This window comes from Bubalus kerabau, chromosome 14 (genome assembly GCF_029407905.1).
Source record: "Bubalus kerabau isolate K-KA32 ecotype Philippines breed swamp buffalo chromosome 14, PCC_UOA_SB_1v2, whole genome shotgun sequence".
Classification (NCBI taxonomy): Eukaryota; Metazoa; Chordata; class Mammalia; order Artiodactyla; family Bovidae; genus Bubalus; species Bubalus kerabau.
Genome location: NC_073637.1, coordinates 638,720 through 710,808, shown reverse-complemented (window position 1 = coordinate 710,808; position 72,089 = coordinate 638,720). Strand labels below are relative to the sequence as shown.

The following is a 72,089-nucleotide window of genomic DNA, read 5'->3' as shown; positions in this document are numbered from 1 at the left end:
GTTCTAAATTTACGGTTCAAAGAAGATGACCACACAAAACTTGAGGCAGAAACAAGGTAATGTTGAGTTTTTTAAACTAGATGAGAAACCCCCTTATACTTCTGTCTACTCTATTTTACTTGTTTTTCCCTCAGTTATTCCTTTTGCCTCATTTACAAACAATGCTTCTCACAGACTTACAAAAGTGCTTTCCTTTATGCACTTTAACATTCAAATTTCCATATATCCAAACATTTTTGTAAAATTATTGTTAGCCTGGGATAGGATAAAACCTTAATACATTAAGACTGTAGTTTACGATTATTAAGATAAATAAGAAAAAACAGTAGAATGCCATGAGACAAGAAGAAAAACAGGAACAGTAAAAATATTAAGGAATTCATATTTCTTCCAAATTAGAGGTTCCCTCATTTTAATGTGCAGTAGATTCATAGCAACCCCACGGGTCTAAGAAATCCAAACCTCTGGAAAATGAATGATATACATGCATTCTAATGATTATCTCTGTACTGTTACAAGTGATCTATAAGTCATATTTTGAGAAATGCTATCCTAAAATAGAATAACTTAAAACAGTACAGAATATTTGCACATAATTATGTGCTTAGCAAAAGTAATATATAAAATGAATTTTTTTTAAAGCAGATAAAGAATACTACCTTAATAGAAAAATCGAAAAAGGACATAAATTTACAAATGGCCAACAAACATATGAAAAGATACTCAACTTTACTAATAAAAACATACAAACATGATATTTAACATTTTTGCCAATCAGATGAGCAAAGTAAGAATAACAGAACACAGTATAGGAGAGGGTGCAGAAAAAGGAATATATTCAACATTCCAACACATGGAAGTACTTTTTTTTTTTTTTTTGGCTGTCCCACACGGCTTGCAGAATCTTAGTTCCCCAAACAAGGACTGAACCCGGGCTAGAGTAGTGGAGTGTCTAACCACTAGACCGCCAGGAAATTCTCCATTTTCAAATACTACTGGAGGAAAAGCAAAGTAGTTGGTATTTCAAAAAAATAGCTATGGACATCAAAAGCCCTTAAAATGTATATAATTTGATTCAGCAGACCCATTCTACAATTTATGCTAAGAAAGTAAACACAAGTACACATGATGTATAACTGAAATGTTAGTACAAAAACCCAGAGACAATCTGAAAGTCTGCCAATATGGAATTGGTTAAACTAAGGTACAACCAACCCATAACACACTCACTAAAAATGATGAGCAGGATCTGTATATACTGACTTCAAACGACAGTAACACTACAAAAACTGAAAAATAAAATTTTAAATGGTTTACAAAACAGCATATAGTCTCCCACTTCTGTCAAAAATATACATACACGGGACAGAATAAAACTACCTGAACTGTTTAAAAATACAATATTATAGGGACTTCCCTGGCAATCCAGTGATTAGGACTCCACACTTCTATGTCAGGGAGCTCGAATTTCATCACTGGTCAGGGAATTAAGGTCCCACAAGCTGCACAGCATGGTCAAAAAACAAAAACAAAACAAAAAAGTAGTAAAGTATTATAAATGCTGCAATGTTATTTTAAAGTCTGTTGCATGTTATTTATGTATGGGAACATTAAGTGCTAAATCTATGAATGTGTGCTGACAATACTACTACTTGAATCAATGATTTACTGGCTGTTGATTAAATAACAAGCCAAGGGACACAAAAATACCCTCCTACAGGCAGCAAGAAAAGCGCCTTCTCAAGAGGGTCTTAGAAGCCCGGGCAGAAAAGTGAATTCAGAGGGCCTCTGTGCTCCAAAGAAATAGCCTGATAGAGAGAGAAAAAGAAAGACATGGGGATCAGAGCTCTGATGGAGCAAAGGTGTTTTAATTAACATGGTGTGGGCATATAGACTGTCTTACAAGGTAGTTTTTCTCAGCAAAGATAAAGATTAAAATTCCAGACTTACAAAACATAGGTGATCCATATTAAAGAGAGAGAGAGTTGTAAACAATCACTTTTACCGTATGGTTCACAAGAAGGAAGAGGGTACTTACCTCCGTATAGAAAATCTAGTGAAGGAAATGCCTGGATTTCTCAGCCCCCGGGAGACACTTGAGGATTTAGGAATTAGTAAGGAACAGAGAATTTCTGACAGATCCAAAACAGCACACAGGAAGCCTCCTGTTAAATGCTTCCTGAAAACTAATTACCTTATTTTCCTGACATTTCAAAGCATTTGGGGGGAGGGGGGTAGAGGAGGAACCTCTTATTTCACTAAATAAAAGGCAACACTGTAAGAAGAACTGCATCTTAATTATCTTTTATTTTCAGCGACATCCTTGCAAGCCTGCCCACTTAAACTTTTACATCACTTTCCTATCTTATTACCTCTATGTTGTGGTTTGGTACTTCAAACAAACACTTTTTTTTCCCCTTCTTCTTATGGAGTAAAAAGATGGTATTGATTTGCTTAAAAGTACCGATGAGGGGGAAAAAAAGGATGGAGGGAAATCATTATCTTGAGGAGTAAATGGTTCTTAATAACAGAACTACGGATTTATCCATCCCTTTGACTGTTAGCATGCCACTAAAGGCTAAAAGAAGGCTCAAGAGGGAGGTTAACATCCCCCTCGTCAAGTGTTTGTTTCCTTGCTCCTGCGGTATTGGCTTTGCCAAGTAACCCAATTCCCGTACATAAACGTTACAGGTCTCTCCAAACTACTTCTATAAAATAAGATATTGTTTGACCAATCTTATCGAGCAGTCATTTATTTCTATAGCTGCTGGTCTGCTCTGCTGCTCTGTCTGCCTACATTCAGAAGGGAACAAAAATTCAAAATTTCATTTATTCTGGGCCCAGAACCAGACCTTTTGTCCTTCCTAGATATTTTGCAACTTCGAGTTGACTCCTCTGCCTAAATTAGTGGCATATGCTTTTGTTCTTTTAAGAAAGAAAGAAAGAAAAAACCACCCCTTATTCTCTTATTGAGGAAGGCAACTAATTCTGAAAAAGGCCTCTAGGAAGATGTTAAAATGTCTTGAAATGTTTAACAGAACCTTATTTCAGAGGCTATCGATGAACCTCCCCGAGGTACCCCAGGGCAAACACACGGAGCGTCCAAGGGGGCAGAGGGGAAAGCCTCGAGGAGGAATATGCAGACTTTGCAAAACTGATGGGAGGGAGGAGAGGGGACAACTTTCAGGACTAGAAACAGGAAGCAGTCCAGATGCTGCGATGCCGCCCGCACCCCCGCACCCAGCCCTCCGTGCATCGTCCCCCCGGCAAGCAGCTGCGTGCTCCACCCACAGCCCCCAGTGGCCTGGGAGCGCCACACGGCCCTGCGGCGCAGACCGAGCCCCAGGGCTGGGCCGAGGGCAGCGCGCAGGGAGCGCGGGCCACACTCGAACAGGTTGCTCGGCGCAGATTCGGGACCGAGAGGGTTAATCCAGTCCGCGCGCACAGTCCGCCCAGCCCCAAACTCGGGCTCCCCCGCCGGCCCCGCCACCCACCCCGAGAAAGCCCGGAGACACCCCTCCACAGCACAGCGCCCAAGGCTTTTGTTTTGTCGGAGACGAGAATAACGATCCTTGAGGAGGAGGTGCCACAGCTGCTCGTGGCTCTTCGGCACAGGCTTAGACCGAGGAGCGGGCAGCCGCCGCGGCACCTCCTCATTCCCCACTCCCAAGTCCTTTTCCCGCTGAGCAGGACGGGAAGGGGCCTGCACGACCCGGGGCTCACCTCACACATCGGGGCCGGGCTCCCGTGGGGCTGCGGCGCCGGCCGGGGGCGGCCGCAGGTCCCTCAGGTAAACAGAGCCAGCGAAGACCACCAGCGTGCGCCTCCGAGCGACCGAGAGCTTTCGCGATGGCCGCGGCACATGCGCACGCACGTACGGCGCAGGCGCGCTGCGCACGCTCGGCCGAGCGCTCCTATTTTGAGCCCAGCTTCTGGATACCCGGCTGCAGGTTTCGTTGCTCTTGACCTCGCGCCGAGGCTGATGCCCGGCCCTGTCCTGCTCCGGCGGAGTCGTTCTGCGCTCTGGAAGCTTTTCTTAAATGCCCTCAGTCCCCTTTGCAAAGCTCTCCCTCCCTTCCCTGCTGAGACAGTGCAGCGACTCGCATCACTCAAGCCTGGAACGCTATTATTGAGAGACCACCAAAACCTGTTTGAGAACCAGCGTGCCCCCTGGGAATCCGGGGATTGGAATTGATTAAGAGGTGGGTGCTGAGAGTGGTACTGGGTGCAGATAGAGGTAGTCAGCTTTCATATTGCAGAGCTCCAGGCTGAAGCAGCAGAGCAGATACCCTCTTTACCAACACCCACTTTAGTGAGCAGGTGGGGCTTGAGGTTATTGGTGACATGCCCCATCTTCTGTTCTTTGAGAAATGTTTCTTCTCTCTTTTTCTTCGTAAGTGATTTTATTTTTTTCTACCTAAGCTATTTCAGAACTTAAAGATTCCTTAGAAATCATCTAAACCTAACCTCTCATTATTCAGACGTGGAAAAGAATGGTCCAGAAAGGTTAAAAAGACTTAGCCAAAGCCAGGCAGCGTTTTAAGGGCTGAGTCTGGATTCACTCATTCCAAGCCAAAGCTGTTACCTTTGCCTCTATCATTTTACCTACCTTCCTTTCTCTTCCTTTCCCTCCCTTTTCAACCTAGACTTCACAGGCATCATTTTGTTCTATGGTAGCACACAGGACTTAAAGAAATACTTTGATCTTGTAGCATAGTATGACTGTACTTAAGGTTCTTCAACTGTACACTTGGTTAAAATGGTGTATTTTAGTATGATCTTCTGTCTGAATCTTTGCCACCCCATGTTAGGAGACTGACCAAAAACAGCTATATAATCTGTGGTTTGTCCAAACCCTTGGGACACATCTCTGTGGCCTCTTTAATTATAGGCAACTATTTTATACAAAGAAAAGTGGAAGTGTTAGTCCCTCAGTCGTGTCCGACTCTTTGTGAGTGATCCAATGGACTGTAGCCCACCAGGTTCCTCTATCCATGGACTTCTCCAGGCAAGAATACTGAAGTGGGTTGCCATTCCCTTCTCCAGGGGATCTTCCCGACCCAGGGATGGAACCCAGGTCTCCTGCATTGCAGCCAGATTCTTTACTGTTTGAGCCACCAGTGAAACAATCTGTTTTGAAGATGCTCCCTAAATGACAATAAATACTGAGCTTAGACAGTCATAAATATCGTTTAATGTCAGAAGATGAGCTATGCGAATTGCACCATAAAGGGGATCTGAAATGACATTTTCAATTTCGTTAATAAATACTAATGCAGTAATACTTTCTAAAAAAAAAATAACATTGATCCATAGGCTGATTCTTATCAAGTCATTGTGTGTTGTGGAGCCAACACTGCCTCTACTGAAGGTGAGTGAAGCAGCTAAGAGCATTTATGAAAAGCAGTATAGACCTGCTTCGGGTACTTCTAGATCCCTTGTACCTTCAGATCCTCTAGAGATGTGCTGCTCTCGCATTTTTATGCAATTTACACATGGTCTTGTGAAAACTGTCAGGCATAGAACATATCTTGGCTCCTAGTGGGAGGTGGGAATGATGTAGAAATTATCGTTGAATGTATCAACATGATCACATCTCAGAAATAGACCACTGAGTGAAAGAAGCGAACTACAAAGTATGTAAATTATGATAGCTCTTTAAAACAGTCACACTGTTTACAAGGCCAAACATGTATATATAATAAGCAAAAAAAGTGGACAAGTAGGCAGCACACTAAATTTTATGACAGTGGATGCTTCTAGGCAGGCAGGGTGGGAAATGAGATCTGGGCAGCATGTAAAACAGGCTTCAACTCTTAATCACACACATGAAGCAAAATGTTAACATTTTAAAAAAATCTCTGCAGGGAGAAAAGGGTGTTTCTTAGGCAAGTCTGTAAACTTTTCTTTATGGTTGAAATGTTTCCTTTAAAAATAATGTTGAGGGGCTTCCCTGGTGGTCCAGTAACTAAGATTCCACCCTCCCAATGCAGAGGACCTAGGTTTAATCCCTGGTCTGGGAACTAGTGAAAGACAGGGAAGCCTGGAGTGCTGCAATTGATGGGGTTTCAGAGTCACACACGACTTAGCGACTGAAGAACAACTGGGAACTAGATTCCACAAACTGCAACTAAAGATCCAAGATCTTGTGTGCTGCAACTAAGATCCAGTGCAGCCAAATAAATATTTTTAAAAGGAATTAAAAAAAAATTAAATGAAAGTAATGTTAAATTTTCAAGGACATTGAGCCAATGTGCTCACCGTGAACACAATGTGAATGGTGGTGTTCACTGGGGGATCAGCAGTCACACTGATGAAGGGCTGAACAAGGAGAGGTCCAGAGGATGCTAGTTAAGAGGATCAATGAAAGGGACCTTATTTTCAGGGATAAAAATATTCAGATCTAACAGGGATAAAGTGTCGGGCTCTCTTTAATCCCATCTTTCTTTCATTCAATGTTATAACCACCAATAGAAAGTCTTTAGGGCTTCCCTGGTCGCTCAGGAACTTCACCGAGACCCAACACTCTCCCAGGGAGTTGTTAAAACTGGTCTCTTTCTGGATGAACCCATTTTGAAACCATCCATGTTAACCGGTAATACATGGTAATTCAGTATTGCATCTACTTACCTCCCCCAGGCCTCCACCCCTGCAAAAGTCTTTGTTTATTCATTTTACGTACAACCTGATCATAAAACATACAACCATACTTAAAACCACTGGGATGGAATTCAGACACCATAAGTTTCAGTTTGGCCACTTACTGAGCCTTTGTCAACTCTAAAGAAAGCAGCAACCTCTATGAGCTTTACTTTTCATTTTCATTTTAAACGGGAGATATACGAATGCTGCCTATTTCAAAACAATGAAACAATATAAACATAGGGTTTACATTTATTTACCTTGGAAGAGAGTACATTTTTATGTATTTTAGAGAACGTGAGATAATGAGAAAAGTCTTCTTTTTTGAATTTGGTTAGCTGCTGCCCATAAGAACTGTTTTACACTTCCCAGATGTCCCTTCTGAAATGTTGTTTTTCTCCAGCATTAGTTTATAGTTCTATACCAGTAGTTATTTCTACATTGTACTTTCAAATCCTCCTCATTAGATTTCTTTTTTTTTATTCTTGCATTCTCACTCTGCCTCTCATTACATGGTAGATGCTTCATAAATTTCATTAATGAAATTAGACCAGATTGAAAAATTCCCCAAATTTGGAGTTATCCTTATTCAGGCATGCCATCTGCTGGTTCCCTGGTGTATCTGTTAGTCGGCCTGAATTCCTTAATCCAATCAAGTACAATTCATGTGGAAGCATTGCTGAGTTTGTGTGTTGGGCAATTTTCCCACGTTCTTTCACTTCCTGTGTGCAGGTGCTATTCTTTCATTGAACCTCTCCAGAATTGTTTTTCCTGCAACCTTCTTTTACCTGTTGGCCACTCTAAAAACCCGGAGAAACGGAGTTTACGTTTCAGAACCCCGGTGTGACCAGAACGATATAACTGGGCATGCTCAGTAGGTTGGCCTGATTTGGAACATACTTACAGCTTGAAAGGGGGCATTTAATGCTGTTTGTTTCAGGATTGGCTGCATATTCGTCCTGGCACTCTATTGAGAGATGGCAGCCTTTCCCACCCTCTGGGCCCTCCCACTTTTCCATTTTGTCCCCGTGCCCAAATTTGGAGCCAGCCCTCCAGGATCTCCCAGCCAATCAAGAGACCACACATTGTTGCCTAAGAGACCCCGGATGCCAGCGAAAAGATTTATAGGTAGTGATTGGCCTACTGGAAGGGGTGGGGGCTAGACGGAGTCACAGAAACAGGAGCTATGGCAACACCAGCGCTAGAGGCTTGAGGAGAAAGACTTGAAGAGAAAGCCTTAAAGAGGTGAGAGCAGTGATCGGTGCATGAAAAAGATGGAGACTCTTTTGAGAGCTCTTCTCTCAGGTCCTCCTGGGCTTCTCACGAGGCTTGGCAGTGACCCCGGGAATTACATTTTGCTGTGTATTAGCAGTTAAATGACCAGGTGCATCGTATATATGAAATTAACAACCAACAAATAATTACTTCTGTGCTTATCAAAGCACTAGGTCTTTGCATTGTCTTATAGTTTCTCTTTGTTTCCATCTAGTTGAATATAAGATGAATTCATATTTAAATCTAGATCAGATCAGATCAGATCAGTCGCTCAGTCGTGTGCGACTCTTTGCGACCCCATGAATCGCAGCACGCCAGGCCTCCCTGTCCATCACCAACTCCCGGAGTTCACTGAGACTCACGTCCATCGAGTCAGTGATGCCATCCAGCCATCTCATCCCCTGTCGTCCCCTTCTCCTCTTGCCCCCAATCCCTCCCAGCATCCGAGTCTTTTCCAATGAGTCAACTCTTCGCATGAGGTGGCCAAAGTACTGGAGTTTCAACTTTAGCATCATTCCTTCCAAAGAAATCCCAGGGCTGATCTCCTTCAGAATGGACTGGTTGGATCTCCTTGCAGTCCAAGGGACTCTCAAGAGTCTTCTCCAACACCACAGTTCAAAAGCATCCATTCTTTGGTGCTCAGCCTTCTTCACAGTCCAACTCTCACATCCGTACCCTATTTCCTGATCATTTCCTGGCAATCTCTATTTCCTTCTCTGATGATACTGCAGCGTACAATGGGTGAGCTGTGTGTTAGTGGAGAAACTCAACCGTGTTCTGCTCTGTAAACGCCAAATAAAAACCCGATTATCCTGAGTCTAACCCCAATGTTCGGTTCCTAATGTTGAGTTGTACCTTCTTTGCCACTAGCTTTCATCCTTAAACCACCTCACCTCCACTATTGTGTTCATTCATTCCGCTGATTGAGACAAGGTTTTATTGAGCACCTACTGTGTACTACTGAGTTTAGGATTCAGGTGAGCACATTCAGAAAACCACATTAGCAGAGAAGCACCAGTTTTGTACCACATTCTCTGATCTGAAGTTCAGTGTGTCTGTACAGATAGTGCATGAAGGGAGAGGAAGGAGGATGAACCAAAAAGGTAAATTCATGGTGCACCTAGATCAGCATGCTAAGGATTCTGTAGCCATTACTGAGTCTCTGAAGGTTTTTGAGCTGACAAATGACAAACAGACCTTTAAAAAAATACTTCCCTGAATAGAGTAGTGGTTAGCCAAAGTTGGGGAGGAGGGAAGTGTGGAGATATTGATCAAAGGGTACAAACCTTCAGTTATAAAAGGAATAAGTTCTAGAGACCTTATGTACAGCATGGTGACTATGTGGTGATGGTGGTGGTAGTTTAGTCGCTAAGTTGTGTCCCACTCTTGCAACCCCATGGACTGTAGCCCACCAGGTTCCTCTGTCCATGGGATTCTCCAGGCAAGAACACTGGAGTGGGTTGCCATTAACTTCTTCAGGGGATCTTCCTGCCCAGGGATCATGGTGACTATAGTTAATAATAATATATTATATACTTGAAATTTACTAGAAGAGTAGATCTCAAGGGTAATCACACACACAGAAGCACACACATGCACACACACGCACACATGCACACACACACAGTAACTATGGGAGGTGATGGATATGTTACATAGTTTGATTGTGGTAAGCATCCCACAATGTGTACATATACTAAAACATCACCTTAAATATATACATTTTTTTTGTTAAAAAAACCCTCTTGTAGTAGACTGTAATCTCCATTACAGGCAAGACTTGTCTTTATACCTGTAATACAGACCTAATAAGTCTTTAGTGAAGTTGTGCAATGGTGACAGTGTGAAGAATGGCTTTGAAGATGGGATTGGAGGTGTGTTACCACTGGAACTTGACCAGAGGACCTAGCCTTGCCTTTAAGCATGACACTAGAAGCACACACTGGGGGTAAGGGCCAGAAGCCCTTTTTCTTCCCCTTCATCCAAAGAAAAATTAAAGGGGAACATGCAAGGACAGCCATTAAGGGGGAAAGAGGTCATGAAAAAACAACAGCCAGGTTTGTATGTAGACGGAGGGAAGGCAACTTGCTTTGTCTTGTAATTTTTTGGTATGTTGTATGAAAGCGTCTGAGTGGTCTATACTGTGAACCAGTGTGGACATGCAGATATGCACACTGCCCATCTTCTAGAGTGGACAGAGGAAAAAAACTGTAAAAGGATAATGACAAAAACCAGGGCAGGATACCTCCATATGCCTGCTTCAGGAAGACTATTACCAAGAGGGTTCTTTTGCTCAGCCAGGCCCATCTCCTGAAAACCAAACTTTACTCAAATTGATTTGAAAAAAAAGCCTAATTCAAATGATTTCTAGCTCTGAAGAACCAGGAAGGGAAAAAAAAAAAACAACAGCAAAACCTTAGGGAGGACCTGGAAAAACTACTTTGTCTTAATCAGAAATCGTGCTTAGAATCAGTCAGGTTGTTTTCTACTCAAACTGGGAAAAGAGAGTTTCTGAGCTTACAACAGAAGGTTTTAACCTGGTATAAGCAAAATGTAATGTTAATATGCGGAGAAGGCAATGGCACCCCACTCCAGTACTTTGCCTGGAAAATCCCATGGATGGAGGAGCTTGGTAGGCTTCAGTCCATGGGGTCACTAAGAGTCGGACATGACTGAGTGACTTCCCTTTCACTTTTCACTTTCATGCATTGGAGAAGGAAATGGCAGCCCACTCCAGTGTTCTTGCCTGGAGAATCCCAGGGACGGGGGAGCCTGGTGGCTGCCGTCTGTAGGATCACACAGAGTTGGACACGACTGAAGTGACTTAGCAGCAGCAGCAGCAATGTTAATATGAATTTTTCTAGGGAGAAGATTCATAGTTTTCATCATATCCTCAAAGAGTTTTATAGGCCTGAAAAAAATAAAATAAAAGATGGAAAACAATTGGTTTAAGGAATTCCCTGGCAGTCCAGAGGTTAGGACTCTGTATGTTCATTGCCGAGGGCCAGGGTCAATCCCTTTTTGGGGACTAAGATTTTGCAAGCCGAGTGGCTTAGCCTAAACAGATAAATAAAAATTGTTGTGTACACACAACTTCAATCAATTTAAATAGAAGAAACATCAACCATGAATAAATAGCAATAAAGAAGGAAATATGTGATTTTTAACTGAGCAGATCTAGACTCAGTGACCATGCTTTATATATTTGCCTGCTCATGTGTATTTTTATAGCAGCCAATTAATAATACTGTAATGAAATCATTTCTTACATCTTTGCAACTTAGCTGTTAGGAGCTAAGAATGTGAGGGCTCATCTGAACCTCCTTTATTTCCCCTTATTCCAGTGGAGTGGTATCAGCAGGCAACTGCAGGAAGACATTATCTATGGTTTAAAACCCTGAGGTTTTAAAACTATTGGCTTTCTCTTCAGCTCTAATTTAAACCTGAGAAGGAATATTACATGTCAAGTGAGAGTCACAAAATTTCAGATCTAGCATTTGGGGGAATCCTCTGTAAGTCCAAAACTAACGGTTAATTAAAAAAAAAAATGTTTTTATTTATTTGGCTGTTCCAGGTCTTAGTTGTGGCATGTGGATCAAAATATTGTCTGGGTGAATTCCCTGGTGGTCCAGGGGACCTGGGTTCTATCCCTGGTCAGGGAACTACATCCCACATGCCCTAACAAAGAGCTGGCTCAGCCAGATAAATAAATAAAAATAAATTTTGTTTTAAATTGTCTTATATTTGTTGCTATAATTTTTGGAGCCCTGGGTCACGCAGGCAAATCCTGTGCAGGCTCCAGCTCAGCACCACTGCTTTGGATCTGAAACATACCTTCAGAGAGGAAGAAGGCACAAACAAACAGAAACACTGAAGCTATATACTGAAAATGCCATCCATCTGCTTTAAATATTTTTTACCTTAAAATATTTTGTTGTGCCCCCTTCAAGGACAGGCTTTGAAGAACTCTGGAAATAACAGGAAGTTCTAAGAAAGTCTGTGGTGATGCTATTTTATGTTTTTTTTAACTTTTTATTTTGTGTTGGAGTATAACCAATTAACAGTGTTGTGGTAGTTTCACATGAACAATGAAGGGTCTCACCCATACATATACATGTATCCATTCTCCCCCAGCCAGGCTGCCATTGAGCACAGTTCCTTGTGCTATATCATGGGTCCCTGTTGGTTATCCATTTTAAGTATAGCAGTGTGTACCTGCCCAAGTCAATCCTAAAGGAGATCAGTTCTGAATATTCATTGGAAGGACTGATGCTGAAGCTGAAGGTCCAATTCTTTGCCCACTTGATTCGAAGAGCCCACGCATTAGAAAAGACCCTGATGCTGGGAGAGATTGAAGGCAGGAGGAGAAGGGGATGCCAGAGGACAAGATGGTTGGATGGCATAACTGACTCAATGGACATGAGTTTGAGTAACCTCCGGGAGATGGGAAAGGACAGGGAAGCCTGGCATGCTGCAGTCCATGGAGTTAGTCGGACATGACTGAGTGACTACTTGCAAAAAGTTTCAAAGCTAGTAAGTTTTAGAGCCAGGATCCAAACTGTGTAATGTAAAAAGTTTTGGTTGCAAACAACAGAAATAGATTCTAGCTAATGTGTGTGTGCTGTGTGCTTAGTCGCTCAGTTGTTTCCAACTCTTTGTTGCCCACCAGGCTCCTCCGTCCATGGGGATTCTCCAGCCAAGAATGCTGGAGTGGGTTGCCATGCCCTCCTCCAAGGACTCTTCCCAACCCAGGGATCGAATCCAGGTCTCCCCCACTGCAGGCAGATTCCTTACCATCTGAGCCACCAGGGATGCCCCTACAAGAAGGGTCTTCTAGCTAATGTAGGTGAAATTTATTGAAGGCTATCAGGTGGCTCACAAAATGGATAAGAAAGGACATGCATGCACGCTAAGTTGCTTCAGTCGTGTCTGATTCTTTGTGACCCTGTGGACCATAGCCCACCAGGGTCCTCTGTCCCAGGGATTCTCCAGGCAAGAATACTGGAGTGGGCTGCCATGGCCTCCTCCAGGGGATCTTCCTGGCCCAGGGATCAAACCTGCATCTCTTCAGTCTCCAGAATTGGCAGGCAGATTCTTTACCACTAGCACCACCAAGGAAGCCCCTCCAAGAAGAGTCTAAGAACAGCTTAACAGTCTACTCAGAGCATCTATGGTACTTTGAATGATCACCTTGGCTGTAAAGCAAGGATAAGCCAGCATCAGTTACCTGGCCTAGCTTAGTCTTATGACTGGGCAAGGGGAGGCCGCCTCGATTAACCAACCCAGCAGACCCTAAACACTGAGGGAAAAGTAATCCCTCGTGGAAATTAGAGTGCTTTAATCCAATGAAGACACACATAGGGACTTCCTTGGCTGTCCAATGGTTAGAATTGGATCATAAAGAAGGTTGAGCATTGAAGAATCGATGCCTTTTAATTGTGGTACTGGAGAAGACCTTTGAGACTCCCTTGGACAGCAAGGAGATCAAATGAGTCCATCCTAAAGGAAATCAACCCTGAATATTCATTGGGAGGACTGATGCTGCAGCTGAAGCTCCAGAACTTTGGCCACCTGATGCAAAGAGCCGACTCCTTGGAAAAGACCCCGATGCTGGCAAAGATTGAAGGCAGGAGGAGAAGGGAGGCAAAAGAGGATGAGATGGTTGGATGGCATCACGAACTCAATGGACATGAGTCTGAGCAAACTTGGAGATAGTGAAGGACAGGGAAGCCTGGTGTACTTCAGTCCATGGAGTTGCAAAGAGCTGGGCACAACTTAGTGACTGAACAACAGCAGTCATGGTTAAGACTCAACATTTCCAATACAAGGGATGTGAGTTCATCTCCGGTGGGAGAACTGAGATCCCACATGCCATGAGGCCACAAAAATGAAGGCAGACATATACAGTACTGGGTGTACTGTATATTTTCCCCAGTGTATTTTTCTCAATAAACCCAAATCTGTCCATATATAAATTCTTGGCCTTGTCCATTGTACTATTCTACTTCTTAAACATGGTAGCAAGCTAGAGCCCTTGTTAGCTAGATGTCAGAAAGTTAACAGAGGAAGAAGGAGGTCACAAGGGACAAAATGGAGTAGATCAGATTGCACAGTGATTTTATAAATACTTCTTTCTGACCAATATGGTATGTTCTTAGCTAAGAGTGATTCTGATTTTTCCTGCTTGGTCCAATGAAAATCAAACAGAGTTAAACAGACCTGGGTCTGATTCTCTGTTTCACCACCTACTGTCTGTATAACTCTGGGCAAAGCAAAGGGAGCCTCATTTTCTTCATCTGTAAAATAAGCTAAAACCCACCACCTTACCATATTGTTATGGGTTTAACTGAACAAACCTGTTAAGTGCCTGACATATAAAATACTCCCAGTAAATGTCACTCTCCCGCTAGTCCCTGTCCCAGTGCACTGAAAAAGATTATATGGTATTAGTATTTTTAGTATTCTGAAGATTGTATGATTCATTTCTTCTGAAGACATAGTTTTTCTTACAGAAGAATATCCAGTTATTTCATGATGGCATTTGCACCTCCAAAAAACACAAATGGTCCCAAAATGCAGACAAAGATGAGTACCTGGACACCCCTAAACCATCAGCTTTTGAATGACCAGGTGAGTAATAAGAACTATTGTATTAGTTGAAATCATACTTTGAAGGGAAAAAAAGCATTAAAATTTTGGTAATCAAAACATCAACAGGAATTGCTTAGGATTGTATAGTGGATAAAAAAAAAAAACAAAATGAAGGATTTCTTCAAACATTTTAATTGAAAAAAACTGAAATACATTTAGAACAAAAATAAAGAAAACTTTAATTGCGCCCCAGTTACATTGCCAGAGGTGGCAAGAGATACAAAGTTCCTGCTTAGAAAGAAAGATCTTAGGGACTTCCCTGGTGGTCCAGTGGCTAAGACTCTTTGCTCCCAGGGCTGGGGCCCAGGTTCTATCACTGGCCAGGAAATTCAGTCCCACATACTGCAACTAAAGACCTTGTGTGCTGCAACTAAGACCCAGCACAACCAAATAAATTAATAAACATTTTTTAAAGATTTAGATAAGAAAGCTGTGGTACATATACACAATGGAGTATTACTCAGCCATTAAAAAGAATACATTTGAATCAGTTCTAATGAGGTGGATGAAACTGGAGCCTATTATACAGAGTGAAGTAAGCCAGAAAGAAAAACACCAATACAGTATACTAATGCATATATATGGAATTTAGAAAGATGGTAACAATAACCCTGTGTACGAGACAGCAAAAGAGACACTGATGTATAGAACAGTCTTATGGACTCTGTGAGAGAGGGAGAGGGTGGGAAGATTTGGGAGAATGGCATTGAAACATGTAAAATATCATGTATGAAACGAGTTGCCAGCCCAGGTTCGATGCACGATGCTGGATGCTTGGGGCTGGTGCACTGGGATGACCCAGAGGGATGGAATGGGGAGGGAGGAGGGAGGAGGGTTCGGGATGGGGAACACATGTATACCTGTGGCGGATTCATTTTGATATTTGGCAAAACTAATACAATTATGTAAAGTTTAAAAAAAAAAAAGATTTAGGAGATGAGAAGGAGGAGTGTCTACCAGCTCCCCTTCACCTCCATATCCAACTGATTTTCAGGTTCTGTGAGTCTTCCTCCGAGGTCTCTTCATCCAGACCCCTTTTCTCCTTTGACTTGTGCACATCCAGCTCCACGTTCTCAGTTCACACACTCACCCCCCTTTGCCTGGCACATTGCAGTAACCCCTCAGCTGGTTTCACTGTCTCTAATCCATCCTCTATTCTGGTCCCAGAATGATCTTTCTAAAATACCAAACTAATCCTATGAAGCAAGAGATAACAGACTGTTCCAAAGAATAAATTCCACCCTACCCACCATGCATAGCACTGAGGACCCCTTCATGTGTGTTAGTCACCGAGTCATGTCCGACTCTTGGAGACCCCATGGACTGTAGCTGGCCAGGCTCCTCTGTCTGTGGGATTCTCCAGGCAAGAATACTGGAGTAGGTTGCCATGACCTCCTCCAAGGGATCTTCATGACCCATGGATCGAACCCAGTGTCCTTTATATCACCTGCATTAGCAAGTGAGTTTTCTTTTTTTAATTTATTTGGTTGCAATTTTGTTGAAGCATGTGAACCCTTAGTTGAAGCATGTGGGATCTAGTTCCCTGACCAGAAATCAAACCCAGGCCCCCTGCATTGGGAGCATGGAGTCTTAGCCCCTGGACCACCAGGGAAGTCCCAGCAGGTGAGTTCTTTAACACTGGCTCCACCTGGGAAGCCTGAAGAGCTTTTGTCAAATTTTATGAGAATTTCTAGGGAATTCCCTGGTGGCCCAGTGGCTCAGTCTGTGCTCCCAATGCAGGGGGCTGGGTTCCATCTGCGTTCAGGAAACTAGATCCCACATGCCGCAAGAGTTTGCATGCTGCAGCTAAAGAACCCACATGGCACAACTAAGACCCAGTGCAGTCAAATAAATAAAAATGTTTAAAAATTTCATGATTATTTCTAGATGAGCAATGATAAGAGAAATAACAATTTCTATTAGAAATGATATTTATTTTGTTGTTCAGAACTCCCATTTTATCACCCCCCCCCACCATTTTTAGTTTGGTTTAGTTAGGTTCTAGTTTGGAGTAAAACTATTTTCAAAAATCTTAGCCTGCCATATGTAAAATAGATAGGCAATGGGAATTTGCTGCATGGCTCAGGAAACTCACACAGGGGCACTGTATCAACCTAGAGGGGTGGGGTGGGGAGAGAGAGGGGCTGCCAAGTCACTTCAGTCGTGTCCGACTCTGCGACCCCATAGACGGCAGCCCAACAGGCTCCCCCATCCCTGGGATTCTCCAGGCAAGAACACTGGAGTGGGTTGCCATTTCCTTCTCCAATGCATGAAAGTGAAAAGTGAAAGTGAAGTCGCTCAGTCGTGTTCGACTCTTTGCGACCCCATGGACTGCAGCCTACCAGGCTCCTCCGTCCATGGGATTCTCCAGGCAAGAGTACTGGAGTGGGGTGCCATCGCCTTCTCCGAGAGAGAGGGGAGGGAGGTTCAAAAGGGAGGGAATATATGCATACCTATGGCTAATTCATGTTGAAGTTTGATAGAAAACAACAAAATTCTGTCAAGCAAAATCCTTCAATAAAAAAATAATTAAAATTAAAAAACTGTCAAATCACTATGTTGTACACCTGAAACTAACATTATATTGTATGTCAATTATAATTCAATAAAAATTAAATATAATACAAATTAAAAAAATCTTGGCCCGTGTATATACCCATATGTATGTGAATGAATGTATCAGTACTTAAGACACACACATGGAATTTGCATATGTATACAGCAAACTGATAATAGTGTGTGCACAAGTGCTCAGTCTTGTCTGACTCTTTGCAACTCCACAGACTGTAGGCCTCCAGGCTCCTCTGTCCATGGAATTTTCCAGGCAAGAATATTAGAGTGGGTCGCCATGCCCTCCTCCAGGGAATCTTCCCATCCCAGGGATTAAACCCACGTCTCTTTATGTCTCCTGCATCGGCAGGTGGGTTCTTTACCGGTTGAGCCACCAGAGAAGCCCAACTATCAATAGTGGTTTCCCCTCAAAAGTTGGACAACATGGAAGAGTGGGAGGGAAGTCTGTTGGAAGAGAGAGTTTTTGTTTTTTACCGTATACAGTGCAATGATTTTTAACAATTTAAAAAACAAATACAAGTAAAAGCGAGCAAAGAACAGTAATGCTGAGAATTAAAAAACACAGGTTCCAGATCAGCTATACTAAATAATCTCCTGCTTGACTTCAGCGAGTCTCTTATGCCTCTGATCTTTACTACCCGCCTTTGGAAATTGAGTGGCTTGGATCAGATGACCTCAAAGGCCCCTTCCAGGTCTAACATTCTGACACTGTGAAAGGGGTTAAAAATAGATACCTAAGTTTACAGCTGGGCAGACCGTGTCCATACGATAACTTCAAGGGCTTTTCTACACTTCTACAACAGGGCATTTGCCAGTGATCAGCGTAATTTTGAGGTCCTCTTTTTCTGTTTTGGCCACACTGCACAGCATATGGGATTTTAGTTTGCTGGCCAGGGATAGAACCCAGGCACCCTGCATTGCACGCGTGGAGTCTTAAACATTGTACCACTAGGGAAGTCCCTGGTTTTTGTTTTAATTTTGCCTTTTTTCTATTCTATAGTGAAATGAAAAATATGAAACTGTTTCAGTCTAAAATAAACCTCATAGGAGTTTAACTTCACAAGAGGCTTTAAGCAGAGGGATTGAATTCAAATGTAGATGCCAAAATTATAGCATCCTCATATTACAAGATAATTCAGACCTTGTGAAAACGTTGAGAGGACGAATGTTTTATAAGTATGTATTTCTTTGCTGTCTAGTGTAGGTTTTTTTTTTCCATCTAGTGTTTTAATTGAAAGTGATCAACATTTCTTTTTTTTTTTTTTAATATGGTTCACACATGTAGTACAGTACACATGTAGTTATAAAGGGTGTTCTGAGCAAAAGCACCTAACCACCATCCATCGGTCATAATTTGGGAGCCCCAAAATGTCTGATGCCTCCATGGGAATGATGTCATATGCTGAAATATGCAACCACAGTGTCAACAGACTAAAATAACAACCATGGGATTTTGACTTAACAGCAGGCTCTGAATAAACTGTGATGTGAGTAAACTGTGATGTAAACCAACTGCAACATTCTTCAAGGAAAGACGATTCTCTCTAATGTTTTCCACTTGAAGTGATACTGTTTCCGGGCTCTTTTTTTTATTTTAATTGAAGTATGGCTGATTTACAATGTTGTGTTAGTTTCAAGTGTATAGCAAAGGGATTCAATTATACATATCTATTCTTTTTCAGATTCTTTCCCTTATGGGTGATTACACAATATTGAGTAGTGTATGTACTATAAGTAGGTCCTTGTTGGTTATTTATTTTATATATAACAGTTTGTATATGTTAATCCCAAACTCCCAATTTATCCTTCCAACCCTCTTCCAGCTTTTTAAGATCAAAAATCTGATTGCAAAGCCTTGGAATGAAGACTTGCTCCCAACCAGAGACTATAAGATTCTGAGTCTGCCTGAGGGCCTGACAGTTAAATAATTTGTTCCAAATTATACTTCTTGTCAAGGGTAGAGTCAGAACCAGATCTGAGTTTGTCTAGTGTTTCTCTTTCTGCCCATCATGCCTATCAGTTCCTACCTGACTCTAATCGCCTTTTGATGAAGAACTGGATTTGCTTGGACTCTGCTTAGACTTGGTCATTGGCCCTCTGAAGACCCTATCTCCTACCCTCTTTATTTGATTTTATTATGAATGACTGACTTTATTTATTATTTATTTATTTAAATATTTATTTTATTTATTTGTTTGACTGCACTGGGTCTTCATGATGGCATGCAGGATCTCTAGATGCGGCGTGTGGAATCTTTTTAGTTGCAGCAAGTGGAATCTAGTTCCCTGACCAGAGATGGAACTCGGGCCCCTACATAGGGAGTTTGGAGTCTTAGCCACTAGACCACCAGGGAAGTCCCCCTGCCACCTTCTTGCTGACTCTCCACACCCCTTCAAGTCGGTGCCCCTTTCTTTCTGATGCCTTCTGTTGTCATTGGACACCATGATGGTCCTCCCAACCTCCTTTTGAAAGGAGGTTGTCATCCTGGGACCTAATTGTTTTTTGTTTCCCACTGTCAGGTCAAATCATGGGCAGCAATTCATTGAGAATGTAGGGCTTGAGGTCAGAATAGGGAAGATCAAGGTTGGGGGTCAGAATAGAAAAACCATGGTTCTAGCAGGGTTTCCTAGGTGTTAGTGATAAAGAATCTGCCTGTCAATGCAGGACATGCAAGAGATGTGGGTTTGATCCCTGGGTCAGGGAGATTCCCCTAGAGTGGGAAATGGCAACCCAGTCCAGTATTCTTGCCTGGAAAATCCCATGGACAGAGGAGCCTGGCAGGCTACAGTCCATGGGGTCTCCAAGACTTGGACATGACTAAGCACAAGAGATGGGAATACCAGACCACCTGATCTGCCTCTTGAGAAATTTGTATGAAGGCCAGGAAGCAACAGTTAGAACTGGACATGGAACAACAGACTGGTTCCGAATAGGAAAAGGAGTTTGTCAAGGCTGTATATTGTCACCCTGTTTGTTTAACTTCTGTGCAGAGTACCTCATGAGAAACGCTGGACTGGAAGAAACACAAGCTGCAATCAAGATTGCCAGGAGAAATATCAATAACCTCAGATATGCAGATAACACCACCCTTATGGCAGAAAGTGAAGAGGAACTCAAAAGCCTCTTGATGAAAGTGAAAAGGAGAGTGAAAAAGTTGGCTTAAAGCTCAGCATTCAGAAAATGAAGATCATGGCATCCGGTCCCATCACTTCATGGGAAATAGATGGGGAAACAGTGGAAACAGTATCAGACTTTATTTTTCTGGGCTCCAAAATCACTGCAGATGATGACTGCAACCATGAATTTAAAAGATGCTTACTCCTTGGAAGGAAAGTTATGACCAACCTAGATAGCATATTCAAAAGCAGAGACATTACTTTGCCAACAAAGGTTTGTCTAGTCAAGGCTATGGTTTTTCCTGTGGTAATGTATGGATGTGAGAGTTGGACTGTGAAAAAGGCTGAGCGCCGAAGAATTGATGCTTTTGAACTGTGGTGTTGGAGAAGGCTCTTGAGAGTCCCTTGGACTACAAGGAGATCCAACCAGTCCATTCTGAAGGAGATCAGCCCTGGGATTTCTTTGGAGGGAATGATGCTAAAGCTGAAACTCCAGTACTTTGGCCACCTCATGCGAATAATTGACTCACTGGAAAGGACTCTGATCCTGGGAGGAATTGGGGGCAAGAGGAGAAGGGGATGACAGAGGATGAGATGGCTGGATGGCATCACTGACTTGATGGACGTGAGTCTCAGTGAACTCTGGGAGTTGGTGATGAACAGGGAGGCCTGGCGTGCTGTGATTCATGGGGTCGCAAAGAGTCGGACACAACTGGGTGAATGATCTGATCTGATCTGAAGCACACTTGCACCACATGGCTTTTTAGTGAGGAACCAAGTATATTATTCAGCTGAACATACAGTCTGGAACCAGTGATTTTTCTTTAAAATCTATAAAGGTAACCCTTTGGGCCTCTGCTTATCCTCTCTAAAACAGAAAAAGTGAACCAAAAGATCCTAAGATTCCTTTTAGCCCTAAAATTCTATGACATCTGAATCTCTTGTTGTTGTTCAGTCAGCAGGTGTTTTGTTGAGAGCTTCCCCTGGAACCTGTGGATCATATAAGGGAAAGTAGGTGTAATCTACCTGGGAAGAGAAAATGAACAGAATCATCTGGTGGGCAATAGCGAATCCTAGAAAGGCCAGGTGGAGCATGGGCTGCAAGTGGAGGAGGAGTTGAGAAGAGTGAGACCAGTGGGTGCCAGAAAATTGCTGGTGCCCGAGACTTAGGAGGGGAATTAGATGCTTGATAGGACTTTGTTAGACACAAGAGAAGGGTTCATGAAATGTGTGAATCCTGATTTTTCTCTTTTTTTTGTTGTTATTCTTTATTTTTTCTTGGCTGCACTGAGTCTTCATTGGTGCACGAGGGCTTTCTCTAGTTGCAGCGAGTGGAGGCTACTCTCTAGCTGCAGTACGTGGACTCTAGGCCGTGCAGGATCAATAGTTGTGGATCACTGGCTTAGCTGCGCCGAGGCATGTGGAATCTCCCCGACCAGGAATGGAACCTGTATGCCCTGCATTGGCAGGCAGATTCTTAACCCCTGGACCACCATGAAAGCCCTGAATCCTGATTTTTCAATCTTCTGACAAATTCTATAGGTTTTAAAATTTTATTTTATAGGCTCTCTTCTATTTTCCTTTTCTTTGTTTGCTTGTTTTGACCACTTCATTGGCCTGTGGGACCTTAATTGCCCAACCAGGGATTGAACCTTTGCTTTCTGCAGCAGAAACACAGAGTCTTAACCACTGGACCACCCGGGAAATCCCCTCTACTATCTCTATTATCTAGAAATTCTGAGATCATCTGTCACCGTTATTTGAGGGTCCTAGTAGCCCAAGGGGCAGTTAATTAGGAGGGAGGAGAAAATGGTATTCTTGTTCTTTTTCTCTAAAGTATAAAAAGTGTCTACCTGTGATATATGATATTCCCTGGTTAGTAGCAAAGATGGCATTTTCGGCCTTGAGGTTGTTGTTGAATCAATTATTTCAGTCTCCATTTTGCCTGCCCTTTGAAAGAAGAATTTGAGAGTCTAAAAAAAGAAAGGAAAACAGATCTGTTGGAAGCATGAAACCAGCTCCTCATCCTCCTCCACAAAAGCGAAGAAATAGCCCTGAGCTAGTTTCTAAATAGGAATAGTGCAAGAGAATTTAGAAAGTGCCAGGAGGAAGGGAAAACATGGAGCCCGATTTTGAAAGCCCACAGAGCACAGGGTGGGCGCCAGAGAGACAGTCACACCTGTTACCTGCTGTCTCTTGCTTCCTGGCTCCAGCTTGCCCTCCTCTGCCAAACCTTCTTGCTCGAGTTGTCCCTTCCTCACCCATTCAGATAGATACACATGTGACTGAAGCTCAGGAAAACACCTCTCCACTAATACGTAAATACACTCACATGGTAGCGATACATCCAAAGGATATTCATTTGTCACAAGCATATTCATTCCTTCCAGCAAGCTTGAGCACCTGTAATATGCCACATACAGCACTCTGCAGTGGAGAAGTCAAGGTGAATAAGACATAGTTTCTGTCCTCAATGGTATATAACAACAAACCTATACACTGAGCTATAAGCCCAGAGGGGCACATATGCAAACATATATGTAACGTACACCCACTGGTATGTGAACTCATGAAATAAAAAAAACAGAGCTACTCACTCATAAATTTCACAAGTTCTAATACTAGTCATGCTGAAATATTTGGAGGGAGGTTGTCCGTTTTCCAATTTTTCCTTTGTCAGTTTTGTCATTGCCTTTCATATTCCAAAAATGATTTCACTTTATAGTTCCATTCTTTTCTTATTTCTTGCCTTTAAAAAATTATTTATTCTCTAAGATGAATTGTCTCACATGGAGAAACTGAGAAAAAGGAAAGTTTGCCCAAGTTATAAATAAAGTTACCCTTTCAGGTACAAAATCTGTCTCTTTATACTCAGTTGATAAAATGGAAAAGACTGGCAATATTTAGTGATTGATCCTTTAATGATGTCTTTTTAAAAATTCATTTATTTTATTTTTGACTGTGCTGGGTTTTCATTGCTGTGCATGGGCTTTCTTTAGTTTTGGCAAGCAGGGGCCACTCTGGCTGCAGTGAGCAGGCTTCTCATTATGGTGGCTTCTCTTGTTGGGGAGCAGGGGCTCTAGGGCATGCAGGCTTCAGTTCTCGTAGCACTTGTGCTCAGTTGCACCTAGGCATGTGGAATCTTTTGGAACAAAGGATTGAGCCAATGTCCCCTGCATTGGCAGGCAGATATTTAACCACTGGACCATCAGGGAAGTCCTAATGATGTCTTTTTAATGGGTATTTTGAACCACAAAATATGAAATCATTCCATCTTTATTTTTTTAATTGTAGGTATTTGAAGAAAGAAGAGCTCTGCTTGGAAAATGGGTACCTATTTAAAGTATACTTGATTCTAAGTCAGAAAGAGAAAGACAAACACCATATGAATATCACTTATATGTGGAATCTAAACTGTGGCACCAATGAACCTACCCTCAAAACAGAAACAGACTCACAGACGTAGAGATCAGACTTGTGGTTGCCAAGTGGGAGGAGAGGAGGGAGCAGGACAGACCGGGAGTTTGGGGTTGGTAGATGCAAGCTATTACATTTAGAATGGCTAAGCAACAAGGTCCTACTGTATAGCACAGGGAACTATATCTAGTATCCTGGAATAAACCATAATGAAAAAGAACATAACAAAGGAATGTATATAAATCTATATATCCATATGTAAGTTACTTTCACACTTCCTCAAAGGAAACACAGTCTCAATGACCATTGTCCATGATCAAAGTACAGTAAGTCCGCTCTGTATGAATGAGTTCTGTTCCAAAAGCGAATTCATAGGTCCAATTTGATCGTAAATCCAACACAGTCAGCCTCGGTACCCAACTAACACAACTGGCTACACCCCGCTGTTTGTAAGCTTGCTTCCAGACATCCTGGGCTTGAAATTAAAAAACTGCTCTGCTGTACTGTAAAGTACACAAAAGCACAGCCACCTGTAGTGGATGGACACACATGACCGTGCACGCCAGACGCATGAACTAATGTGATTGGACATGCGAACACACATTCGCATCTTTGAAAGTTCGAAACTCAAATGTTTGTATGAGGGGACTTACTCTATTCCTCTCTGGCTAATGTGTATTACTCATCAAATTCCTCTACAGTTCTCATTGAGAGTCTCTTCCACCCAAGAGAACTGGAAACATGGTCATACAAAAATGTGTACACTAATGTTCACAGTGGCATTATTCATAATTGTCAAAAATGTAAACACCCAAACGTCCATTTGGTGAGAAATGGATAAACAAAATGGGGTCTAGCCAAACAATGGAACAGTGTTCAGCCTGAAAATGAAAGGCAGTTCTGTTTCAAGCTACTCATGAATGAACTTTGAAGATATTGTGCTACGTGAAATAAACCAGACACAAAAGGACCAATATTGTTTGACTCCACTTTTATGAAGCTCTTAGAATAGGCAAATTCACAGAGAAAGAAAGTAAAATACAGGTTACGAAGAAATAGGGATGTTACTTAACCGGTAGAGTTTCAGCTTGAGTTTTAAAAACAGTTCTGCAGACGGATGTGGGGATGTTGCACAACAGTGTGAGTGTGCATCATGTCACTGAACTGTACACTTAAAAATGGTTAAATTTTAAAAAGCACGGGCAAGAAAAAAGAATGAAGTACTGATATATGCTACAACGTAAACTTTGAACGTAGTATGCTGAGTGAAAGAAACCAGACACCGAAGCCATCTAGCATACGATTCCATTTACATGAAATATTCAAAATAGACAAATCCATACAGACAGAAAATAGCTGAGTGGTTTCTAGGGGCCAGGGAGCAGGGGGGGAGTGACTGACTGTAATGGGTGTGGACTTTATTTTGGGGGTAATGGAAACGTTCTGAAATTAGACAGTGGTGCTGGCTTTACAGCCTGTGAATAGATGAAAATGCTGGGTGGGGTGGTGCATGAATCGTACCTTCATTTAAAAAAACAAATCAGGATCCCTTTTAAAAAATTATGCTTTGATTTCTTTAACTCTAGATGTATATAATGAACTTGAAATAGTCCATCTTTAAAGCATACAGTCAAAGCCTTCTTTCCTTTTAAGGGAGCATCTTTGCCCCAGAATACAGCAGTAGACAGAATATCCTACCTTGTGAGTTACTGAGATTCATTTTCCCGTATGTCTTAGTCCATTCCAGGTGCTATAACAGAACACTGGTGGGGGTGGGGGCTTATAAACAGCAGAAAATTCATTTCTCATAGTTCTAGAGGCTGGAAAGTCCAAGATCAAGGTGCTAGCAGACTCGGTGTCTGCTGGGAACCTGCTTTCTGGCTCAGAGACTCTCCATGTGTCTTCACATGACAAAAGGGCTAAAGGTCACTCTGTAGTCTCTTTAATAAAGGACACTAAACCCATTCATGAGGGCTTCCCTGGTGGCTCAGTGGTAAAGAATCCGCCTGCCAATCAGGAAACTCTGGTTCGCTCTCTGGGTCAGGAAGATCCCCTGGAGTAGGAAGTGGCAACCCACTCCAGTATTCTTGCCTGGGAAATCCCATTAACAGAGAAGCCTGGCGGGCTACAATCCATGGGGTGGCAAAGAGTCAGACACAACTGAGCGACTGAGCATGGATGCTCGCAATCCCATATGTGAATGCTCTCCCTCATGACCTAATCCTCTCAAAGGCCCCACCTACCTCCCTGGGTCATTACCACAGGGTTAGGGTTTCAGTTTCGGAATTAGGGGTGACATAAACATTCAATCCATCATAAAGCTCTGTATCTTACTGGTGTTGTTTGTCTGATTTAGTCACCACTTCTTTTCTGTGCTGGTCTACAAGCTCCAGTCTAAAGATATTTACTAACCTAAAGAAGGGAAAAAAAAGTCATGTACACAATGTTTCTGGAAGACTTTACATATCCTCTGGAGAAAGAAATGGCAACCCATTCCAGTATTCTTGCCTGGAAAACCCCATGGACAGAGGAGCCTGGCAGGTTACAATCGTGGGGTCGCAAAGAGTTGGACATGCCTGATCGACTTCACTTTACTTTTACTTTTACAAGAAAAGGGGCAATATTGATTTCCTTCAGACAGGAAAACTGTCTAAAGGGTTGAAGAGACTCTTACCTGGAGAGCGTTTTGTGTCTTTTGAATTTTTAATCATATGAATGTTTTTAATCATGTGAAGGTAATATCTATTCAAAATAATAATAAAATTTTATAAAATAAATTCACTAAAAATGGCAAAATGAGACATACCCGAAATTTAAAATCTAGCTAAGTTTTTCTCATATTGTATTTGTGTTTTTAAACTAACTTTGTTACCAACAACTTAAAAAAGAGACTTATAAAAAAAGCAAATAGATAAAATAAAAAGGGACATATTTAAAATGACTATCTTTGCATTTTCATTCTACTTACTATGAATGTGAATCCCTAAATTAATATAACCAGGGCTAATGTTCAGGCAGAATTCATTGGTATGGCTGAGCAGCCTCTGCCGATTTTGATTGGTTGATAGCATTGCCAGTTGTTAAACATTTTTAAGATCACCCTGGATAAAATTGAAGGTCTTCAAACTTTTAAAAAGATCTTGTTAATTCTTTTCTTTTACCATAACTAATAGAAGCATATATTTCAAAGGTCACTGATATTTGCAAAGATCACTAATTATCTCTCTACTCCAATCAGCCAAACTATAGGGTCAGGCATGGTTTTACCATGCTCCTTGTTGTGCATTGCTTGATGCTGTCAGGCATCTAATAAATATTTTCTAAATGAATAAATGGTACTCACTGGTTTTTCTCTTTTGCCCAACAACAAACTTATTCCATAAATTCACTAGATTATATGGTAATCTTTACACCTCCATGAAAGCCACAGGAATTAAGTTTGAAGGGGATATTTCCAGTTTATTTTTATTCAGTTTTCTCTCTCCAGTTTGGGTTTAGGCTTTATTTGTCTGTGTGTTTTATGAACAGCATAACAGATTGATAGCATAAGGAATGCATTTTCAATAAAAAAAAAGAAAGGAGAGAAGTAAGCAAGCATACAGGTTTTTTTTTGTTTTTAATTTTCCTTTATTTATGGCTGTGCTGAGTCTTCCTCGCTGCACAGGCTTTTCTATAGTTGTGGTGTGCAAGCTTCCCATTGCCAGGGCTTCTCTTGTTGCAGAGACTGGGCTCTAGAGCCTTCTCATTTAAGTTGTGGTGCATGGGATCAACACAGGCTCAGTAGTTGTGGCACACGGGCTTAGTTGCTCCACTGCATGTAGGATCTTCCCAGATCAGGGATCAAACCCATGTTACCTGCGTTGGCAGGTAGATTCTTTACCACTGAGCCACCAGGGAAGCCCAAGGATACTGATTTTTAAACCTAGCATTACTTGGGATTTTCATTGTACGAGTCAAGTATTGGCTTTAAAGCTCAATCTCATATTAGAAGTAAAGTCACTTTTAAAAACAATCTGGATAGTAAAGGGCAAGATGTAATGTGAAACCTATTCAATGATAGACAATCCAAAAAGTATTTTATATTTAGCCATGTGTGCATGCTCAGTCGTGTCTGACTCTTTTGCGACCCCATGAACTATAGCCCACCAAGTTTCTCTGTGCATGGGATTTTCCAAGCAAGAATATTGGCGTGGGTTGCCATTTCCTTCTCCAGGGGATCTTCCCAACCCAGGGATCAAACCCAGGTCTCCTGCATTGCAGACAGATTCTTTACCAGCTGAGCCACCAGTAAAGCCCAGGATAATATAACCAAAAAGCAAAAAAAAAAAAAATAAATAAATAAATAAAATAACAGCCTCTTCCTTCATCTTGACCTCACTGCCTGAGAACTTTCCTCTCCTTGCCATTTGGTGTGCGATGAGTGGCACTGATGCCCTAGCAATGGTCCTCACATCTTGAAAGTGCAGCAAGAATCCTTGTAACAACTACTCTGAAAATGGGATTTTCACAATCCTATTGTCAAGAAATCCGGAAAGGCATTAAAAGTAACTATAAAATATAATTATGATATGATATAAGATAGTATTGTTGCTGTTTAGTAACTAAGTCATGTCTGAGTCTTTTGCGACCCTGTGGACTGTAAACCCACCAGGCTCCTCTGTCCATGTGATTTCCCAAGCAAGAATACTGGAGCCAGTTGCCATTTCCTTCTTCAAGGGATCTTCCTGACCCAGGGATTGACCCCCTGTCTCCTGCTTGGCAGACGTATTCTTTTCCACTGAGTCACCCGTGATGGTCATAGCATATAAGATAGTGTAGCATAAAATAATGTAGCACAATGTCGTATACTAATTACATGGTATTAATATTAAAAAGGAACTAACTGTAAAATGAGGTATCATACATGGTACTAGGATAAGAAAACGGTCTTAGCTGCTCCCCTACCTCACACATTAGATCCCTGGCTGTGATGGTATGGCTCTTTTTTCTTGAAGAGCTGAAGCAAGAGATGTGGGACAGATATATATACTACTATATATATATAATAGATTTGAAAAAAAAAAAAAACAAACCCAGGAACCTACTGTATAGCACAAGGAACTATATCCAATATCTTATTATAACCTACAGTGGAAAAGAATCTAAAACAGAATATGTGTGTGTGTGTGTGTGTATACATATATAAATCAATATGCTAGATACCTAAAAGATTGTAAAATAACAATGCTTCAATTTAGAAATTTTTTTAAAAAAGAGAAAGATACTGGGCGATTACCAAATTCATGTACAGTTAATTCTTCCATGGATTATCTACTTTTTGGATTATTCCCAGCACCTTTTAAATTCCAAGGGTTTTCCCCCAGCTGTTAAGCATTCTTCTCAGTCATCTACCCACCTTCAACTGGTAGAAGTTCAAGGAATGCAAATTTGTTTTCTATTAGACTAAATAAACACAATTAGAAAGGAGAAACCCCCAAGGCAAGAACACCTATCAAAGCCAAATATAAATTATCTTTGACTGTTATAATCAGGGAAATAAATGAGAAACCAATGTAATTATCTTTTTAATCTCTAGAGGAAAAGGTTTGAATGTTTTCTTTTCTAGATTTCTTCAGCGCTTTATAATCCTAATGTTCTTTTATATTCATTCTAAATCACTGTTCTTCAATCTGAGCCTGTTCTCTTCTTCTGGGCATCCGTGACAATAATTGAGCTGACCTCAATCCTTGCAAATGTGCTTCCTGTCCTTGTTAATGTACAAACATGGTAACTTTATGCTTTGTAATTTAATTATTATATATGTAATGATTTACCCCTCATGCTTATTATTTTTAACATCACTATGATATTTTCTAACAGGGGTCCCCAACCTCTGGGCCACAGACCCACTGGTACCTCTCATCAGATCAGCAGTGGCATCACATTAGAAATAAAGTGCACAATAAATGTAATGCTGTAGTTTTTCCAGTAGTCATGTATGGATGCGAGAGTTGAATCATAAAGAAGGCTGAGTGATGAAGAATTGATGCTTTTGAACTGTGGTGTTGGAGAAGACTCTTGAGAGTCCCTTGAACTGCAAGGAGATCAAACCAGTCAATCCTAAAGGAAGTCAGTCCTGATCATTCATTGGAAGGACTGATGCTGACGCTGAAACTCCGTACTTGGGCCACCGGATGTGAAGAGCCGACTCATTAGAAAAGACTGATACTGGGAAAGATTAAAGGCAGGAGGAGAAGGGGACGACAGAGGACCAGAGGGTAGGAAAACATCACTGACCCAATGGAAGTGAGTGTGAGCCAGCTCCAGCAGATGGCGAAGGACAGGGAAGTCTGGCATGCTGCAGCCCATGGAGTTGCAGAGTCAGACATGACTGAGTGACTGAACAACAATAAAATGCAATGTGCTTGAATCACCCTGAAGCCATCCCTCCCTGCCTGTTCCCCCTGTCCGTGGAAAAATTCTCTTCTATGAAACTGGTCCTTAGTGCCAAAAAGTTTGGGGACCACTGTTTATAACATTAGCTACCATGAGTTCAAAGAGTCATACACTCTTTCAGGAATTTTATACATATTTTCATTTCTTTAATCTTCCCAGTAACTCTAAATTTTGATATAATTATTCAATGTGTAAAGGAAGGAATTAAGAGATTCTTAGTGAGACTCTGAATGGCCTCACTCCCAAAGCCCCCATGCATCCTTAATGCTGTATTTTCTCTTATCATGTTGCTGAGCTGATTCACTATTGTGAGGCATTTGGGGTTATTTCTGATTTACTGTAGTGATAATTATATCCCATAAACATTTCTTCCCTCATCATCCTGGGTCCCCACATAGCTCAGTTTCTACAGAGTAGCTCGTAGCACTGCCCAAAGTAATTTTAAAGATGAATACCAATTTTCATGTTGTCTCTCAAAGAAAAATCACAGGGGATCCAATTCAGAACTCATAACACTACTTACCAGATCCCCTTTCTTCACTCCCCAGTTCTCTCACACTGTATAACTGCTGGAAGGGCAGTTACAGTCTGAACCGCCACAAACTGCCTACACGCCAAAACCCTGCAGCTCTCCTATCTCCATATGCCCCCCACTGGCTCCTTGTTTTAGAGATCACCGCAGCATCGTGGGCTGGTCCTTCCCCCAGCCCTCACCACTCTGGTCTGGCTTCTCTATCATTCTAATAACCCATCCCCAAAGGAAAGAAGTCTCATATTACGTTAGTTAGAAATATGGACTGTGCAGAAACAGGCGGAGAGGAAATCTGGGAACATTCATACATGAATACATTTTATTCACTTATTTGTAAATTAAGGTTTCTGATGTTTTTTTTTTTTCTTTTTATTTCATTTGAGAGTCCCCCCTCCCCCTTGAATGATAGTGTCCAAAGTGAGATTGATGAGCGCTGAAAAGATCTTGTAACAGTGAATAGTTTTTGTTTTATTTAAAAATCTTTGGTTTGGCTGCACTGGGTCTTTGTTGCAACACAGGCTTTCTCTAGTTGTGGCATGTGGGCTCTTAGTTCCCTGAGCAGGTTATCAACCCTAGTCCCTTGCATTGGAAGGCAGATTCTTTTTATTTATTTGTTTATGGCTGAGCTGCGTCTTCGTTGCTGTGTGCGGGCTTTCCCTAGTTGTCGTGAGCATGGGACCACTCCTCCCTACTTGAAGGACGCAGTCTTCCTACTGCAGTGGCTTCTCTGGTTGCAGAGCACAGGCTCTAGGGTGCTTGGGCTTCAGGGGCTGTGGCATGTGGGCTCAGTAGTTGTGGCTCTCAGGCTTACTTGCCTTGCAGCAGGTGGAATCATCCCAGACCAGGGATGGAACCCATGTGCACTGCACTGGCAGATTCTTAACCACTGGACTTCCAAGGAAGTCCCACAGTGAATGGTTTTAATCGAGAAGTACTCCAACTAATTAAAAAAAAGTAGATCCTATGATTACAAAGAAGTTGACTTGTTATAAGGCTTAAAATACATTTTTACTTTATATGCCTTTTTTTTTTTTTTTTTTTAAAGGGCCTCCCTGGCGGCTCAGATGGTAAAAGCGTCTGCCTGTAATGTGGGAAACCCAGGTTCGATTCCTGGGTCGGGAAGATCCCCTGGAGAAGGAAATGGCAATCCACCCCAGCACTCTTGCCTGGAAAATCCCATGGACAGAGAAGCCTGATAGGCTACAGTCCATGGGGTCGCAAAGAGTTGGAAATGCCTTTACTTGCACTTTCATGCCTTTTTAGGTGGTCAATGTATTTTATGATTAAAACTAAAGTATTATAAAATTCTGATTACTTTATACTAACTAGCAAATATCTATTGGTGAAATGCAATAGTGTATAAAATACAAGTAGCCCCAAACTTTCCTGTTTTCTCTCCTCTAATGGACTAAAGAAGAAAACCAGAGGTTTAGACTCTGATAACAGCTCCTTCCGCTGCTAGCTGTTCCCATAAGAACCTTTCTTTTGATTTTGGCCAGCTCTCACACTCTCATCTTTGATTAGTCACTAATCTTGGGACTGGTTTGGGGTCATCACTGGGGAAAATTGTGAAGTAACCCAAGCGTTTGTTTGGTATGCCCCAGATTGCTTTGGCATGTACTTCCTGTCTCTGGCACTCTTTTTTTTTTCCAGGTCCTCCTATCAACTTTTCCTTTCCAACCATATCAATCATTTACATATTAGTAGGACTTTAACTCGGAGAAGGCAATGGCACCCCACTCCAGTACTCTTGCCTGGAAAATCCCATGGGCTGAGGAGCCTGGTAAGCTGCAGTGCATGGGGTCGCTAAGAGTCAGACACAACTGAGCGACTTCACTTTCTTTTTTCACCTTCATGCATTGGAGAAGGAAATGGCAACCCACTCCAGTGTTCTTGCCTGGAGAATCCAAGGGACGTGGGAGCCTGGTGGGCAGCCGTCTATGGGGTCGCACAGAGTCGGACACGACTGAAGCGACTTAGCAGCAGCAGCAGCAGGACTTTAACTGGAGCTTCCCAGGTGGTGCTAGTGGTAAAGAATCCACCTGCCAATGCAGGAGACCCAAAAGACACAAGTTCGATCCCTGGGTCGGGAAGAGCCCTTGGAATAGGAAATGGCACCTCATCCCAGTATTCTTGCCTGGAAAATTCCATGGACAGAGGAGCCTAGCAGGCTCAGCAAAGAGTCAGACAAGAGTGAGTGACTGAGAACACACACACACACAGGACTTTAACCCTATATACTCCCCCTTCTCAGAGATATTTGCTTGTATTGCCTTATCTCTAATTGTGAATGCAAAGGTTTGTTTCTGGTCCTGGAGTTTTAATCACTAATGAGCTGATGTAAACTATGGGGGAAGACTGACTGCCCGGGTGTCTTCTCTTAAGGTTGTACAGACAGTCTGTGGCTTAAGATGCTTTGGCTTAGCAACTTTTTGGCTTTACAGTGATGCAAAAGTGATAGACATTCAGTGGACACCATATTTAAAATTTTGTATTTGGGTTTTTTTGGGAGGGGTGGCTAGCCATGTGCAGTAGGATACTTATTTATGGTTCTGGGCAGCCAGTGAGCCACAGCTCCCAGTCAGCCACTCAGTCACAAGAGTACAGGCCAAATACACTTAAAACCATCAGTACCCAGACAGCCATTCTGGTTTCACATTCAGTGTGCTTGTATATATGCTAAGTTGTGTCAGTCATGTCCAACTCTGTGCAACCCCATGGCCTGTAGCCCCCCAGGCTCCTCTGTCTATGGAACTCTCCAGGCAAGAATACTGGAGTGGGTTGCCATTCCCTTCTCCAGGTGTAGTAGTCAATAAATTACATGAACTAGTCAACACTTTCTTCCAAAATAGGCTTTGTGGTAGATGATTTTGCCCAACTATAGGCTCATGTGAGGGCTTCCCTGGTGGCTCAGTGATAAAGAATACTTCTGTCAATGCAGGAGACTCAGGTTTGATTCCTGGGTCAGGAAGATCCCATGGAGGAGGGCACGGCAACCCACTCCAGTATTCTTGCCTGGAGAATCCCATGGACACAGGAGCCTGCTGAGCTACAGTCTATGGGGTCGCAAAACAGCTGGACATGACTGAGCGGCTAAACAACAGCAAGGAGCATCAGGGTTCATGTAAGCGTTCTGAGCACGTTAAGGTAGACTGGGCTAAGCTAGGATGTTTGGTACGTTAAGTGTATTATGTGCATTTTTAATTTATGATACTTTCAACTTAGGATGGATTAATTGGGATATAGCCCCATCAGAAGTTAAAGATCTACATTTTACAAGTCTGTATATATTATCAGTTTACGACTATGACCAGCTCCCAAATTTTTCTGTAACTCCAAGTTTTGAGGTCAAGTGCATGTCTATGTCAACACTGGCCTTGCTTGGGCTCACACACACACATGTGAGAAAGAACAGGTAGGTGGCAAAACATGGGGTGTACTTGTTAGGGAAAGAAATGCATGCAATTCGTTAAGAATAAGTTACTAAACTCACTTTCTATGCAGTTCTTTATCTCTTTCATAATGCGTCTCTGGTGTCAGACTAAACCTGGAGCTTTTTTTTTTTTTTTTTTTTTTTTGCTTTGCTTTTTTTTTTTTCTCCAGTTTGACAAATGGATGGACACTCAGAGGAGAAGAATCCTGACAGTCCTGTTAGAACGCTGCTCCCTGTCACAGCAAAAGTTCTGCTGTTGAAAGCTTCAGGAGAAAATTCCAGCAGAAGCTCTGGATTTTACGACCAAGCTCCCAAAGGTGTTATCTTTATACATCTTTTCTTTCCTGGACCCCCAAAGCCTTTGTCTCTGTGCACAGGCACAGATAAAGAAGCAGGGTTCAGTGTTTTGTAAAGACAGCCTAGAAAACACTGAACCTTGAGGGAAAAAGGAACGCACGCATACAAAACCGAGCACCGACAAGATGCTCACCGCGTTTCGTTTGCACGGTTTGGATTGGCCCCAGCTCTTTGTGTCTGGCTGTGCACTTAGTGCTCAAAGGGGAGAAAAAGTAAGCCATCGCTAAGTGTCCGTAAAATAGTATTAGCCAGTTGGGGAAATATATACACATGTATATAATGGTTCATCATCAGAATAGCCTTATATTGCACAGCAGAGGACCATAAGAGTGTAGAGTGCAGGCCATTCATAAATAGAAAAGCATGAAATAAGGTGCTAATGTGATAAATACAGAAGCATGTGAGACTAAAGGAGTTCAGAGTGGGCAAATGTGCTCACAGGTTGGAAAAGCATCTGACCATTATTTTCTTACAAATAATTTCACGGTGTATTCAAGTATATTTTTTAAGACATAAAATTGATAGTCATTTTGTTGATTTCTTTTCATAGTCTAGAAAGACCAGAAATTCCCTGTTACTGTGCATTCACAGGGTAACTTTAGTTTTTAAAATTAAGAAAATGAAAAAAAAATTAAGAAAATGAATGCAGTAAGATAGATGACGTATTTAATAATTGGTGCTGGGACAATTGGGCAGTATCTGGAAAAAAATTCTAGAAGGATAAAAGATTGATATGAAATTATGGAAAACCATTCCCTACTCAAAGGAGGGAATTCCCTGGTCCAGTGGTTAAGTCTCTGCTCTTTCACTGCTGAGGGCAGAAGTTCAATCCCTGTTTGGGGAACTAAGATCCTGTAAGCCACCAGGCATGACTAAAGGGGGAAAAAAATGTAATTAAAGGAAATCTAGGGAAGGAAGACTTTGTGAGTAATCTATAATATTCAGAGCCTCAAAAGAAAATGTATAACTTAAAATCTTTCTTTATTTATTTTATATATTTTGTATATATATTATATATGCTTTATAAATAAAGAAAGCAAGATTTTAAGTTGTGATTATAAAAGTTAAAATTTTCTCCATCGAGAAGAAAACTGTAAATAAATACAGACAGTAAACAGGAGGGAGCTCCCTGGGAGTGGTTAGGACTCAGTGCTTTCACTGATGAGGGCTCAGGTTCAGCCCCTGGCCGGGAGACTATGAACCCACAAGCTGCTGCAGTGTGGCCCCCCAAAATTAAAATAAACTGGGGGAAAACATATTGCCAGCAAAGGGGTAATTTTCTTATTTTTTAAAGAACGACTATAAATCTACATTAAGAAGAAAAAAAAAAGAGCAAAGCCTAGCAGAAAAATGAGCAAAGGAGGCGAACAAATAGTTCACAGAAAGAAAAGCAGATGTTTCTAAAATAGATAAAATGCTTAGCCTCATTTTCATGCCATCGTTTGTGACTCAGATGGATTGAGTTTCTTTTTTTCTTTTTTTATTTATTTTTTTAATGATAACATTTTATATTGTTAGGGGTGTGGGGAAACAAGCACCTTCATATGTTGCACCTTCATAGATAAATTGATGCAAACACCAAGGAGAGCAATTTGGTAGTACCCAATTTTTAAATAAAGATTCCTGGACATTCCCTGGCGATCCAGTGGCTTTCACTACCAAGGGTGTGAGTTTGATCCCTGGTCAGGGAACTGAGATCCTGCAAGCCATGAGACATGGCTAAAAACTTTAAAAATCTTTTTAATTAAAAAAAAAAAAACAAGATTACCTTTGGCCAGTAGTTCCACTTCTTGGAATTTGTCTGATGGGTATACTTCAACACATGCAAAATGTATGTCTATATAAGAATATTGCATCATTGTTTGTGGTAGCAAAAGGTTGGAAACAATGGAAATGTCTGCTAATAGCAGACTGGCTGCAACTATCTCCTCAATATATCATCAATAAAACAACAAAGGTGCAGAATTATCCTACCACTTTGGAAGAATAAAAGAATGCATCCATATTTCTTGCTCTTCTGGAATGGCACACAAGAAGCCAGTAACAATGGTTACATTCACAGAGGGAAATGAGTGGCTACATGACAAGGATGAGAGAGGCTTTTTTTTTTTTTTTTACTTTTTTTACAGTGTGCCCCTTGGTATCTGTGATTTTAGTATTGATGTACACATATTATTCTAAAACTGAAACAATTTGTTTTTTAAAAAAACATAGTGTTTTAAATGCCCAGTAATAGAGTATCATTCTGCCATATAAAGAATTATTAGGCAGTCATTAGAAAACATGTTTTGCAAGAACAGAGATGCTTATTATATGTAAAATGAAGAAAGCATGATTTTAAATTGCATGCAGTTTCCCAATTTTGCTTTCATATATACCTGAAAAACAGAAAGGAAAATAACTCTACCAGCTTGTTGATAATGTTTGGTCATCTCTGATTGACAGAGTTCTGGGTATTGTTTTTCTTCAGGTTTCTCAGAATTTTCCATGTTTTTCACAATGAGAATGTTATCATTCCAGGGAGATGTGATATGAAATAGATAATCTTATCATCTATGTGTACCATATGTCAATCTTGGTAGATTTCAACATTTTATTTTATTTCCCAGAACTGACTGTGAGGCAATTGTTCTTTAGCTAGATTTAAAGTAAACAATAAAGTCATTGCACCAAGATGAGCTTTGAGCTGTTTAAAAATGTGGTGGCGGTTGTCTTACAGTTTTGAAAGAGCTTCCCCACCCTCAACTTTCCTCATTCCTGTTTAGTTTTAAACAAACAAAAAGCAGCAAAAATCAAAAACAAAGCAAAATTTTATCTATCCCCAGTGCGGGGGCAGTGGGAACCCCAACTTAACTACCCAGGTCTAAACCCGATCTAAGTCAAAAGAGGAAAAGGATGAGAGTTGAGAAAAACTTTCTCCCCATCCCCTCCCTCCCAAATCCCACATCTTGATTGAATTAACTAACCATATGAGGTTTAAGGGCAGTGCAGTTTCATTCTGGGTTGCACAAAGTGGTTGTGATCTCTGTTTCTGCCTGCAGTGTTGTATAAGATCCTCTAAGCCTTTTCCTCCATCTAGATCCTGAACCTACTGTTTCTCCTATTTGTGCCCCACTTCTGCTTCCCTCTCCCCTACATGTCTTATCTTCAGCCCATAAAATAATCCTGGACATAACACACGGGCCACCTGATGCAAAGAGCTGACTCATCTGAAAAGACCCTGATGTTGGGAAAGATTGAAGGCAAGAGGAGAAGGGGACAACAGAGGATGAGATGGTTGGATGGCATCACCAACTCAATGGACGTGAGTTTGGGTAACTTTGAAACTCCGTACACAATGGATGGAAGGAGGGAGGAAGACAGACAGATAGATAAACAGATGGATGGGTAGTGAGTTCCATTACAGAGTGTTCTGCTCCTTTTGGGGGCACTCAAACATTATTTATTATTGAGTTAACCTTGAAAAAGAGGCCAGTTTTCCAAAGATGGAATGAATGTGAAGACTAGCTACCATCTCTGCAATTCATGTTAAGAGATATGGAATGCCTAGTCTGAACTTTATCTATGGACTTGATTCTAGTTTCTACTAAGACTTATTTAAAACCTGGAATAAATTATTTTAAAAACTACTACACATAATAGGGTCACCTCCACCATTTGCTGGATATGTAGGATTGACCATAATGCTATGAAAATGGAATGTACAGAATACTTTTTAAAAAATGTATTAATTTGGCTGCACCAGGTGTCAGTTGCAGCACGTGGAATCCAGTTCCCTAACTAGGGATCAAACCCTGGCCCCCTGCACTGAAAGCATAGAATCTTAGCCACTAGACCACCAGGGAAGTCCCCAGGACAAATACTTAATGCTTCATTGAATCTTAAAGGCTATTTAGGACACATCAATATAGTATTAGTCATTGTGTTCCCTTTATATATTGAGTTAAATCATAAGCATGGAGGGAAAACAGAAGCATATCATGAAAAAAATAAGCAATGTGCCAACTGGAGTTTCTGTAGCCTTCATACAACGTTCATATGCAGACTCCCAGAGATCCTTCAGTTCAATTCAGTTCAGTCACTCAGTAGTGTCTGACTCTTTGTGACCCCATGAATCGCAGCACACCAGGCCTCCCTGTCCATCACCAACTCCCGGAATTTACCCAAACTCGCGTCCATTGAGTTGGTGATGCCATCCAACCGTCTCATCCTCTGTTGTCCCCTTTTCCTCCTGCCCTCATTCTTTCCCAACATCAGGGTCTTTTCAAATGAGCCAGCTCTTTGCATCAGGTGGCCAAAGTAATGGAGTTTCAGCTTCAACATCTGTCCCTCCAATAAACACCCAGGACTGATCTCCTTTAGGATGGACTGGTTGCATCTCCTTGCTGTCCAAGGCACTTTTAAGAGTCTTCTCGAACACCACAGTTCAAAAGCATCAATTCTTTGGCGCTCAGCTTTCTTTATAGTCCAACTCTCACATCCATACATGACTACTGGAAAAACCATAGCCTTGGCTAGACGGACCTTTGTTGGCAAAGTGACGTCTCTTCTTTTTAATATGCTGTCTAAGTTGATCATAACTTTCCTTCGAAGGAGTAAGCACCTTTTAATTTCATGGCTTCAATCATCATCCGCAGTGATTTTGGAGCCGGGAAAAATAGTCAGCCACTGTTTCTCCATCTATTTTGCCATGAAGTGATGGGACCGGATGCCATGATCTTAGTTTTCTGAATGTTGAGCTTTAAGCCAACTTTTTCACTCTCCTCTTTCATCAAGAGGCTCTTTAGTTCTTCTTGACTTTCTGCCATAAGGGTGGTGTCACCTGCATATCTGAGGTTATTGATATTTCTCCCAGCAATCTTGAGTCCAGCTTGTGCTTTCTCCAGCCCAGCATTTCTCATGATGTACTCTGCATATAAGTTAATAAGCTGGGTGACAATATACAGCCTTGATGTACTCCTTTTCCTATTTGGAACCAGTCTGTTTTTCCATGTCCAGTTCTAACTGTTGCTTCCTGACCTGCATACAGGTTTCTCAAGAGGCAGGTCAGGTGGTCTGGTATTCCCATCTCTTTCAGAATTTTCCACAGTTTGTTGTGATCCACACAGTCAAAGGCTTTGGCATAGCCAGAGATCTTTAGGAAGTTCCAAAGTCTTATCTGAAGCTTAGTTTCCCCATTTGCAAGGGAAGAATATTAATTATACTACCCTTCAGGTTGTGACGAGGATGGTTAATAGGTGCTCGATAAATATTAGTTGACTTGGATTCTGTCTGAATTAACATTAAAGAAAAGAAAAGAAAAAGGGGTACCCAAAGCCAGTGCTCTGTGAGAACCTGGAGGGATGGGATGGGGAGGGAGGTGGAAGTGGTGTTCAGGTTGGAGGCGACACATGTATACCTATGGCCAATGTATGGCAAAACCATCATAATGTTGTAATTATCCTCCAATTTAAAAAAAAAAAACTTCCTGCCTTGTTAGGAAGCACTTCAGGTAAGAGTTAACTTGGTTGTGATTTGGAAAAAAAGACCAAAAAGAAACTACTTGTGAATTCCAGGCCTGGTTTATCAAGTTAAAATTATGTTTGCTCTGATTCATTCATGAACGAATCCATGAATCCACTTCCCCAGTGGCTCAGTGGTAAAGAACCTGCCTGCAGTGCAGAGAAGTGGATTCGATCCCTGGGTCAGGAAGATCCCTTGGAGGAGGGCATGGCAACCCACTCCAGAAAAAAAATAAAGACGTTCTCTCAGTGCCAGGGTGACGGCTCAAAACCTAGAGAAAGTGGACATGTAAGCTGAATAGTTTTTTAACATTGTTTCTCCAGGTGAGCTGGCATTGGAAGAATTTAACTGAACTGGATCAGCTCTGGATGCTAAAATGTTTACGGTTTAACTGGTATATCAATGTCTCCCCAACTCCCTATGAGCAGGGTGTATGGAAGAAGCATTATATTCAAATGGTGAAAGAACTCCATGTTACCAAGCCCAAGGTAAATTTGGGAAAAGAAGAATTACTAACATCAGCTACTTAAGAATTCTAGAACTAAGTTGGAGAAGGCCATTGTTTCAAAAGAAATATACCATGACTTCAAAATTCCCTTGTTCTAAGAACTTAACAGCTCTTTTCAAGATATCCATGTTAGTTGAAAGTAATCTGACACTCACAAACCACAGTTCCACCAGGTTATGACTTGGAGCTCCTCATTCTCTCCAGATTCCTGGATTTCTGTGTCTCTGATGCCTACAGTACACAATTCTGACACTGGGATTCTGTGGGTAATGTGCAGTATTTATTACCTATGGGTCATCAAATTTTACTTAACTAATTCAAATTTTCTGTGATTCTCCCAGGCAAATTGAAGTTTATGTTTCTATCATTAATAAAGAAAAGTTTGCAAAACATTAGTAACTAGGAAATGGCATAATGGGCATATTAAAGTTCTTTTCACTTTAGAAACTAGCAATGTAAAGTCCTTACATAGAATTGTAAACAGTAAACAGTATGAGCATAAATTTTTTCTAGTGGTTTTCTATGCATTGCAACCAATGTTTATGTTCATTCTTATAGTCAGAGTTAATTAGATAACTTATGGGAAATTTGTATGAGCTTTTTCTTTATGGCATAATCTATATACATGCAGAGTTGTGCATCGTTTTGTATAATAGAAGAGTTCCTGAAAATTATGTGTAAATTACAATTTTAAAATTATTTTTAAAACCACAGGGATTTTTTTTTTATAGAAAAGCTGCAGTGAGTCCTTTTTGAATTGGAGAATCCTTTTGAAATATGAATAGTTGGCTCTTAACATGCTGATTTACGTTTCATTTTATTGTGTTTACTTGAAGTAGAAACCCTCTACATTTAATATAGTAATAAAGTGCATAATTAATATTGTTATAATTACAATGATAAAAGCAGTCTTTCTGATTTCAATGATGGCTGTTCTTCGTGAGAATTTCTTTTAAAAAGAAAAATGTAAAGTGCAGTGGTGGAAGAGTTATTTTAAAAATTACAATAGCTATGACTCCTTTTATCACAAGGTTTCCCTTAACTCTCCTTCAACGTCACTCATAGCCAGGGAAAGGCTTCAATAGCTGACGCGTGGGCTGTTCTGGGACAGAGGAGAGAAAAGTGATCCACCAGGTTGTAGAATGAAAAAAGGTTTTGAGTATTGTATGTAATACTGATTTTAATACTTGGTCTTCAACAATAACTCTTTTTCCAGAAACCATTTATGGACTTCCCTGGTGGCTCAGATGGTAAGGAATCCACCTGCAATGCAGGAGATGCAGGTTTGATCCCTGGGTTGGGAGGATCCCCTGGAGAAGAGAAAGGCCACCCACTCCAGTATTCTTGCCTGGAGAATCCCCATGGTTGGAGGAGGTTGGTGGGCTACAGTCTGCAGGATCATAAAGAGTCGGACATGACTGAGCAACTAACACACACATATTTTAAGACGATGAATAGTTCTGATACAAGAAAATTGCCACATTGTTGCTTAGTATTTCATTTCTTTAGGGAGTAGTTTGTTATAGTAAATTTCAGTTTTTCTATTAAAGAAAAAATTGGCAAATTAAACCTGGTAAGATATAAAAAAGGAATAATACATGATGACCAAGTGGGATGTATCCAAGGAGAGTAAGGTTGGCATAATATTAAAAAAAATCAGTCCATGTAATTCACAGAATAAAAGAGAAAAGATGTCTGGTTATTTCAATATATGCAAACAAAAGCATTTAAAATTTTTTCATCATTTGCCATTTAAAAAAGTCTCAAATGGCTTTGGGTAAAGGGAACAAAGTTTTTGTTTACTTAACAGAAAAGTCATCAGTTTTCATTATTATCTATTCTGTTAATGGGTCAAATATTTTGTACTTTTCAGAATTAATGTTTATGTATATAGTTACGAGCATTCATGCCTAAATTTTCTCCCCTGAAAATGCTTTTTTATTATCATGTATTCTTTATTACCAGTGGTGTTAAACAAGACCTCTTCCAGCAAAAATAGATTTCATTCAATATAAGCTCAGAAAAATGAAATGAATGCCCATCTTATTTTATTTATTTTATTTTTTTGGCCACTCCGTGTGACTTGGGCTCTTAGTTCCCTGACCAGGGCTTGAACTCCTGCTCTCGGCAGTGAAAGTGTGGAGTCCTCACCACTGGACCACCAGGGAATTCCTTGAATGTCCATTTTAAGTGAGATCCGCACTGTGCTGTGCTTAGTTGCTCAGTCGTGTCCAACTCTTTTCAGCCCCACGGCCTGTAGCTCACCAGGCTCCTCTGTCCATGGGGATTCTCCAGGCAAGAGTACTGGAGTGGGTTGTCAGGATTCACACAAAACACTGAACACTAATCTTGTAATGAGCCATCGATTATATAAAAGTAAAATGTCTTCTTACTCTACTACTTACAATCACCCACTAAATCAGTAAATATGTAGTAAATACTGTTATGTGCTAGCTGCTAAGGGTACAATGGTCTTAACCCCACTTTCTGGGAGCCTAGTCTATGGCCCAGGACACAAACAGCTAGTTACCACACTGAATACGAAGTACTATCCTGTAAGAGAAATATGCACAAAGAAAGAGCAGTTGAAACAAGGATAAGAAACTAACTGATTCTGCTTGGAGGAACTTGGGGAATTTTTAAATTTTCACAAACAATTTAAGCAAATCAATTTACTGAGCAAAGCTTCCCTAATCTCTTAAAGAAAAAAAAAATTAAACCTTTAATGGCTTCTCAACGTAGCAGTATCTCTTCCCTTAGGCTACAACCGCATAAAAACCCTTACGAATTTTATATACAAAAGAACAAGACTTTCATTTTGGGCAATTAAAAAATAGACTTTCCAAAAAAAAAAAAAAAAAAGATTTTCATTTCCCAATTCTTTAGGAATGGCTGAAGTTTTGATAATTGATAAAATCTATAGTTTACCCCTACATAATGGAAATTGTTTCTGTGTTTTAGATAGGTAGAACAGGGTACTGTTTTTAAGAACGTATATTGTTATGAACAAACTAACTGCAGTTGTGGAATAGCTGTATAATGATATGGTAGGAGAGGTGGCGACACAGGATAGAGAAGCTCACTGTGTGGCCTGAAGCTGGAGAGTCCCGGATTCAAATTCTGACCCTGGGTCTTACTGCTTATGTCTTCACAGTAGTGGTGGAAAAATTTATCAGTTTATCCTACCTTCAGTTTTCTCTTCTGTAAAATGGAAGCAGTTACAATTACCTTTTAAAGTTATTATGAAGGTTGAATAAAGTAATGTAGGAACGGGACTTTCCTGGTGGTCCAGTGGTTAAGACTCTGTGCTTCCAATGTAAGCGGTGCAGGTTCGATCCCTGGTAGGGGGAACTAAGATCCCACATGCCTCACTGTATAACCCCCCTCAAAAAATAATAAGGTAGGAGTACTTCCTGAGACAGTGCCTGGCACATACAAGTACCTCTGGGTTGGTGGCTGCTATAATCACTGCCACCATTATCAGTGCCATCATGGTGATGATGATAATGATTCTTTTAAAGGATTTATTTATTTATTCATTTTTGGTTACAAAGGGTCTTCGTTACTGCCCTTGGGCATTCTGTAGTTGCAGTGAACAGGGGCTACTCTTGACCTTCCGTGCTCAGGATTCTTATTGCGATGGCTTCTCTTGTTGCAGAGCACAGACTCCAGAGCTCTGGCTCAGCGGTTGTGGCACACGGGCATACGGAATCTTCCTGGACCAGGGATTGACCCAGTGTCCCCTGCATTGGCAGGCACATTCTTAATCACTAGACCACCAGGGAAGTCCATGTTCTTTGTTTTACTTTTGTTATTATTATAGTGTTTTGAGAACAGAAATAATTTTCTCCTTCTGCTGCTGCTGCTGCTAAGTCTCTTCAGTCGTGTCTGACTCTGTGCGACCCCATAGACAGCAGCCCACCAGGCTCCCCTGTCCCTGGGATTCTCCAGGCAAGAACACTGGAGTGGGTTGCCATTGCCTTCTCTGACAAACTAGGAGCACAATCGGACATTTCTCTGGCTTAAAAAACAAAACAAAAATCAAAGGCTAAACAGAAACCCTCTCTCTGGGTTTTTGACATTTACCATCTGTCACCCTCTAGCAGGGCTTGCTTAAGTTAAAACAGTCATAAATTAAAGACTTCAAAAGTTGTGCTCATTCAAGCTGAAAGGGAAACCAGGGCAAAGTAAACACGGATGGAACACCATTAAGCTATGAGTAGGTGAAGTGTGTGATTATATGGACCTACTTGTGTGTGTTATTTGCTCAGTCATGTCTGACTCTTTGCGACCCTGTGGACTGTAGCCTGCCAGGCTTCTCTGTCCATGGAATTCTCCAGGCAAGAATACTGGAGTGGGTTGCCATTTCCTCCTCCAGGGGATCTTCTGACCCAGGGATCGAACCTGGGTCTCCTGCATTGCAGGTGGGTTCTTTACCATCTGAGCCACCAGGGAAGCATACTTGTGTGGTTTCTGTAAATATGCTAATTAGAATCACTATTTCTGCTTAATTATGATAAGGAGCATTAAGGCATAATTAAACCCTCCAAAAGTGAGCTGGGATGTTTGACTCAACATTGGTGTCTATGATATGCGTGCATGCTCAGTCTTGTCTGACTCTTTGCAACCCCATGGACTGTAGCCTGCCAGGCTCCTCCTTTCCATGGAATTTTCCAGGCAAGAATACTGCAGTGGGTTGCCATGTCCTACTCCAGGTGATCTTTCAGACCCAGGGGTCGAACCCGAGTCTACTGCATCTCCTGCCTTGGCAGGCAGAGTCTACCACTCTGCCACTGGGGGAGCCTTGTGGCTGTTCAGGCCGCAGACTGCAGGTGGCTAAGGCCCCCTCCCTCCACTGCGCCAGTTTGCCCCCCACCCCCCCACCCCCCGCCCACCACACTCCTACATGAGGCAAGGTGATTGTGAAAATGAAATACTAGCTATGGGGCCTGAGAGGAGAGGAACTGGGTTTTGAGGAAATTCATTTAGGGGACATAAAGAAAGTAAGGAGTAAATAAAATCTGACAATAAAATGGATAATGAAGGACCTACTGTACAGCACAGGGAACTCTGCTTAATGTTATGTGGCAGCCTGGATGGGAGAGGGGTTTGGGGGAGAATGGACACATGAATACGTATGTCCGAGTCCCTTTGCTGTCCACCTGAAGCCATCACAACATTGTGAATCGGCTGTGCTCCAGTGTAAAACAGAAAGCTGAAAACGAAACAGAAGTGACAAGTGCAGCTGTGGAGAGAGTGTGGTAGACACGGCCCAGGTGTGATTAGAGTGGAGAAAACCACAGGTTCATTAGATAGAAAGTTCTTGCATCATTTAGACAGGTTTATCTAGGAAGATTCAGGAGGAACTAGAGAAACAGGGGAGCAGGAAAAACTTAGGGGAGCGCCTTACAGAGCCAGGATGAGAAGGACAGATCACCAGCGCCCAGGGAGGACCTGAGGCCTGAACACTGGTGTGCACCCTGCCCCTCAAAGTGGGAAGAGGCATGTGACGCTAGGGGAGGTTAAAGCTTTGTGAGATGGGGCAGTTAGAGGACAAACAGTGTGGGTGTGAAGGACAAAGAACATTCCTTTGAATATCCCCAAACTTTTTGGCACCAGGGACCAGTTTTATGAAAGGGGATTTTCCCCATGAATTGGAGAAGTGGGGATGGTTTCAGGATGATTCAAGTGCGTTACATTTATTGTGTACTTTATTTCTATTATTATTACATCAGCTCCACCTCAGATCATCAGGTATTAGATCCCGGAGGTTGGGGACCCCTCTCTCAGCTCTCTCTCCAGGGCATGGCTATCAGGTCACTGAGGCATTTTCTCTGTTTGCCTGTCATTACTTAGAGCCTTCAAATAAGAGAATTATCCCCCCAAACAGAAACATTCTCAAAGAAACAGTTTCAAATCTGTGTATATTGCTGTGAGTGGGTGATGTTTTCTACTATTATTAGGTTTGAGTTTCAAGGGTACCTGATTCCCCTTTGAATTCTAGCACTGCCTCCTCATAGCTGCTTCATTGAACCACCTTTTGGTGTGAATCATTGATAGAAGCTAGCCTTCCCATGTGGCTCAGTGGTAAAGAATCCACCTACCAATATGGGAGACACAGGTTTGATCCCTGGGTCACGAAGATTCCCCTGGGAGAGGAAATGACAACCCATTCCAATATTCTTGCCTGGGAAAATCCTATGGACAGAGGAGCCTTGTAGGCTACAGTCTGTGGGGTCCCAAAGAGTTGGATATGACTGAGTGAATCTCTATTCGATTACTAATGTTTTATCATTTTGAAGATGATTTATTAAAATTATGTAAACATCAAGGTATGTTCATTCCCATTAGTTTTTTGTGGTAGTGGTTGTTTGTTTGTTTTGCTTCTTGGCCACACCATGTGGCATGTGGGATCTTAATTCCCTGACCAGGGATTGAACCTGTGACCCCCTGCATTGGAAGCTCAGAATCTTAACCACCGGACCATTAAAGAAATCCCATCATTAGTTATTATAATAAAATTCCAGACAGAACAAAGCCTTGAAAAAAATACAAGCACTACAGGACAGCCAAGTGCCACCTTAAACTTCAGAGATTTTCCCATGTTGAGTAAAGACGTGAAAAAAATAATTGTTTGAAATCTTAACAGCTGGCCCCATGATTCCTTTTTGGGAAGAGGAAGGAGGGAGCTGTCTCCTTGGGGGAAAGCCACTGAGGAGCAAATGCTACAGGCACCTGGACTCCAGGGGAGGGAAAACCTGCCAGGCTGGAGATTAGAGGAAGAGTTTCTTGTTTCTGCTCCTGCAAGGAGAGGAGAGTAGGGGCAGAGGGCAGAAAGGAAAGAAATAAGACCATGAAAGAAAAGCCAGCCGGATGGATGGAAGCTGAGCCCGGGCAGGGGAAAATGACATGTCAGTATTAGATGGTAACCCAGCCATTCCCAATCAAATTTGTTCCCTATTACTGGGATGTAAAGCCTGACTTCCATCTCTTTAGGAAATTGGACTCAATTTACACATGGAAGCAAGATCTCAGTAGTCTAGAAACCAAGAAAGCCCTTCAGGACTATTTACAAAAACCAAGGTGGGGAGGGTGGGACTTCCCTGGCAGTCCAGTAGTTAAGACTTCACGCTTCCAGGGGGTGAAGGTTTGATCCTTGGTAAGGGAACTAAGATCCTACACACTGAACGTGGCCAAGGGAGGGAAAAAATGCTATCCTTAAAAATAAAACCAAGAGGGGCGGGCTTTGGGCTTCCCAGGGCTGGAATTGGGACCCAGCTGAACTGACATCTTGTTTTTTCTTTCCTTTTCCCTACCAAGTTAAGTATAAAAACAAATACCTTTTTGTCTCACGCTCAGCTTTTTTTTCTTGAAGGTTAGAAGTCCTCACTTTCCAGGTTTTGATTTAGCCAAGGATTTCAAAAAGCTTTCTGTTCACAGCGTTCAGCTAAATACAAGTAACAAAAGCTTACCTGCTTACTCTAATTGCTTTAGATTAAGACCTTATCTTGCCTGGTTCTCCTCCCCTTAACTCCAGCCTCTGTGGTTACCGTCTTGACCTCCTTCCAGGATAACTTGATTCTTAATGTCCTGATTGTTTGGGTTTTTTTTTTTTTTTTTGATATTTTAATTGTTTCTTTATTTTTAAAAGGTAGTTTTATAATTATAAAACATTTTTTTAATTTTATTTTATTTTTAAACTTTACATAACTGTATTAGTTTTGCCAAATATCAAAATGAATCCGCCACAGGTATACATGTGTTCCCCATCCTGAACCCTCCTCCCTCCTCCCTCCCCATTCCATCCCTCTGGGTCGTCCCAGTGCACCAGCCCCAAGCATCCAGTATCGTGCATCGATTGTTTTTTAATAGTCTTTAAGCTTTCTCACTTTCCCCCCCCATCTGGATTAAGAGAGGAGGAGAAAGGAGTATTCTCTAAAGGAATTCATGGTTCATGTCTAAGAAAAAACAATGGTTTAAGAATTGGGAAACCCCAGGTTCTGGCCTTAGCTCTACTGTTGACTAGCAGACACTCAAGCTATTTCTAAAATAAATTAGAATTGCATTTTTTTAAATAACTGAGGTTTCTTTTAAATATTTAATTTATTGAGTATTTATTTCACTGCACCGGGTCTTAGTTGCAGCACATAAGATCAATCTTCCTTGTGGCATGTGGGATCTAGTTCCCTGACCAGGGATCGAACCCACACCCACTGCATTGGGAGCACAGAGTCTTAGCCACTGGACCACCAGGGAAGTCCCTGAAATACCTCTTTAATGTCTCTTCCAGGCTAAAGTCTGAATCTCTGGACCCTCATAGTTTCCCACCACATTTACTCTCTGCTTTCCCCCAGTACCAAGAAAGAATCCAGTGTATTCATGAATCCTAATTCCAAATCATTAAAAACTGGTTTCTGTTTCCTTTTTTTTCCTTCAAACTTTAGAAAACCTAAATAATTAAAACAGAAGAACTTATAAAACATAGTTTATACAGTGGTTTTCTTGCAAGCAGTCTTTAATAGACTTCTTTCAAATTCTGACAAATACACTAGGTGTTTGGCTTGGATATGCAGAACTAAAAATATCTAAAGGAGGGATTTTTAATTACTTAGTTCAATCCGTGAAATTCCTGCGAATTCTATCTGGAAGAAAGAATAAGAAAGAATATGAGGGACTTCCCTGGTGGTCCAGTGGCTAAGACACTAGTCCCACTGTAGGGAGCCTGGGTTTGATCCCTGGTCAGGAAACTAGATTCCACATGCCAGAGTGAAGACCTGAAGAAGCCAAATAAATAATGATAAATAAATAAAATTTAGGAGCAAAACAACAATATATATTTTTTAACAAATAGAATATGGGCTTTGCAGTCTGAGAGACCTGGCCTTTTTCTTTTTCATGGTAGCAAGCAAACAGGATTTATTTCAGAGAGAAAGTACAAAACTCTCAGCATAGACACAGAGGAGGTGAAGTGCCCCAGACCGGGACTTTGCAGTGCAACTTTAGATAAGTTACTTAACCTCTCTGAGCCTCAACTTCTAAAGAAATTTCCCTGTTTCATTCATACTTTTTTAACTTTATTTTTTAATTGCAGGAAAATCGCTTTACAATGTTGTGATGGTTTCTGCCATAAAAACATGAAATGCTTCACCAATTTGCATGTCATCCTTGAGCAGGGGCCATGCTAATCTTCTTTGTATCATTCCAATTTAAGTATATGTGCTGCCAAAGTGAGCACTGAGCCTCAATTTCTTCATCTATGAAATGGGAATGATACCTCCCTTGCAGGACTGTTGTGAGGATCACATGCCAGGTATATATTAAGTACTCAATACATGTTCATGTTCTCCTCCATTAAACACCATCTTATTTTTTACTTTGCTCACCAAGAGCACACGTTTGGGCCTGAAACAGCCTAGGTTCAATGGCCTGATCCCACAATTTTAGCAACTCGGTGATTTGGGATAAGTTGTTAACAATCTCGGAAGCACTGTTTTCTCATCTGGAAAATGGAGTTAGCACCAACAGTGCCCAGCTCCAGGAAGCGTTCATGAACTAGTCACATCCATCAGAATCACATTAAATCACCATGGAGACAGCAGGGATACTGAGAGAGTGCTGATGCTGAGTGGCTGCTGAGTTGCTGATGAGGGGTCAGCCAGGTGGCCAGGAGGAGGCTCCATCCTTCTCTTTCTTGATTTTACCTTTACTTGCCCCACTTTTCTTTTTTTAAATATTTTAAATTATTTTACAGCTACGCTGCTGCTGCTGCTGCTAAGTCGCTTCAGTCATGTCCGACTCTGTGCGACCCCATAGACGGCAGCCCACCAGGTCCCCTCGTCCCTGGGATTCTCCAGGCAAGAACACTGGGGTGGGTTGCCATTTCCTTCTCCAATGCATGAAAGTGAAAAGTGAAAGTGAAGTCGCTCAGACGTGTCTGACTCTTTGCGACCCCATGGACTGCAGCCCACCAGGCTCCTCCACCCATGGGATTTTCCAGGCAAGAGTACTGGAGTGGGGTGCCATCGCCTTTCAGTTCAGTTCAGTTCACTTCAGTTCAGTCGCTCAGGTGTGTCCGACTCTTCGAGGCCCCATGAATCGCAGCACGCCAGGCCTCCCTGTCCATCACCAACTCCCGGAGTTCACTCAAACTCACATCCATTGAGTCAGTGATGCCATCCAGCCATCTCATTCTGTTGTCCCCTTCCTCCTGCCCCTAATCCCTCCCAGCATCAGAGTCTTTCCCAATGAGTCAACTCTTCACATGAGGTGGCCAAAGTACTGGAGTTTCAGCTTTAGCATCATTCCTTCCAAAGAACACCCAGGACTGATCTCCTTTAGAATGGATTGGTTGCATCTCCTTGCAGTCCAAGGGACTCTCAGGAGTCTTCTCCAACAGCACAGTTCAAAAGCATCAATTCTTTGGCGCTCAGCTTTCTTCACAGTCCAACTCTCACATCCATACATGACCACTGGAAAAACCATAGCCTTGACTAGACAGACCTTTGTTGGCAAAGTAATGTCTCTGCTTTTCAATATGCTATCTAGGTTCGTCATAACTTTTCTTCCAAGGAGTAAGCGTCTTTTAAATTCATGGCTGCAGTCACCATCTGAAGTGATTCTGGAGCCCCCCAAAAATAAAGTCTGACACTGTTTCCACTGTTTCCCCATCTATTTCCCATGAAGTGATGGGACCAGATGCGATGATCTTAGTTTTCTGAATGTTGAGCTTTAAGCCAACTTTTTCACTCTCCTCTTTCACTTTCATCAAGAGGCTTTTTAGTTCCTCTTCACTTTCTGCCATAAGGGTGGTGTCATCTGCATATCTGAGGTTATTGATATTTCTCCCGGCAATCTTGATTCCAGCTTTTCATCGCCTTGGTGGGTCTCAATTGCAGCATGTGGGATCTTTCATTGTGGGGTGCGGGCTTCTCTCTAGATGTGGCTCCCGGGCTCAGTAGTTGTGACTTGCAAACTTAATTGCCCTGTGGCTTGTGGCATCTTAGTTCCCCCACCAGGGATCAAACCCTCGTCCCCTGCATTGGAAGGCAGATTTTTGACCACTGGACCACCAGGGAAAGCCCCTCCCCACTTTTCTTTGTCTTTCTCCTTTATCTTCTCTTTCAGTTTCTGCTGTGTGAAAAATGGTTGCATCCAGAGTGGTATGATATGTAACCCATATATTTTCTTTCCCTGCATGGCCTCCATAAATCTTGTGTCTGTGCATGACTCCTTCTCAGTGCTGGGTTTTTGATTCCACGTCCCCAGGTAGAATACTGTGTGTTGAACTCTGTGCCATGGATTTGGTGCTGTGCGTCCTCCTTTGCCTCGGATACCTCCAAGATGAAAAGACCTAATTGCTAAGAATCCTGGGGGCAAAATTAATTCTCAGGAAGGACCACGACTTAGCATCTTTGCATTTCTCTTTTACCTCGGAAAGAGCATAGTCTGCTTGTTCTGTCTTGGGCCCTCTTGTTTGATCATGCTATGCATAATAAATTAATGTGGCATTTCCAACAGGAGTAATTCTACTTACTTCTTTCCCCGAATATTTAGACTGTGGCCAAATGGCTTCTTGTTTTTACTTAAGAGTTAAACAAAAGGGACTTCCCTGGTGGTGCTGTGGTTAAGACTGTGCCTTCCAATGCAGGGGCTGCAGGTTCAACCTCCGATGGGGGGACCAAGATTCCACATGCCTCACTGCTCAAAAACCAAAACAAAAAACAGAAGCAATATTGTAACAAATTCAATAAACAACTTTAAAAATGGTCCACATCAAAAAAATTCTTAAAAAATATATACGTGTGCATATGTAGTCTATATGTATGTGCATGAGTATAACCCTTTGTACTAAATAGTTTGGCTTTTTACAGCAAACTACATTAGAAGCCAATTTGTTCAGACATGGATGCTTTGAAATGTAAATTCATAGTCCCTACTAACAAAGAACCATAGGAATTCTATGTTCTGTGCACATGTGGCGGCACAACCCGACTTTATGCCACCTATTTGGGAGGCTGAATGGTATATTATATATATATCATATAATCTCGGACTTAAATTCCAAAGCCCTGGCTAGAATTTTCTGCTTAGCCTTTCCCCCCACAACTGATGGTTTTACCCCAGAGCTAAAGACAAATGAAGAACAAAAACAGGCCTGTTGCTGTGTTGATTATTTCTTGCTCACCTCTATTTCTCTATTAAAAACATTTTTTAAGGTATATATTTTTTAATGTGGACCAATCTTTTTCAATGGCCACATCATACAGCATGCAGGATCTTTAGTTGGGGCATGCAAACTCTTAGTTGTGGCATGCAGGATCTAGTTCCCTGACCAGGGATGGAACCCCAGCCCCTTTGCATTGGGAGCTCGGAGTCTTAGCCACTGGACCACCAAGGGAGTCCCTAGACCCATTGTTTCTTGACTGCTTTCCCTTCGTGCCTGTAGTCCTTTCTCCCCTTAAAATCATTAATTACTGAGACCTGTTTAAGGGCAAGCATTGTGGCCAGGTTTAGATCACAAAATGTCTTGGACCAAAATGAGGTCAAGCTTGATTATCTTTCTCCAGGGACCCCCTCCCCTATCTGCTTACAACACCCAATGTTGACATAAAGGAAATTTCCAGTTATTTCAACCAGATCATCAGATGCTGTGGACCAAACTCAAGACTGTTAGATTTGTAGTCTGTATATTTCCTCAGGCTTCCCAGGTGACTCAAGTGGTAAAAAAAATCTACCTACCAATGCAGGAGATACAGGTTTGATCCCTGGGTCAGAAAGATCCCCTGGAGGAGGAAATGACAACCCACTCCAGTATTATTGTCTGGAAAGTTCCATGGACAGAGGAGCCTGGCAGGCTACAATCCACGGGGTTGCAAAGAGTCAGACACAGCTTAGCCACTGGACGCACACACACACGCATGTAATTCCCCATATTTTGTCTTTCCTCCTGTGATAATGGGCATTAAAGTCTTAAAATGAGGGTCTACGAGCTTTTTTTCAGGGACAACCAGGAAGGGTGGTGGCTGACTAGCCCACTCAAGATGGCTGTTCCCTTGCTCTCTGTCCGTCCCTTGCCCGACCAGTGCCTGCTTCATTTACACTTACTCTGGCCTTCCTACATACTTGCCTTGGGCACCAGCTAGTGGTTGTTCTTATCAAAGGGGCGGTGAGGTGTGTGCCCTTCTGTTGGTTTCCCTGGTAATCGATGAGCCCATCTGACATCAACTCCCCTGTAACTGGCAATCTCCCCCTCCACCAGGAGCAAAGACTGCTGCCACGTCCTGAAGGTGTGTGCTGCACAGCGTGGGAGGTCGCTCCAGGACTTCGCTTCAGACACAGAAGCTCCCCATCTGTCAAACCACTGAAGTCTCTGTTGCCTGATCCATGTGTGCATGCTAAGGCACTTCAGTCAGGCCTGACTCTTTGCAACTTTATGGGCTGTAGCCCGGCAGGTCCCTCTGTTCATGGGATTCTCTGGTCAAGAACACTGGAGTGGGTTTGCCATTCCCTTCTCCAGGGGATCTTCCTGGTGCAGGGATCGAACCCCCATCTCCTGTGTCTCCTGCATTGCTAGTGGATTCTTCACCGCTGTGCCACCGGGGAAGCCCTCTGTTGCCCAATCCAGGCTTTCGTCAGTCTTGAAGCTGGGCAAATGCAGGCTTTGTAGGCCTGTGAGGTGCAGTCCAACAGGTGGGCATAAAGAGACCAGTTTCCAGAGCCCCTCAGGAAGGGGTGAGACACTTGACAGCTTGGGGTGGTGGTGACAATTACCAAGAGCAGAGGTGGTGGGGCGGGGGAGTCCCTGGGACCTGCCAGGGTGGAATAGGAGAGTTTGAGAGGAGCCTGCCTGGGCCTGTGGATCTCCCCCGGGGGGACTTAGGAGAAAGGGTTCCTCAAATACACTGATAAATATACTCTGCACCATAATAGGATTCCATTTGAAATGGTTGCAGCCGAGGTGTTATGAGCCCATTCTTGAGTGACAGAAAGCTAGGCTGTTCCTCCATTTCGAAGGTATTATTTTATTTTCCTTGTTCCTAAAATAGCACAAAGGAAGGCTTCTGTTTGTTCTTTTACCTTGTGCTAATCCTAGAGCAACATGAATATGCTGACTGTACACGGATCTTGAAACAACAGCGAAAACTTCCAACACGGGAAGACAATTAATTCCCACTCCTTTCCCCTTTCCTCTTGGATTCCAATGACTGGCTGTGTTTAACCCTAGTTTTGCCTACTCTTTCCCAGAAAAGTCACAGCTAACATGCATGGAACTACTAGCAGGAGCATAGATTCAGTAGGATGTGGGATTCCAGCTTGATTCTCCAGGGGCTGACATCTCATCAGAGAACTAGTCCTGAAGAGCATATGTTCAGTGCTGAGTTTGGGGGTCTGTATGATAATGGCTTCAGGAATGCAGCTGAGACAAAAATCCCTGAGGGTTGAAACACTCAAGCTTCTTGGAGAAGGTGGGCCTCCATGGATAGATGTAGAGAAGGAGTAAAGAGAGCAGGTGAGTAAGTCAGAAAGAGCAAAACAAATATTGTATATTAATGCATGTATGATATGCATTATAGCAGGCTACAGTCTATCGGGTCTATATGACCAAAGTCACGACCAAAGTGACTCAGGATGCATGCACCACACATATATACAGAATCTAGGAAAACAGTACTGATGAACCTATTTACAGAGAAGAAATGGAGATGCAGATGTAGGGAATGGACTTGTGGACACGGCGGGGGAAGGAGAGGCTAGGACAAATTGAGAAGGTAGCATTGATGTATATACACTTACTCACTCTCAGAGTCACTCAGATGTGCCTGACTCTTTGAGACCCCATGGACTACAGCCCGCCAGGCTCCTCTGTCCATGGGATTTCCCAGGCAAAAATACTGGAGTGGGTTGCCATTCCCATCTCCAGGAGATCTTCCCAATCCAGGGATCAAACCTGAGTCTCCTTCATTGCAGGCAGATTCTTCACCATTTGAACCACCAAGGAAGCCCCATGTATGCTCATAACATGTGGGAGCCTGCTATAGAGCACAGGGAGCCCATCCTGGAGCTCTGTGATGACCTAGAGAGGTGGAATGCGGGGCGAGGGAGGCTCAAGAGGGTAAGGGGATATATACATATATATCATTATGGCTGATTAATATTGATGTACGGCAGAGAGCACCACACCATTGTAAGGCAATTATCCTCCAATTTAAAGATACATAGAGAGAGAGATAGGCAGGTGGAGGGTGCAGGCGAGAGCAGCCTGTGTGGCGCATCTCTGTGGAAGAAGAGGGACCCAGTTCACTGGAGACAGCAGTCATGGCTGAAGCAATTTCAGATTCAGTGAAAGCCTAAAGTAGGACTTTCCCCAGATTAATGGAAACCCTGTGTGTTGCAAACATATCCATCAGAGCATTAGAGGGAGGTAACGGGTGACCTGACTCCTGGGGCCTGCCAGCTGAATATGGAGTCGGGAGGGGGACAATGTTCGGAGAGGCGCAGCCTCTGTACATCTGCTTGCTCTCCTGTGTTGCTCTGCCCAGTCGGGGCTGAGATAAGAGTGCGTGTGCCCCTTCCTGCTCCCTGTAAACTCAGCTCATATGAGGTCTTTCTCTCACTCTCTCCCTTTCTCTGCCTTTTCTGCTCACGGCCAGATGTTGAGAAGTCCTTCCTCACTGTGAGTTTTGGATGGAATGTCCACGTGCGACATCAGTCTTTAGTGCGCATGCCCAGATTAGCAGGGAGGGTAAACGATGGGAACTCTAGCAATACCCACCTGGTCTGAGGATCACGAGTCTCCAGGCCCAGCTCTAACACTTTTTAGCTCCTTGAATGCTGGCATTTCAACTACCTGCTCTTCAGTTTCATTTATTTGTAAAATGGAGACATTAATACCTCCCTATCTACCTCACACAGTTTCCTTGAGGCTCAAATGAAATATGGGTGTGAAAGTGCTTTGGAGACAAAGAAATGTATTTATTAGGAGTGACTCAATAGTTGAGGGGTGAATGAGGGGGAAGGTGGTAAAACTGGGACATCTCAATAAATCCCATCCCGTCCTATGATTTTATAAAATTGTTTTACACTACTTTGTCGTTGGTCAGTAACTAGGTTGTGTCCGCCTTTGGCCAACCAGCCTCTCTGTCTATGGAATTCTCCGGGCAAGAATACTGGAGTGCAATGCCATTCCTTTCTCCCAGGGATTTTCCCAACCCAGGAATTAAACCCACATCTCCTGCTTGGCAGGTGGATCCTTTACCACTGAGCCACTAGGGAAGCCCTTTATTGCCGGGAGCCGGCATATTGCATATTGAGTGCAGCACTTTCCACAGCATCATCTTTCAGGATCTGGAATAGCTCAACTGGAATTCTATCACTGCTGGGAGCCAGCGTGAGGAACTCCGCCCATGACAAAGGTCATGAGGAAGGAGGCTCGGCATACGCAAAGGCGGGATCGAGCCTCAGGAGTCCCCCTGGAAATTCTCGAGCATCTACCCCCAAAACCAGAGTCTGCCTACTTTCTGCTTTGTGCTTTCACCTACACCTCTGACTTTACGGGGGGCTGTCCCCCACTACCTCTCTCTGGAAAAAGAGTTAGCTTACAGCTCCAGTTAATAATTCCTGGGTGTGACAGTGTTTAACCTACAAACTCCTTTGGAAATCCTCTAGCCTGCCTGAATAGGTTTTTCCGGCCACATGTGATTGTTCAGAGCCTCCCAACTGTGAGAGGCAGATGTTCTAAACTGCCTAAACACAGATTCCTTTGAGTAGTTAAAAGATTGATTAGAAATTGTATTGGTGAAGGGTTTTTCACTTGTTGGGCCAATGTTTGCTGCTAAGTCTCCATACTCCTTACCTACTGTGTCCTTGGCAGTGTATTGATTGATATAATGGGTGTATAGAAATGTAAAATGCAGCTTTGTCCAATGCTTTTTGGAAGGCTGGCGCCTGACTTTGGAATAATCACCTTTAGAGAAAGATAAGTTTCTTAAAATGTTAACAGGCCTCCTGGCCAGAAGATGATGTCTATCACCTGAACTTTTGCATATGATAAGTTTACAGGAAAAAAGCCTGGCTTGCTGCATGACTCTACCCCTTCCCCCATTATCCTCTATGCACAACTTTAGGTATAAAAACTATTTTGGAAAATAAAGTGCGGGCCTTGTTCACTGAAACTTGGTCTCCCCATGTCACTCTCTCTCCCAAATTCCAGCTGAGTGTCCATCTGGAGCGTGGATGTCCTCTGTGACCATTTATTTGCCTGGGCTTCTAAGACCCACTCGAGAAGGTGTCTAAGGTGGGGCACCTTCCGCTATTCGAGAGGGCGCCTGTGGTCCGTGGTCAGAGCTAACCTGGTGTCACGGGTTATATTGATTTTCCGCGTAAACCAAGCCACTCAGCTTCTTTTCTCCACTGAATTTTCCTACTGAGCTATCCTTATTTCAGCCGCTTTTCTCCACTGAATTTCCTCACTGAGCTATCCTTATTCTATTACTCTTTATATCTTTGATGAATAAATAATTAAATAAGTCGCCGACGCCGTCCCCGCTTCGAATACCCTGGCTCAGCCGGGGCTGGACCCCGGCACTTTATATTCCTTCAATAAGTTGAATTAGATAGCTTTTCCTGCTGTTCTAACAACTCTCACTGTAGCGGTATCTTTTCTTCCTCCCTAGATCTCCTTACATGCAGAACCCAGGGCCTCCCTACATGTTCCAGCTCACCTTGCTCAGCTTCCTCACCGGCCACTGGGTCTCCCAGCCACTGAAGCAGCAACAAAAACTCTCACACAGCATCTCCAAAAGCTCTCTGGACTTCAGTCATCACCCCAGGCCTTCCAGCAGCAGCTGATGTAAAAAATATGAAAAGAGTTTTCCAAAAACGACAAGATGCTCCACACAGAGACTTGGATGTCACTTGGCTCCTCGCTTAGAAACAGCTTAGGAACCTTATTGTGAAAGTAAGTCCTGCAGTATTTCAGGAACAGGCATTCACAACACAAACGTTGACATATTTACAAACTTAGGAATGTGATGATAGACACCGTGGAGTGGATAAAGGGACATATGATAAGTGTCCTTGGTGAGGTTGGCTGTGTGAGACCAGGTCCGAGAAGGATATAACCAGCACATCCCCAGGGCTCCACAAGTGGTTTAGTGATGGGACGATTGACCATGGTGTCATAGTTTGCTGGGGCTGCTGTAACAGAACCTTAGCCCGTTTAGGCTGCTGTAACAAAAGTGCCATTGATAAGTGGGCCTCCCTGATGTCTCAGAGGTAAAGAAACAGTATGCAATGCAGGAGACTTGGGTTTGATCCCTGGGTTAGGAAGATGCCCCGGAGAAGGAAATGGAAACCCACTCCAGTATTCTTGCCTGGGAAATCCCATGGACAGAGGAGCCTGGTGGGCTACAGCCCACAGGGTCACAAAGAGTTGGACACGACTGAGTGACTAAGCCACCACCACAATTGATGAGTGGCTTAAAAACAACAGACATTTATTTTCTGGAGGCTGGGAAGTCCAAGATTAAGATGTGGGCAGGGTTGGTTTCTTTTGAGGCCTCTCTCTTTGGCTTGCAGACGGCTGCCTTGCCCACAGACTGTCTTCCTTCTCTGCTCGCCGATGTCCTAATCTTCTCTTACTGTGTATATGCTAAGTTGCTCAGTCATGTCCGACTCTTTGGCACCCCATGGACTGTAGCCCGCCAGGCTCCTCTGTCCATGGGATTCTCCAGGCAAGAACACTTGAGTGGGTTGCCATGCCCTCCTCCAAGGTGATCTTCCAGACCCAGGGATCGAACCCACATCTCTTATGTCTCCTGCATTGGCAAGCGGGTTCTTTCCCACTAGTGCCACCTGGGCCTCTTATTATATGGACACAAGTCAGATTGGATTAGGGTCCACCTGTATGACTTTGTTTAACTTTAATTACCTTTTTGAAGACACTCTCCTAAGACAGTCACTTTCTGAGGTCTTGGGGGTTAGAACTTCAACATAGGAATTGGGGGCGGGGGTTACAACTCAACCCTTAACTCACACTGTGGGCAAGGTAAAGAGAATCAAGATGAATGGAGAAGCCACTGGGAACTATTAACAGCAGAAGCTTCCATCATCCTTGGGCCTGGAGAAACAAAAGAGAAAGGGTGTGCTATTCCTAGAACCCATCCAGAGCTGTGGTCATAGCAGAGGGGCCACCCAACATGGGTGCTATATGACAGAGGAAGGCACCCATGGTGGAGACCAGGCTCTGGCAGGGAGGGAGGGAGGGGGAAGACCCACCCCTCTCTCTTCCCGCCCTTCACACTCCTCTCTTCACACTCTTCTTCTACTCAAAGTGCTTCCCTTTGGTCAAGAGCCGAGAAAGAGGCGCTGAGAACAGCAAAGCCTGGGGGCTGCAGCTTGTAGATGTCAGGCTTTGAGGCAGGGAACGGGATGACAAGTGTGGCCAGGGGTGGGAGGGGAGTGGTAAGATTTGAGTGGGACGATGAAGAATCACCAGCTCAGTGGAGAAAACAAAGACATTTCCAAAGGAGGAATTAATTATGCATACTCAGTAACATAAATGGGCTTTAAAGTATCATTGGAAAACAGAAAATGCTACTTAGCTGCAAAAAATATTAGTCATCCATTTGAAACTGAACCACGTATTCATGTAACCATTTCCAGTCCCAGAAGTTACTATTCTAAGATACTTGTTTGCAGAAGTAAAGCCGAATGATAGAAAAATAGGTTTGTCAATCTTGTCATGTTGAACACTTATGTTTTTAAAGTGGGATGGGAAGTATTATTGGAACGGTTTTGGAATAGAAAGCAGCTCTCTGACTCAGGAGGGTGTCTGTATGACCACACCCATCAATCGTCACAGCATGGTTATATGAACTGGGTACGACCCCTGTGTTATCGCGCTGGGTGCACCATAACAAAATACCATAGGCTGGTGGCTTTGACTACAGAAATTTGTTTTCTCACCACTCTGGAGGCTGGAAGCCTGAGACCCAGTGTTGACAGGGTGGACGTCTGCTGAGAGCTCCCTTTGGGAGCTCCTTTTCAGTGTGTGCTCACACGGTCTTTCCTAGGTGACTCTGCAGGGGGAAAAAGTGAGGGGGATGGAGGGAGGGGGAGAAAGAGCCGTCTCTTGGTGTCTCTCCTTTTTTTTTTTTTTTTTTTCCTTGCTGCTGCTGCTGCTAAGTCGCTTCAGTTGTGTCTGACTGGGCGACCCCATAGACGGTAGCCCACCAGGCTCCCCCGTCCCTGGGATTCTCCAGGTAAAAACACTGGGTGGGTTGCCATTTCCTTCTCCACTTCTTTTTTTTTTTTACCTAAGTTCAAATCATCCTGACTTTATGATCACAGAAATACTATAAATATCCACAGTTGGTGAACACTGTTATAACAAATACAGATAGAAGGATGGATAGAGAGCTGCATAGATAGAGTGACTGTAACAGGAATAGGCTCAATCTGCACATGCTGTTTTTAAAGTATAGTGTTGAATTTAGTGTTACTTGAATTTTTAAAAAAATTTATTTAATCACACCAGGGCTTAGTTGCGGCAGGTACAATCTAGTTTGCTGACCAGGGATCAAACCCAGGCCCCCTGCATTGGGACACAGGCTTGATCCCTGAGTCAGGAAGATCCCCTGGAGGAGGAAATGGCAACCCACTCCAGTATCCTTGTCTGGAAAATCCCATGGACAGAGGAGCATGGCAGGCTACAGTCCATGTGGTCGCAGAGAGTTGGAGACGACTGAGCGACTTAGCACACACTCATGCATTTCCCTAAAGGCTCCACATCCAAATACAGCCGCTCTGGGGGTTAAGACTTCAACATATGAGTTTTGGAGGGGACCCAAACATTCAGTCCATAACATCCCACGTAGTGATATGAAATAGATGACACTTGATATGTTGATACTGATAGTCATTAAATCAATAAAACTTCATTGCACACCTACTGTGCACCAGAATCTCTGCTAGGCTCTGAGATTATAGGTAGAAGGAAAAAAAAAAACTGCCTCAGTCTTTAATGAGTTTATAACTTGAAGAGAGACAGAGAAGCTGTTAGAACACAGTGGTCACTGCCAGGAGAGCCTGAGCATTTGTGCTAAGTCACTCGGTCATGTTCAGCTCTTTGAGACCCCTTGGACTGTAGCCCGCCAGGCTCCTCTATGGATGGGATTCTCCAGACAAGAATACTGGAGTGGGTTGCCATTTCCTTCTCCAGACCCAGGGACCGAACCCACATCTCTTGGGTCTCCTGAACTGGCAGCGGGTTCTTTTCCACTAGCACCCCTGGTGACTCAGATGGTAAAGATTTCACCTGCAATGCGGGAGACCTGGGTTCTATCCCCAGGTCAGGAAGATCTCCTGGAGGAGGGCATAGGTACCAGTATTCTTGCCTGGGATTTCCATGGACAGAGGAGCCTGGCGGGCTGCAGTCCATGGGGTCGCAAAAGAGTCAGGACATGACTGAGCGACTAACACTTTCACTTTCTGTTCAGTGCCTCCTGGGAAGCCCCAGAGCTCCTAGACAGGACGAATAAACCACTCCCTGGAGGCAGCAGAAGTGATGTGCAAGCAGAAACGGAGGATGAGGAGTATTGGATAGTAAACACGGGGTGGGACAGACAAGGGGGAGCATTCAGGATTGAGGAAGACGATACACAGAACTAGGGTGACCAGGATCCTGGTTTGCCCGGGGCTGTCCTGGTTTTAGCACTAAAAATCCCACATCTGGGAAAGCTCGGGGTCGCTGAGCCTTATATGCTGCTGCTGCTGCTAAGTCGCTTCAGTTGTGTCCAACTCTATGTGACCCCATAGAAGGCAGCCCACTCAAATGAACTCGAAATGAAAAAGGAGACGTTTCAACAGACAACACAGAAAGAGAAAGGATCATAAGAGACAATTAGAAACAACTGCATGACAATAAAATGGATAACCTGGAACAAATGGACAAATTCTTAGAAAAGTACAATCTTCTAAGACTGAACCAGGAAGAAAGAGAAAATATGAATAAGTCAAGCACCAACACCAGTCACAAGCTCTAACTATGAACAGATCAATCACAAGCACTACTAACTGGGATCAAAAGTCTCCAACAAAGAAATGCCTGGGACTTCACAGATGAATGCTCTCAAATGGTAGAGATGTGATAATACCTATGCTGGTCAAACTGTTCCAGAAAAATGTGGAGGGAGGAGCATTCCCAACTCATTCTGTGAGGCCACCATCACCATGAACCAAAAGGAAGCAGAAATGCCACACAGAAAAGAAAGTTACAGGCTAACATCACTGATGAACATCAACGCAAAAATCCTGGGGAAAATTGTAGCAAAAACCAAACAAAAACACATGAAAAGGATCATACACCAAGTTCAAGTGGGGTTTATCCCAGGGATTCAAAGATTCTTCGCTATCTGCAAATCAATCAATGTGATACACTATATTGACAAACTGAAAGATAAAAAGCATACGATAATCTTGATCGATGCAGAGAAAGGTTTTGACAAAACTAAATACCAGTTTAAAAAGCACTCCATAAATGGGCATGGAAGATACCTACCTCAACATAAGAAAGGTCATATAGGAAAATCTCTCAGCAAACATTATTCTCAATGGTGTCAAAATGTAAGCATTTCCTCTAAGATCAGCATCAAGATCATGGTGCCCACTCTATTCCTATTAATCAATAGAGTTTTTTAAGTCATAGACACAGCAATCAGAGAAGAAAACAAGAAAGAACGCATATTGGAAAAGAAGAAGTCCATCTGTCATTGATTGCAGATGACCTGTTTCTATTCATAGAAGACCCTATAGGTAGAACCAGAAAATTACTAGAGCTAATCAATGAATTTAGTAAAGCCCAGGATACAAAATTAATACACAGAAATCCTTTGCAGACTTACAGCACAACAAGAAAAATCAGAAAGAGAAACTAAGAAAAAAGTGCCATTCCCCACTGCAACAAGAAGAATAGCATAGCTAGGAATGCTGCTGCTGCTAAGTCACGTCAGTCACGTCCGACTCTGTGCGACCCCATAGATGGGAGCCCACCAGGCTCCCCCATCCCTGGGATTCTCCAGGCAAGAACACTGGAGTGGGTTGCTATTTCCTTCTCCAATGCATCAAAGTGAAATGTGAAAGTGAAGTCGCTCAGTCGTGTCCGACTCTTCGGGACCTCATGGACTGTAGCCTATCAGGCTCCTTGTACATGGGATTTTCCAGGCAAGAGTACTGGAGTGGGTTTCCATTTTTCTTCCCCAATAGCTAGGATTAAAGTTACCTAAACAGACAAAACACATGTATGCAGAAAGACAGGCTGTATGATGAAAGATAGCCAAGTTGAAACAAACAGATAGAAAGATATGCCTTGTTCTTGACTTGAAAGAAATCAATGTTGTGAAAATGACTATACTACCCAAAGCAATCTGAAGATTCAATTCATCCCTATCAAACAACCAATGACTTTTTTTTTTTTAAAGAACTAGGACGAACAATTTTACAATTTACATGGGGGGAAAAAAGACCCAGAAGGGCCAAAGCAATCTTGGAAAGAAAGGTGGAACTGGAGGAATCAACCTTCTGACTTCAGACTATACTACCAAGACACTATGGTACAGGCACAAAAGCAGAAACAGAGGGCAATGGAACAAGACACAAAGCTGAGAGATAAACCCACACCCCTATAGGCATCTTTTCTTTGACAAGGGAGGCAAGAATGTACAATGGAAAAAGGACAGAAAAGACAGCCTCTTCAGTAAGTGGTGCTGGGAAACTGGACAACTACATGTAAAAGAATGAAATTAGAACGCTTCTTCATACTATACACAAAAATAATTCACAATGGGTTAAAGACCAAAAGTAAGGCCAGAAACTATAAAATTCTTAAAGGAAAACATAGGCAGAACACTCTTTGCCATTTATCACAGCAAGACCTCCGAGAATGACTGAAATAAAAATAAAAATAAATGGCATCTAGAGAAACTTCAAAGTATATAAGCAGCAAAGAAAACTATAAACAAGATGAAAGGACAACCCTCAGAATAGGAGAAAGTAATTGTAAATGAAGCAATTGACAAAGGATTATCTACAAAGTACACAAGTAGATCATCAAGCCTAATATCAGATAAAAAGCAACCAACTGAAAAGTGACCAGAAGACATGAACAAATTTATCCAAAGACGACATTAAGAAGGCCACCAAACACACGCGAAGATGCTCCACATCACTCATTACTAATGAAACGCTAATCAAAACTACATGAGGTATCACCTCACACCAGTCAGAATGGCCATCATCAACAATTCTACAAATAATAAATGCTGGACAGGACATGGAAGAAAGGGAACCCTCTTGCACTGTTGGTAGACATGTAAATGGATACAGCCACTATGGAGAGGGAATGTAGGTTTCTTTAAAAAGTAGGAATAAAGCTACCATATGATGCAACAATCCCCTACTGGCCATATAGCCGGAGAAAACCATACCTCTAAAAAGACACATGTACCCCAATGTCCACTGCAGCACTATTTAAAATAGCCAGGGCATGGAAGCAACCTAATGTCTATCAAGAGAACAATGTATAAAGAAGTTGTGGAACATATACACAATGGAATATTACTCAGCCACAAAAAGGAACAATACGAGTCAGTTTAACTGAGGTAGATGAACCTAGAAACTGTGATACAGAGTGAAGTAAGTCAGAAAGAGAAAAACAAATATAGTATACGAATGCATACACATGGAATCTTGTAAAATGGTACTGGTGAATATTTGAAGGGCAGAAATAGATACACAGATGTAGAGGAAGGACTTGTGAACTCAGCTGGAGAAGGAGAGGGTGGGATGAATTGAGAGAGTAGCACTGAAACATCACCTACTACCATATGTAAAATAGCTAGCTAGTGGGAAGTTGCTATATAACATGGGGAGCCCAGCATTGTCCTCTGTGACGACCTAGAGGGTGGGATGGCGGGAAGTGGGAGGCAGGCTCACCAAAGAGTGGATAATATACTTATGGCCTATTCGTGTTGTTGTATGAGGAAAACAAACCAAACAATGTAAAGCAGTTATCCTTCAATTAAAAATTAATAAATACAATCTGAAAACTATCATTCAACACTTTTGTACTGTCGTCTAAAGCTATATGGGATCATCGTCTATTCCTAGCTATTTTTCCACTATAAGTGCTTATAAATGTCATTAAAGGTTTTGAAAATATGATTTTAATAGCTACACAGTATTGCTTAATATCTCACACATAAATAACATTTCAGTCTCAACATAGAAACATAATACCAAAAAAGGTTTCCATTTTAAACTAAAGCTTGCATTTTAATTCAGTTCAGTGAGAATTCCTCTGAAGGCCTAAAATTCTTATGAAAAGTACATTATGTGGAGTCCTTCTTGCTTTCATCTGTTATGCCGTATCCTCATTTACTTCTAAGGACTCTTGGACTTTTGACATTTTTGCCTGAGGCTGTAATTTTTGACTGAGATAAAATCTTAAATTTAGATATTAAGAATGTCAAGAAGCACTCTTGTAAGTGTGAGTCACTCAGTCATGTCCAGTTATTCGTGACCCATGGACTGTAGCCCACCAGGTCCTCTGTCCACAGAATTTTCCAGGCAAGAATATTGGAGTGTGTAGCCATTCCTTTCTCAAGGGGCTCTTCCTGACCCAGGGGTCAAACCCTGGTCTCCCGCATTGCAGGCAGATTCTTTACCATATGAACCACCAGAGAACCCTGACCCGGGTGTACACGGATGTAAAAATCCTCAAAAGAATATTAGCAAACCAAATTGAAGACACATTAAAAAGAATCATACACTATGATCAAATGGAATTTATTCTGTGCCTGCAAGCTTGATTTAGTATTTGCACATCAATCACTGTGATACACAATATGAGCAAAATTAAGAATGAAATCATGTGATCTTCTCAATAATTGCAGAAAAAGCTTTCAACAAAGTGTAACATCAATTTTGGTACAATCTCTCAATACAGTGGTTAAACATGGAACATCCTAAAGGGTATATAAGACAAGCCCACAGCTAACATCCAAGTCAGTGGTAAAGAGGTGAAAGATTTTCCTAAAAGATCAGGAATAGTACAAGGATGCCCACTCTCACCAATCTTGTTCAACATAGTAGTGGAAGTGTCCTACCCAGAATAACTAGGCAAGAAAAGGAAATAAAAGCATCCCCATTGGAACAAATGAAGTTACACTGCCACTATTCGATTATGACAGAATTTATATGAAACCATAAAAACTCCACCAAGTAACAAGTATTAAAACTAATAAACTCAGCAATGTAGCAGGATATGAGCCATCAGAGAGAGAACAGAACAGTACCATATACAAATGCATCAAAAAAAAAAAAACATGAAATAAATTTTACCGACGAGCAGAAACACCTGTACAGTCACAGGCTCTAAGACATAGAGTCTGGATTCAAATCCCACCTTACACTGACCTGCAGAGTGACCCAGGGCAAATCACACAATGATCTGAGGCTCAACATATTCAACTGTAAAATGGACACAAACCCAGTATCTCCTCCCAGGGCTGTGAAACTCCAAGGAAATGCTTATTTAGGCCCGGGCATTGGAGTGTCTCCGGGAGCCTCTCCTTGTATGAAACTCCTCTAGAACTGGGCTCTTCTGATCCTGTGGGTGAGGGTCAAGTGTAGAGCCTGGGAGCCAAATGGGACTGGACAATGACGAGGACAAAAAAATATACTAGTTCTGTGTCAGGGAGGGAAGTCACCTCCTTTCCAGATCTCAGAGTGGGGCCTGCACCGAAGGCCCGGGGGATGTACAATCATATGTGAACCCCGAACCGCCCCCCCACCCCCAGCAGGGATGGAGCCTTCCTGGCAAGAACCTTCTGTCTGGTCCGGGCTTCAGTGTGATGTGGTGCTGCTCCCTGAGTTCTCCAGGTCTCCACCAGGCAAAGAGCTCTTGGGACTTGGAGGTCTATTAAACCACAGGTGCCTGAGAGTCAGAATGACACAAGGGCTAACAACATTGAAAATTAGCTATATTTAAAAAAATGACAGAAGTACAGACAGGGCAGGGTATGAGAAGCAGAAGGATTGACTACCTCGCAAGCCTTTAGCAGAAATATCTCCACACCAGCTCAGCAGAGCCCACAGGAGGAAAATATAATGGAAAAGCAGGCTATGGGTATATCTCTACACTGCTGGACCCAGGGACCCAAGTCCCAATCCACCAATATTATTTTGCATATCCAGACAGCAAGAGGGAGAAACACAGACCTTGCCTTAGGAAGTCTCAGCCAGACTTAATATTGGGGTTGCTGAGCATGGTTACATGGTCACTAGGGTCACTCAGTCCCTCCTCTGTGCTCACATCCTCTGTCCTCACAGAAACATACATGGTTCACTACAGAGAACCCTCTGAGGGTACTTGTGTATACTAGAAACAGGCAATGGTGAAGTGTGAAGAGAAGACACAGAAACGGAAACATGCTTCTGGGGTGCTGTACAAATTTCCAAAGATCTGAAGTTCTTGATACTTGGCATTTTTAAAAGAAGCTTCTTAATGTGTAAACGCAGAAAGGATATTTCCAGGAGAAAGGACAAAGGAATCGTCCCATTGGGACAATTTGGTGTCCATGTGGGAAAGTTAGTTGGATCCCTACCTCAAAAGACAGCACCAAATCAATTAGACACATAGTAAAAACCAACAATTGAAGGAAAAACTTGACAAAATTTCGAACCATTTTTGATGAGGGAATATCTTTTCTTTAAATTGAGGTATTGTTGATTTACAATTTGTTTAAGGTTTACAGCAAAGTGATTCAGTGATTCAGCCTCTCAGGTACTTCCTTGGACAAAATTCATTCCCTTTGGGAGGCCCCTAGGCCATGCCCTCTACTCAGAACAGCTAAGAATCCTGAATAGGCAAAGCAGCATGTCGTGGTGCTCAGTGAGGGTTTTTAGACTGAATAAACTATTCTAACACGATACAAGGAACAAGCCCAGAGTTTAAGAGAGGATCTCCAAACCTACCTTCCAAAAGGAGGTCTTGCTCCCTTGAATGTCAGTGCGTGAAACAGCGCTTGGGAAGGGAAAAGGTGTGTCATGAATATTTGGTCTGCAGAGGAGACAAAGTAGTGTGTAGAGATGATGTGCAGGCATGTCCCAGGACACTGAACACACGGACAGAGTGACCGGACTCTCAGCCCTGCTCTGGGGGCATTGCACTCTCTCCATCCCTGACAGAGCATGAGCAGCTCACACGTGTCTTGGCGAGTATGGTCACATGACCTGGACCTGGCCAATCAGTGTGCTCCATCCCTGGGCACCATGATTGGCACTGACCAATCGGGACCCAGGACCAGGCCTCAAGCTGGATTCAAAGGAAGAGGAGGGCTGGCTCTGCCGGAAGGGGTGGGGGCCTGTGAGGTCAGGCTGCAGCAGTGGGAGGGGGTGTGAGTTCACCTGGGGCAGTTGGTGACCTTCTTGCGCCCGTTAGGGCAGAGCCGCTGGCCTGAGAAGGAGGGCGCTGCTGAGCCCAGGGGTTGAGAGCGCCGGTTCCTGCTGTGGTCCCTGGGCTCCACCTGAGACCGGAGGGAAGCCGCCTGCCCGTGAGTCCTCTCCTGCTTGACTGTCAGCTTGTTTGGACTACGCTGGGTTTTCTGTCCAGCTGGCTACGTGAAGATCCTGGAAATGCACCTGTGTGGGTTTTGGCTGGCTTCAGGGAAGAAATGCCAGATGACACTGGGAGACTCCAGTTTAATCCGGATTCAGGTCATATCTCTTGAAAGTGAAGTGAAAGTCCCTCAGTCGTGCCCACCTCTTGGCGACCCTGTGGGCTATACAGTCCATGGAATTCTGCAGGCCAGAATACTGGAGTGGGTAGCCTTTCCCTTCTCCAGGGGATCTTCCCAGTCCAGGGATTGAACCCAGGTTTCCCGCATTGCAGGCAGATTCTTTACTAGCTGAGCCACAAGAGAAGCCCGAGAATACTGCAGTGGGTAGTCTGTCCCTTGTGTAGCGGATCAGCATTCCCGACCCAGGAATCAAACCGGGGTCTCATGCATGGCAGGAGAATCCTTTACCAGCTGAGCTATCAGGGAAGCCCAGTATCTCTTAAGGCCAGCTATTCATTGTAGTATCAACCATATTAGTCTTCATGGGGTTAAGGTAGCAACCTGCTAAGGTAGCCATCGATGTGCTTTTTCTAGAGGACAAAACTGGGGCTCAGAGAAGGGGGTAACACAGCTAGAGCAAGGAAGTGTGTACCTAGACAAAAACCCCCCGATCCTGCTGTTAGAACTCAGGGAAGCCATACGGTGTGGCTTGTCCATGTGACGGGGGCTAAGACACCCAGCCCACACCGGATACTGTGGGGACCTGACTTGGTAACTGCCTTCTCGCAGCTCTGAGACTCAAAAAAGCGATTTTCACTGGAGAGAGGAAGGATACGTCCCTCCATCCAACCCACCACATCCTCCAGGTACTCCCACACCCTGCCCCCTTTCTCTTTCTTTGTGAGGGAATAAGTGTCACGCTCATGTGACCACATTGGCTGTCCACTGTTCACGAGCTACCACCTGGAGCTGCTACCAGAGAGGCCAAGAGCCTTTGCCCCCGAGTACCCCTCTTTCCTTTGCACCGTGGGGGCCCTTCTCGACACCTGCACACCAGAGGCCGTTTCTGAGGCATGCAGGGACCCTCCTTCAGTTTGCAACAGATTGCATCCATCACTGTCCTTTCAATGCTTCCCTTGACACTCAGCTCCTGAGCTCCTTTGTCTGCATTGCGACCCACCTGGCTGCCACGGGAGGGACAGAGCTGACCATGAATCCAAAGCTCAGATCTGACAGGCAGGAATCTGTGTATAAAGGGCCTGATTAATCATGCCGTAGAGGCTGTAGTGGGCTCCAAGGATCCGTAAGTAGGACTTGGGCCAAAGTGATTCCACAGCTGTTTTAATGCCTGGGGAGGGTCTGGCTATAGTGGGGGTGGGGTGAGTCTCCTGAGGTTCTGAAGGCCCACTGTGTGCAGATTCATGGCACATAGAGAAGAGAAGGCGGAGTCCTTCCCTGGAGGTGGTCCAAGCTCATGGATGAGCCAGACAGGCAGGCAGGGCACGAAAGCACCTGAGCTGCCATTATGAGTGAATGGTGTGGGGGCAGAGGAAGAGAACCAGGTCTGCTCGCTTATTGGCGCCCAGGGCAGGTTGTCCCCAGACTAAACACTTATTATGGTGATGACCGTCACTGCTGTCTGCAAAGGGTTTACATTGGTGTGTGTCTTCATCGAGTGGTCAGGCCGTCTCTAAGCTACACTGGCCATGAGCATTGCCTCTCCTTGGAACTTGACATGATTCGTCTCTTCCTTATGGAACATTCATTTCTAAGAGGGTTTTTGGGCCACAAGGATGTTGGGTTTTTCTCTAGCTTTGTCTCATGAGGAACGCTTTTCCACTTGTTGATGTGGTTTGTTTTCCCAGCTCTCTTTCTTGCTTTATTTTATCAATTTGTTTCTGCCAGAGGAAGAGCTCAGAATTTGCCTCTGGCTGATATGTGACACTTACAACAGCGACACCCACCTGGGTATTATGACCACATTTGCCGAAAGGGCTTTGTTTTGCAGAAGACATCTTGAAAGTACCTACACTGTCCTTTCAGATTCCCAAAGGCTATTTGAAATGAAAGAAAAACAAGAATTCTCAAGTTTAGTCTTACAATATGTGGGGAGTCAGAAAAATCCCCTGGAGAAGGGAAACACCACCCACTCCAGTATTCTGGCCTAGAGAATTCCATGGAGTGCCTACTCCGTGGGGTCACAAAGAATCAGACAAAATCTGATGACTAATCAACAACACCGAAGCTTCACCATTTGTCAGAGATAACAACAGTATTTACACGACCGTGTGCATGTTCAGTGGCTCATACGTGTCAAACTCTTTGCAGCCCTGTAGCCCCTAAGATCCTCTCTCTGTGGAATTTTTCAGGCAAGAATACTGAAATGGGTTGCCATTTCCTCCTCCAGGGAATCTTCCCAACCCAGGAATTGAACCCAGGTCTCCTGCATCTCCTACATTCGCTGTCGGGTTCTTTTCTGCTGAACCACCTGGGAAACAAGTCATTACATCACTGGGTTATCCTAAAGTACTTAACTTGGAGTCTGGCACTGGGGAAGTTCTCACTGGTGATGTGAATATTCAGTCATGTATCATTATTGCTCATATGATAATGAAATGGCCATGCTCATAAAGGAGAAAGAAGAGCCTTTCCAAGTCCAATTAAATCCTTTGCCACACATATGTTTTTAAAAACTTCTTGACTTTGAAATGAACATCAAACATAAAGACATTGGTTGTGGCCTCCAGAAAAGATTGAGCTGTATCAATAAGTGACGAGGATTCTTCTCCCAGTTCCAAAATGCATGCGTTGTTTCCCAGGCACCACCGAGCACTTCTCCGGTGGGCTGAGAGAGGCTGAGTCACTCACCAGAGACAACACAGCAGCAGACCAGGACTCCGACCCAGGTCGCTGAAACCACGGCTCCCTCCTGTGCCCATCTGACCTGCCCCTTGAGGGCAGCAGGAGGATCTGGGCTCCCCTGGCCTGAGCCCCTGGGCCTGCCTCCCCTCGTCCGTGCTGGGATGTGTCCATT

At 42.8% G+C, this 72,089-nt stretch overlaps 1 long non-coding RNA gene and 1 other non-coding gene across 2 annotated transcripts; one reads left to right on the top strand and one right to left on the bottom strand.

The window, feature by feature from the left end:
* The first annotated feature begins 37,435 nt into the window (after window positions 1-37,435).
* On the top strand, window positions 37,436-58,130 carry LOC129626439 (uncharacterized). Its single transcript, XR_008701957.1, has 4 exons — window positions 37,436-37,733; window positions 40,255-40,419; window positions 54,684-54,948; window positions 58,112-58,130. It is a non-coding gene; the product is annotated as an uncharacterized LOC129626439 (long non-coding RNA).
* LOC129627455 (U6 spliceosomal RNA) lies at window positions 49,568-49,674 on the bottom strand. Its single transcript, XR_008702604.1, has one exon. It is a non-coding gene; the product is annotated as a U6 spliceosomal RNA (small nuclear RNA).
* Window positions 58,131-72,089: the final 13,959 nt, after the last annotated feature.